Source organism: Notamacropus eugenii, chromosome 3, assembly GCF_028372415.1.
Source record: "Notamacropus eugenii isolate mMacEug1 chromosome 3, mMacEug1.pri_v2, whole genome shotgun sequence".
In the NCBI taxonomy this organism is placed as follows: Eukaryota; Metazoa; Chordata; class Mammalia; order Diprotodontia; family Macropodidae; genus Notamacropus; species Notamacropus eugenii.
In genome coordinates this window covers 76,702,349-76,774,437 of record NC_092874.1, presented here as the reverse complement: position 1 = coordinate 76,774,437, position 72,089 = coordinate 76,702,349, and positions in this window count along the sequence as shown.

Genomic DNA, 72,089 nt, shown 5'->3' with positions numbered 1-72,089 from the left:
GTCATTGAAAGAATCCATGGATTACCTCCTGAAAAAGATGCCAAATTGAAAATGCCAAGGAATATTGTTGCCAAATTCCAGAACTATCAGGTCAAGTGGAAAATACTCCAAGCAGCCAGAAAGAAATAATTCTAATATAGAGGAACTACAGTCAGGATCACACAGCACCTTGAAACTTCTACATTGAAAGATCAGAGGTATTTGATTATGATATTCTGTAAGGAAAAGGACCTTGGACTGCAACCAAGGATCAATTATCCAGCAAAACTGAGCATAATCTTTCAGGTAATGAGATGGACATTCAATGAAATAAGGAATTTCCAGAACTTCCTGATGAAAAAGCCAGAGCTCAATCAAAAATTTGATCTTCAAATACAAGACTAAAGAGGCATTAAAAAGATAAATGGGAGAAAGAATGGGGAAAAGTTCTTGTTATTTAATATTGGCAAACTGTTTATATCTCTATATGGGAGGACGATATTTGTTCATCTTGAGAACTGTATATTTATTATGACCTTTTCAAGGGATATACATAGATAGAGGGTAAGGATATAAATTAACTGATGTGATGAGAAAAAACTAATTAAAGGGTGTGAAGGGAGAAGAGGAAAAGAGGAGGCAGAAAATTGCAAATTACATCACATAAAGAGGCACATAAACATATAGCAGAGGGAAAGAATGGAGGGAGATAAGCATTGTTTGAGTTTTACTCTAATCAGATTTGGTTCAAGGAGGGAATAACATACTCAGTTAAGTACAGAAATCTAACACATTACAGACAATAGGAGAAAGGGGAAAGAAAAGAGAGGGGAGCTAATAGAAGGGAGGGAAAACTGAGGGAAGCAGTGGTCAAGATTAAAACTTTTAAAGAAGGGAAGGAAAAGGGGAGGAATAAAAGGACAAACAGTTTGGGGAGAAATAGGATGGAGAGAAAAACACAGATATGAATGGGATAAGCTCCCCCATAAAACAGAGGAGGGTAACAGAATGAATTACAAACCATAATCCTAAAATACATTGTTTACAAGAAACACATATGAAATGGGGATACACACAGGGTAAAGGTAAAAGCATGGAGTAGAATAAAGTAAAAAAAGCAAAGTAAAAATTTAAAAAAGCAAGGGTAAGCAATCTTAATCACAGACAAAGCAAAAGCAAAATTAGATCCAATCAAAAGAGATAAGGAAGGAAATTATATTACAATGAAGTAATATCATTACTAAATATATATGAACCAAGTGTTACAGCATCCAAATTCTTAAAGGAGAAGTTAAGGAAATTACAGGAAGAAATAGATACCAAACTATCCTAGTGGGGGACTTTCCTCTCTGAACTTGATAAATCTAATGTCAAAATAAACAAGAAAGTAGTTAAGGAAGTGAATAAAATTCTGAAAAAAGTGGATATGATAGACCTCTGGAGAAAACTGAATGGGGATAGAAAGGAATATACCTTTTTCTCATCAGTACATGGCACATACACAAAAACTGACGACGTGCTATGGCATAAAAACTTCGCAGTCCAGTGCAGAAAGGCAGAATTAGTCAATATATCCTTTTCAGATCATGATACAACAGAAATTGTATGTAATAAAGGGCCATGGAAAGGTAGACCAAAAATTAAATAGGAACTAAATAATCTATTTGTAAAGAATGAGTGAGTCAAACAGCAAATCATAGCAAATCAATAACTTCGTTCAGGAAAATGACAATAATAAGGCAACCTGCCAAAACTTATGGGATGCAGAAAAAAGCAATTCTTAGGGGAAGTTTTATATCACTCCTTGCCTACATGAATAAAATAAAGAGGAGATCAATGAATTGGGCATGCAACTGAAAAAGCTAGAAAAAGAACAAATTGAAAATCCCCAGTGAAATACCAAATTAGAAATACTGAAAACCAAAGGAGAGATTAATAAAATTGAAAGTAAGAAAACTTTTGAACTAATGAATAAAACTACGAACTGGTTTTATAAAAAAAATAATAAAATTAATAAAGCTTTGGTCAATTGATTAAAAAAAGAAAGAAAATCAAGTTACGAGTATCAAAAATGAAAAGGGTGAATTCACACTTATGAAGAGGAAATTAAAACAAAAATTAGAAATTATTTTGCCCAAATATATTCCCATAAATTTGACAATCTTAGTGAAACTGATGAATATATACAAAATTACAAATTGCCCAGATTAATAGAAGAGGAAGTAAAATAAGAGGAAGAAAAAAAAGTTAAATAACCCCATCTCAGAAAAAGAAATTGAACAAGCCATAAATGAACTCCCTAGGAAAAAATCTCCAGAGCCAGATGGATTTACAAGTGAATTTTATCAAACATTTAAAGAACAGTTATTTCCAATACTATATAGACAATTTGAAAAAATTGGTGGAGTCCTACCAAATTCTTTTCTTATGATACAAATGTGGTGCTGATACCTAAACTGGGAAGAGCCAAAACAGAGAGAAAATTGTAGACCAATTTCTCTAATGAATATAGATGCAAAAAATTTTAAATAAGATACTAGCAAAAAAGGTTACAGCAACTTATCATGAGAATAATACACTTTGATCAGATAGGATTTATACCAGGAATGCAGGGCTTATTCAATATTAGGAAAACTATTTGTGTAATTGATCATATCAACAACAAAACTAACAGAAACCATATTATCTCAATAGGTGCAGAAAAAGCTTTTGTCAAAATAAAATACCCATTCCTATTGAAAACACTGGAGAGCATAGGAATAAATGGAGCCTTCCTTAAAATATTAAGTAACATCTACCTAAAACCATCAGCAAGCATTATATGTAATGGGGAAAAGCTAGCTGCATTTCCAATAATATCTGGGGTGAAAAAAGGATGTCTATTATCACCACTGTTATTCAATATGGTTCTAGAAATGCTAGCTTTAGCAATAAGAAAAGAAAAAGTAATAGAGGGAATTAGAATAGGAAATGAAGTAACTAAGTTTTATGACGATACACTTGGAGAATCCCAGAGAATCAAGCAAAAAACTACTTGAATTTAACAAAGTTGCAGGATACAAAATAAACCCACAAAAATCAACTGCATTTATATGTTAATAACAAAGCCAAACAGCAAGAAATAGAAAGACAAACCTCATTTAAAGTTACTATAGACACTATGAAATATTTGGGAGTCTACCTGTGAAAACAAACTCAGAGACTATATGAACACAATTACAAAACACTTTTTGCACAAATAAAGCCAGATCTAAGCAACTGGAAAAACATCAGTTGCATGTAGGTAGGTTGAGCTAATATTATAAAAAAGGGACAATTGTACTACATTAACTTACTTATTCAGTGCCATGCTGTTCAAACTACCAAAAATTATTTCATAGAGCTAGAAAAAATGCTATCAAAATTTATCTGGAAGGAAAAATGGTTCAGAATATCAAGGGAATTAATGAAAAGAAAACCCTAGGGAATGTGGACTAGCCATACCATATCTCAAGTTGTATTATAAAGCAGCAATCATCAAAACCACTTGGTATTGGCTAAGAAATACAGTAGATCAATGGAATAAATTAGGTACACAAGACACATTAGTCAATGACTATGGCAGTCTACTGTTTGATAAACCCAGGGAAACCAAACTCTGGGATAAGAACTTACTGTCTGACAAAAGCTGCTGAGAAAACTAGAAAATAGTGTGGTGGAAACTGGGCATAGAATAATGCCTGACACTGTATACCAGAAAAAACTCCAAATAGGTAGATGATCTAGGTGTAAAGGCTGACACTATAAACAAACTAGGGGAGCAAGGAATAGTTTATTTCAGATTTTTGGAGAATGGAGAAATTTATGACCAAACAACAGATAGAGCACATTATGAAATGAAAAATGAATAACTTTGATCATACCAAATTGAAAAGTTGTTTTTTCCCCACAAACAAAGACAATGCAGCCAAGATTAGGAGGGAAGCAGAAAACTGGGAAACAATTTTTATAACTAGTGTCTGTGAGAAAGGCCCCATTTCTAAAACATATAGAGAACTGAGTCAAATTTAAAGAATACAAGTCATTCCCCAACTCATAAGTGGTCAAAGGATATGAACAGGTAGTTTTCAGAGGAAGAAATTAGAGCTGTCTATAGTCATATAAAAAAATGCTCTAATCACTATTGATTAGAGAGATGCAAATCAAAACAACCCTGAGGTACCACATCACATCTATCAGATTGACTAACATGATAAAGTAGGAAGATGATAAATATTGGGGAAGGTTTAGGAGAGTTGGAACACTAATTCATTGTTGGTGGAGCTATGAGCTGATCCAACTTACTGGATAGCAATTTGGAACTATGCCCAAAGGGCTATAAAAATGTGCATATCCTTTGACCCAGCAATACTGTTTCTAGGACTGTATTCCAAAGAGTTCATAAAAATGGGAGAAGAACCCACATGTACAAAAATATTTATAGCAGCTCTTTTTTGTGATGGTCAAGAACTGGAAATTAAGGGGAAGCTCATAAGTTGGAGAATGACTGAACAAGTTGTGGTGTATGAATGTAATGGAATACTATTGTGTTATAAGAAATGACCAACAGGCTGTCTTCAGAAACACCTGGAAATACTTACATGAACTGATGCTGAGTGAAGTCAGCAGAACCAGGAGAACATTATACACAGTAACAACCACAGAGTGTGAAGACTGTTTTTGATAGATTTAGCTCTTCCCAGCAATGCAATGACCTAAAACATTTCTTAAGGACTCATGATGGAAAATGTCATCCACATCCAGAGAAAGAACTATGGAGTCAGAACACAGAATGATGCGGAGCATTTTCTCCTGTGTTATGTTTTGTTTTTCTCATCGTTTCTCCCGTTCATTTTAATTCTTCTATGCAACATGAGTAAAAGGAAAGTGTACTTAATCAGAATGTTTGTGCAGAACCCATATATGATTGCATACTATCTTGAGAAGGGAGTGTGGAGAAGGAGGAGAAAATTTGAAACTTATGGGAGTGCTTGTTGAAAACTGAAAACAAATAAATTATTAAATTTGGGAGTAAAAGATTATTGCCTTCTTGTCCTTTCCCACGATTCATTGGAGGGAAGGACTTCAAAAAATCAGTACAAATCCAACGTAAAGATTTTTCCCTGATCATCAGAAATCTTCTTTCCTCATCTATAAATCATCATTAAATTTGGGTATCAACTGCTTTGAATATGTATTACCCTGCTTCTGACACATATGATGAGAAAATGGGCAAGTCACTTAACCTCTCAGTACTTCCAGGAAATTCTAAATTTAAAAATTAAAGGCAATTTGATTTATCTGCATTAATTGGAGGACTTTCCACATTGATAGTTCTCTAAATCAGGGCAATCACAAATATGAATCACCCCTGTCACTCCCTATAAGGCATCTTATTGGAAAAATTTATCATCTATAAATTGATTAAATAAATTCATTTGTGACTCTTTTTCTATAAAACTAAATGGCATGATTTATTCTTAGAGTGGTATAATTAAGCATACATTTCTGAGTTAGAGGGGAACACAGGAAGAGGGATTGCTGAAGGATTTAACCATCGCTCTCTACATGTATATGGAATTATGCAATATGAACTTTCCTAAAATATTGTATATAAATTAATTTTTTTGTAAACTAGATTACATCTCTTTCTTACACTAAATTCTGACTCATAATCTTCATTCCTGATTATTCTGCCATTGGTTGTGAGTCCCTAAAATTTAGCTGCAAATTTTCTACTGACATTCTAATCAAGTAGTTTGTTACTGTACTCTTCTAAGGGATATTTTCTGTTTAAGAGGCTTTTTCTGCTAAAAAAAAAAAAAGGAAGTCTTTATAATGGAAAACAAACTCTTGAAATTCTTTTTCTTGTAATTCTAAATTTTTCTATCTCAAGTTTTCTTGCAATTGGGATACTTACATATAAGTAATCATAAAAGTCTGGATGCTTAGTATGGTAATTATGATACCAATGAGCAGTAATAACATATTCCAATTCCTTCTGTTTCTTGGGATTTGGATATGTTTTCTGAAAATATCGATGGAATTCATGTGAATTTTAGTGAACATTTTTTTATCTTAATGATGAAATCAGGCCACCATCTTTAGATGTAAAAACAGATTGGGGGAGTTGGAGGGGCGGGGAGCCCAAACTTCCTGGGTTAGAGTATTCTGTCCATAAGACCTTTTTATCCCCTGATCCACTGTGTAACATGTTGAAATAGGAAAAAGGTACAAAGCTTGAGAACACCTAACATTGGAGAAGGTAATGACTTTTCACAGCACAACCCATATGCCACCGGATATTTAGAGCCAAGCTAAAAAAAAAAAAGTATTCTTTCATAGGAATGCAGGTTGTGACAGGTTTCAAATACCATATGAAAGAGTTGATCTTTCCTTTGGAGGCAATATATAACCACTAGAGTTTATCAAGTGGTGGAATGACATAGTCAAATCACTTATTGAAATCACTTTCACAGCTGAGTGGAGGATGATCTGGAGTGGGAGAGACTTGAGGCAGAGAAACCAATCTTTATTGAAATAGTCCAGACAAGGGGTGATAAAGGCTTGATTTACAGTGGCAGTTTTGTGAGTGAAAAGGGACATATGCAAGAGTCACTATGGAAGTAGATATACCAAGACTTGCTAACAGATTGGATTGTGGGGTGAGCAATAATGGGGAGTTGAAGATGGTAAAAAGGTTCCAACTCTGGGTGACTAGGAAAAATGTTGCCCTTGACAGTGACATTCAAGCTGTGAAGAGGGGAGCATTTGCAGGGAAATATAAATACTTTTATTTTATACATATTAAGTTCAAGAATCTTAGGAGACATCTAATTAGAGATGTTTAAATTTTGGAGATGTCAGAGATCTGATCTTGCAGATTAAGAGAAAGGTTAGGGGGCTGGGCAAGTCATTCTCATGGAGTTATCAACTGAACCCATAGTGACTAATGAGATCACTGTAATAGTTCACTGTGAATGTGACCTATGTTTAATACCACATTACTTTAAATGGTGCCACCTTTAAATTAGTCTTCATATAATGCAAAACACTGAATAGTTTTGGTTGTATAGCTTTATCATTTTGTTTCAGTGCGATCCTCAAAAGGTGAATCTGATTGATTAAAGAGTAATGTATTGCTATTGTTATATTAGCTTCTCGATATAAATGGAAAATGTCAGATAATATATAAAATTACTGATTAGAAGAAAGTGAGTACATGAATATTGTTTCAATTTAGTGCTAAAACACAAAGTATGCTATACCTGAATTTAAGCTAATAGATATTTATTTTTATTTAGAAGCATTGATAATACTCTGTTTTTAATCAATTTGTAAGGAAAGCATCATTTCTTCAGAATATGTCTTTGGTGTAATAGGAAATTTTGATTTTCTTTCATATTCCCTCTCTACGGACATTATTTGACTTTGAAACTGAAGAGTTAACTGTAAAGGATTCAAAGCAAATGTTCTAATTATTTTCAAAGCAATTAAAATTCTGGCCAATGAGAGAGTACTTTATTAAACCACATGAGGAAACTAAGCAGTTTTAATGACCAATCTAGATTCTCAAACTTGTGTTGGTTGCTGAATTGTAAAGCTAAAGGGAGAAGATGTCCGCAACTTCCATCTAGGAGGTTATAGGTCCTTTATGATGAAGAGGATTAGTTTCTCAGTTATGAACAACGAAAGATTAAGCTAAATAAACCTTCCTCTGTTTTTGATTACAGCTTTGTTCATGGTTGTCTCAAATTTTAGAATCATAGACTTTCCAATTAGGCCTGACTTGGTATTTTCAAGAGTTTTGCTCCCTAAGTGAGTGTATATTACTCAACGAGGCAAGGGCTAAATCTTGTTTCAGACTTCTTCCAAATTCAATCCAACTGGGCATGAGCCAGGAGCTTCAAGATAAATTTGGAAAATTATTAAAGGGTATGCTACTGTGTTCAAGATCAGTGAGTCACCTAAGGGAGAAAGTTAAGTGACTCTGAGATGCAAACTTGCACATGCACTAAAAACACACACACACACACACACACACACACACACACATACACATACACATCCCTACAGTGAATGGAAGGCTAGCCCTAGTGTCAAAAAGAACTGAGCCCCAAACCAGCCTCAGTGATAAGTCACTTAACTTGTCTCTGCCTCAGTTTCCTCATATTTGAAATGTGGATGATAATAATTACACCTACCTCCTAGGGTTGTTGTGAGGATGAAATCAAATAATATTTGTAAACTGCTTCACAAATTCTAAACTGCTATATAATTAAAAGTTATTATTATTTTTTATCATCATCATCCTGATCCCATCCCTCTGAATATATGTGTTTTTAAGTAAAACCCCAAAGGATGTATGAAATGTCCAGATTATTCTCTTAATCATTCAATATACTAAACAATGGGCATATTTAAAAATACATCTACGCATAGTTTGGTTTCTAAAGACATAGCAGTAAATCTTTCCCATCAGTTCATGTAAGGAAAGGAAGGAAAAGAAAGAGGTCAGTACAATTTACAGGATGAAGGGATAAAGACACCACTATGCACAGACTTGGACAGGAAGCCCAATCAGATAAAGAGAACTATCTCTATTTGCAAAAGGAAAAGTATGTCCAATCAATTTAGGCTAATTTCAATTGAACAAATATTTCTGCTTTCCATATCTAACCTCTTACAAAAAATCAAGTCAAATGAAAAATAACACAAGAAAAACTAAAAACAATAGCCATCTTTGTGCTCACATCCTAATTACATTCATTGAACAAAATGCACTAAAGAGTTTGCCAACAATTGGTGTAAAAGATTTGCTATTCTGGGGTCTCACTTGGTCACTAACAAGGTCAAGACATATGGAAATAGGCCACAGGAAGCTGATATCAGATAAACACAGGAAGTAATTATTCAGCAGGAAAGGTTGCAGGAAATGGGTTGTTTTCTGCCTTCTCTGGTGTTCCTTCAGTTTTGAGGCATCAGCAGTAATGAAGGAAATAGATTTGTAATTGCAGTACAGCCATTGTTTACATAGCGTTGACACCAAATGTCACTCACATTGTGTGTTTACTTTGTAAAAGTGATCTAACATGTTGTTGGGTTGGAATACATTTTACAGAAACCCAGTCTGTCAAAATCACTGAGATTCATTCTGACTTTTAGGGAGAGAAACAAGGAAGAGACATTCCATCTGACAAAGGAGAAAGAAATTTTAAGTCTAGGTTCTTGAAACTTCAGTTGAAAAACCACACACATAAAGAAGGAAAAGGAACTAAGAGATGGTAGCTTATGTTACAGTAAAGGAAACTTGCATTCCCTCAACTAGCTGATCCAGCATAAGAAATGGTTAAAATAAATCACAGTCAGTAGGAAATGCAGAGTCTTGGACTAATGTGCAAAATGATGATTCTTTTCATCTTTATTACTCAAAAATGTGATGTACGTTAGAAGCCTTGCATTTGGCCAATTTCCAAAGATATTTCCAAATATTTTTTTCCATTTTTAGAAAGTCTCAAATAATACATATAACTCAGAATTGTGATTTAACCCGCCAAACAAGCATATTGACTTTTGAACAGAAAACCCCAGAATCACCTATGTGATAGTATATTAAACATCCACATGAGAGTAACATTTTGGCTTCTGCAAGAAGAGGAGAATGAAGAGACTACCTTGAAGTAAACTATTGTCTCTCCTCATGCTTGATGTATACCCGATACCCCATAGCAGAAATGCCAAACTGTCCAAGAACTAGAGGGCTTCCTCAAAATTCTGGAGTTCTCCTGAACCAGATTAAACTTTAACTGGGAAATACTTAACAAAATTAGTTAAAATAAGCTGCAACCCACATAATATTAATTTTTGGTTTTCTAAGTCAATCTGATACCCAAAAGGGGACTCCCATTTCTATTTGGGTTTGATAGCATTGCTGTAGGTGTATGACCTTAGGATAATGCAAAGAAACTTTCTGCTATAATAAACTTTTTTAAAAAAATCTATACAATGGGAGGGTCAGTGGACCAGTTAATAATCATTTATTAGTGGGACAGGCACCATGCTAAGAATTGGTACAAAGAAAAGCAGAAAGAATTAAACCAAAAAAATACCCTAGGTTGCTGCCATCTAGGAATTCCTATCAAGCAATGCATTCTAATGGGAGAAACAATATGCAAATAACTGAGTACAATTGAATTTGTATTATAATAACCATCTATGTAATAAATGCATTGCAGAAGAGACTCTCAAAGGAAAAGCACTAGTGATATGTATTATGGGTGGAGGACCAAGTAAGGTCTCTGGTAGAATGTGGGATTTGTGTTGAGGCCTGAAAGAAGTTGGGGCAGCTAGAAGATAGGAGTGAGAAGATAGCATGCCAGGCATGAGGGAGATCAGTGAGAGGATGAGAATGGAATGTCATGTATGAAGACCAGCAAATAGGCCAGAGAAAAAATTCAGGTTGTGACAGGTTTCAAATACCATATGAAAGAGTTGATCTTTGCTTTGGAGGCAATATATAACCACTAGAGTTTATCAAGTGGTGGAATGACATAGTCAAATCACTTATTGAAATCATTTTCACAGCTGAGTGGAGGATGATCTGGAGTGGGAGAGACTTGAGGCAGAGAAATCAATCTTTATTGAAATAGTCCAGACAAGGGGTGATAAAGGCTTGATTTACAGTGGCAGTTTTGTGAGTGAAAAGGGACATATACAAGAGTCACTATGGAAGCAGATATGCCAAGGCTTGCTAACAGATTGGATTGTGGGGTGAGCAATAATGGGGAGTTGAAGATGGTAAAAAGGTTCCAACTCTGGGTGACTAGGAAAAGTGCTGCCCTTGACAGTGACATTCAAGCTGTGAAGAGGGGAGCATTTTCAGGGAAATGTAAATACTTTTATTTTGTACATGCTAAATTCAAGAATTCTAGGAGATATCTAATTAGAGATGTTTAAATTTTGGATATGTCAGAGATGTAATCTTGCAGATTAGGAGAAAGGTTAGGGGGCTGGGCAAGTCATTCTCATGGAGTTATCAACTGAACCCATAAGGGCTAATGAGGTCACTAAGTGAGATAAAAGAAGAGGGCTCAAGAGAGATTGTTTGGGAGACATTTATTTTTAATGATGAGACCCTGATGATGATCCAGCAAAATAGGCTGAAGATGAGGAGGAGCGTCAAGAAAGGGCATATCATGAGAAGACAAAGTACGCAGAAGCTAAGAGCAATTAACAATATCAGAGTCTGTAGAAAGGTAAGGAGGACCCCGAGGAAACGTCATTGCATTTGGTAGTTAGGATACTTTATACAACTTTGGAAGAATCAGTCTTATTACAATAATAATATGGGAAGCCACACTGCAGAGGATTTAGAAGCTAATGAGAGAAGAAAAAGTTGAAGTGCATAATATAGATGGCTTTCTCAGGGTATATAAATGAAGAGGGGGAGAAAATGAAAGGTAGACTGGACTGAGAGGCATGGATTCTTTCCAGATCAAAATCTATGATCCTGTGAATTAAATTTGCTTAATTGAAATAAAGTCAATTCAATTCAATATTTATTAAATACCCAACTACCGTACAAGTCACTTCTTCTAGGGGCCAGAGATATAATACAAAATAAAAGGAAACAAACAAGTAAACACACAAAAAAACATTCATTGCCCTCAGGAGACTTACATTCCATAACATAGGGAGCAAAAGCATAGAAATAGAAAAGCAAGGTATATATTTGTCAGATAAAGGAAAGACCTGTTTAGCTGATAATTATAGTACACAGAGGGAAACACTTGGGAGAAGATGGCCAGGATATAGGGAACTCTAGCTTTAAGCAATCTTGATAGACTTTAATGAAATGGCAAATAGAATTGAATCAGACACTTACTAGCTATGTGACTCTGGACAAGTTATTTAATCCTGTTGGTCTCAGTTTCTTCATCTGTAAAATGAGCTGCAGAAGGAAATGGCAAGCCACTTCCAGGATCTTGGCCAAGAAAACTCCAAATGGGGTCATGAAGTTGGACATGACTGAAAAATGACCAAACGACAAATGAATCTTTAATATTAGAGCAAGTCAAATGCTTCTAATATATTATCTTAAATAAAGAGAAATACAAGATTTGTTCTTTTTTTTATACAAGGATCTTTATGGAGATGCAGGTTTCCTTTTTTTTCACGGATACAGAACAAAATATGTGTTTGTTGTTTCTTTGTATATTAAGCATGTGGGAAAGAGTACTGTGATATGTTGGTAGTATGACAATGCAGAGATGGATGACCTCAGTTGACTATAATTGGTAGGACAGCTTTATTTGAGGGGAGAGGGAGAGTATTAAAAAGTTTTGAGGAGAGTAGTGACATGAGGAAATCTTAGTATTAAAAAAAAAGTTGTCTAGAAACCAAGTAAAAGATGGGTCAAAGCAAGTTAAATGAAGAGGCTATTTATTGTATTATAGCTAGATGAACAAGAGAATGGAAATATTGGGTAGGGGCATGCATGTGAGAGATCTGGGTGGAGAAATAACTGGACTTTGGAAATGATTGGATGCACTAGAAAAAGTAAGGGCAGAATCAAAGAGAGCATCAAGGTTTCAAATATAGATGACTGAATGAATAATAATGCCACTGAAATAGTTAAGTAAGAAAGACAAGCTAACATTTTTCACTAATGCTTTATTTAAAATGAACTAGAATTTTTAAAAAATTATTTATTTACAATTTTCAACATTCATTTCCATAAGATTTTAAGTTCCAAATTTTTCTATCCATCTTTTCCCTCCCCCCAACCCAAGACGGCATGCATTTTGATTACCCCTTCTTCCAGTCTGCCCTCCTTTTTAGGACAAGATAGGTTTCTATATCCCATTGCCTGTATAGCTTATTTCCCAGTTATATATAAAAACAAATTTTAACATTTTGTCTTTAAAACTGAATTCCAAATTCTTTCCCTTCTTCCCTCCCCACTCATCCCTGATGAGGAGGCAAGCAATTCAATAAAGGGTATACATGTGCCTCCATAATAATCATGTTGTGAAAAACTATCTTTCCCTCCATCCTATCCTGCCCCTCAATTATTTTATTTTTCACCTTTGACCCTGTCCCTTTTCTAAAGTGTTGCCTTCTGACTAATTCTTCCCCCAAACGCCCCCCCCTTCTGTAAAACTCCCTTCTTATCCCCTTCCCACTTACCTTCCATAGGGTAAAATACCTAATTGAGTGTGTATGTTATTCCCTCCTTGAGCCAAATTACATGAGAGTAAGGTTCACTCATTCCTTCTCACCTTTCCCTTCTTTTCTTCCATTATGAAGCTTTTTTCTTGCCTCTTTTATGTGAGATAATTTATTGCATTCTATCTCTCCTTTTCTCCTTCTCCCTCACCCCTTAATTTTATTTTTTAGATATCATCCCTTTATATCTAACTCATCGTGTGCATTCTATCATCTATCTATCCATCTATCTATCTATCTATCTTATCTGTCTGTCTGTCTGTCTGTCTGTCTGTCTATCTATCTAATCTATCTCCTCCAACTACCCTAATACTGAATATTTCTATGTAGGAATGTATAAAGGTCAACTTTCATAAGTCTCTTATGATTTTTCTTTCCTGTTTACCTTTTCATGCTTCTCTTGATTCTTGTATCTGAAAGGAAAATTTGTTATTGGGCTCTGGAGTTTTCATCAAGAATGCTTGAAAGTTCTCTCTTTCATTGAATTACCATTCTTTCCCCTAAAGGATTATACTCAGTTTTGCTGAGTAGGTGATTCTTGGTTTTAATCCTACTTCCTCTGACTTGTGGAATATCATATTACAAGTCCTTTCATCCCTTAATGTAGAAGCTGCTAGATCTCATTTTATCCTGACTGTATTTTCACAATACTTGAATATTTCTTTCTGGCTGCTTGCAATATTTTCTCCTTGACCTGATAACTCTGGAATTTGGCTACAATATTCCTTGGAGTTTTCCTTTTCGGATCTCTTTCCAGGGGTTATCAGTGAATTCTTTCAATTTCCATTTTACTCTCTGGTTCTAGAATATCAGGACAGCTTTCCTTGATAATTTCTTGAAAGATGCTGTCTAGGCTCTTTTCTTTTGATCATAGCTTTCAGATAGTTCAATCATTTTAAAATTATCTCTCCTGGATCTATTTTCCAGCTCCATGTTTTTTTTTTTCCCAATGGAATATTTCACATTGTGTTCTATTTTTTTAGTCTTTTGGTTCTGTTTTACAGTTTCTTGATTGCTTATAAAGTCATTAGCTTCCATTTGCTCTGTTATAATTTTGAAGAAATTATTTTCTTCAGTGAGCTTTTGGACCTCCTTTTCCATTTGACCAATTCTGCTTTTTAAGGCATTCTTCTCCTTATTGCTTTTTGGACATCCTTTTAACATTTGGGTTAGTCTACTTTTTAAGGTGTTGTTTTCTTCAGTATTTTGGAGGGGTCTCCTTTAACAAGCTGTTGACTCAGTTTTCATGATTTTCTTGCATCACTCTCATTTCCCTACCCAGTTTTCCTCTACTTCTCTTCCATGATTTTCAAAATTCATTTTGAGCTCCTCCAGGGCCTGTGACCAATTCATATTCCTCTTGGAGGCTTTTGATGTAGGAGCTTTGACTCTGCTGTTCTCCTCTGGTTGTATGCCCTGATCTTCATTGTCACCAAAGTAAGATTCCATAGTCTGAGTTCTTTTATGATGCTTACTCATGTTCCCAGCCAAATATTTGACTTTCTAACTCTTGGTCAAGGTAGGACTCTGCTTCCAGTGGGGGTGTGGATGGGTGTAGGTGTACAGTGCCAGGCTTCAGGGTCTTTTTTTTATCAGTCGCTCAGTCCCCCACCATCCGTGTGCCCAGAGCTCTGGAAGCAGCCTCTACTCCTGCTGCTGCTACCTCTCTCCAATGCCACCACTATCTCTGATGCCCTGGGACTGGGCCAAATCCAGCCAGATCCATATTCCTTTTTCTCCCAGGTCCCATAGAGTTTGCTCACTGACCTTTTTGGAGTTTGTGGGTTGAGAAGTTTGTAATCTGTCACAGTTGCCAATGTTTCAGTCCCCTGAGGCCTGCTACAGCCCATCTGTGTCAGTGTGGCCCATGCCAGACTGTGCTAAATTCCTGCCCAGTGTGAAAGACCTTTCCTATCAACTTTCCAGGTTGTCTTGGGACTTATTTCACTTTGTCTTTTTGTGGGTTCTGTAGCTCTAGAATTTGTTAAGTCATTTTTATAGGTATTTGGAGGGCTTTAGGGGAGAGCTAAAAGAAGTCCCTGCTTTTATTCCTCCATCTTGGCTTTGCCCCAGAATTTCTTTTTTTTTAACATAACAGCTGACTGAGAGGAAACAAAATATAAGACAGGTAAGTTTTGATAGTATAGGATTTAGGGAAAATTTTGAATGGGTTTAGAACATGTGCCATTTGGAAATTAACTTATAATGGAAAATGAGAGGATGGTGCAAGGACAGGAAGGAAAAATCAAGTCTATTGAGAAACTTTTTTACCTCATTATGGGCAAGATCTTTAGACTGACCTTCAATAAAATGTCATAATTGAGATTTTGCCTAAAGCTTAATTATCCCTAAAATTAGTTCTGGATTTTGCAGATAATCTGGAAAGGAAGGTAATTTTCTTTTCTTTTTGTCCTTCTTTCTTCTTTCCCTTTTTCCTTCCTTTCTTTTTCTCATTACATTACCCTGACTACAAATGATATGCTATTAAGCTGAGCAAAAATTTTAAAAGAAGAATTACAAAGAATTGCCTTTGTAATGATAATTGGTATTTTCATTGTCACTTACTTTGGTGTGTTAGTGTTAGAGGGTGAGACAGCGAGAGAGAGGCAGAGAGACAGAGAGAGAGACAGAGACAAAGAGAGACAGAGACAGAAAGAAGGGGAGAGAGAGAGAGAGAGAGAGAGAGAGAGAGAGAGAGAGACTAACTTTCAATACGTCGGTATGCAACCATGGTTTCAAAAATTATCTTATGTTTTAAGTTATGACTGAATCTAGGTGGTATATCATTACTTTAGTGAGTGCCTTTAGGGTTCAAGTGAAGTGTGAACCCTGAGGAACTCTTTTTTTTCAATGCCAGTAGCAAGGAACTTGGGGGAAGGGAGTAGAAAACCCAAACCTAAGTCATTAGGACAATATGTTTCCCATTATACAGAATTGTTCTCTAAGACAAGCCAGACAATACCCTGAGGTTGACATGGTGAAATACTTACTCTGTCCTGGATTTGATTACAAAAGTGTTATACTATCTTCCTGCAGGTAGGCAGCTTGTTTGTGAATACTTTCTGATTAAATGACAGACTTGGGGCTTGATTCTAGCAAGGTCAGAGTTACTGAGTGACTGCAGTAGTGTGGAGAGCCAGTTCCATTTTCTGGATTTTTTTTCTTTGAATGGATTGTGTTTTGTGAAGCATTTATTAGGCAGACAGAGTTTCTTGGTGATCTGCTCCCAAAGCTCTAACTTTAGCCTCTAGCTATCTTTTAAAGATTCTACAAACCTTTTGCCTCTGGGCCCTTAGTGTTTGTTTGTGACTTTCAAAAAGTTTTCCTGCAGATAATGTGTTTTCTGTAAAAATCGATAAAGGGAGCTTATTAGGTAATGGGACTAAGTGAGGAGACTCCTGCTAAGGCAAAGGTGCATTAACCAAGCAGCAGGAAGCAAATTACTCTTGGTTTTGTCATCATAATTCTCCTCACTTACTCTCAAGAAACACTATGGCATCATCTACTCATTATTTTCTTTTTTTTCCCAGCTACCAAGTCACAGGAAGAGAAATTCATTTTCTGTCTTACATTTGAACATAAAGAAGTGGCAAATCAGGAAGCTGAATTTGTGAGTGATAAGGGAAGGGGGATGAGGAATGGGTTTAGGGATGGAGGTAAGAAATATTTCCAACCTCATCTTTTCTCATTTCTCTCCATTATGTGTATAACTTTGTGAATTCTGTCATTTCTCTGGCTACTTACTTAACCTCTTTTAGCTGATCTTTTCTACCTTATCTTTAAAAATTAATTTCAGAATCATCTAATCCCCTTTCCTTACTGGTTTTTCATATTGACTTTCTTTCCTATCTTCACTTTTGTATGAGAGAACCAAAATTTTGCTAGTTGATTGACTTCTTTTTCTTATTTATAGGTATGACAGGTAATACTGTCAAAAGGGTAGAGTTAAATTGGAAAACATTTTTAAGAATTACAAGTATCATCTTCCTATATATGGATATAAACAGTTTAGCTTTACTGCATCCCTTCTGTTTTCTTTCTCCATTTTTACCTTTTTAAGCTTCTCTTGGTTCTTGATACTGGAGATCACTTTTTTTTGTTCAATTCTAGTCTTTTCCTTAGGAGAGCCTGAAATCCTTTTGCCTTTTGGAATATCATGGTCCATGACTTCTCATGATTTAACTTGATGCTGCTAAGTCCTGTGTGATCCTGATTGTGACTCCCCAATATTTGAATTATTTCTTTCTGGCCCCTTAAAATATTTTTTCCTTGACTTGATTGCACTGAAATTTGGCTATAATGTTCCTAGGAATTTTTATTTTGGAATCTCTTTCTTGAAGTGATTGGTGGTTTCTTTCACTGCTTATTTTGCCCTCTGGTACCAGGATATTAGGGCAGTTTTCCTTGATAATTTCTTGAAAGATGCTGTTCTGGTCCTCCTTTTAATTATGACATTCAAATAGTATAATCATGCTGATATTGTTTCTCCTGGATCTATATTCCAGGTCAATTGTTTTTACAATGAGATATTTTACATTTTCTTCTATTTTTTCATTCTTTTGAATTTATTTGACAGATTGTTGATGTCTCATAGAGTCAGCTTCCACTTACCTAATTCTAATTTTTAAGGAGATATTTTTCTCAGTTAGCTTTTGTACCACATTTTCTATTTGGTCAATATTTTAAGGAATTGTTTTCTTCAGTAGATTTTTGTATCTCCTTTTTCATTTGACCAATGCTATTTTTTAAAGAGTTGTTTTCTTTTTTCTAAGATGTGAACTCCTTTTGTCATAATTCTCTGGTATCACTCTCAATTCATTTTCCAATTTTTCTTCCATCTCTTAGATGTTTTTTAAGCTACTTTTTTGAGCTTTTCCATCTGTTCTTTCTGTACTTGAGACCACTTCCCATTTTTCTATGGAGTTTTGCTCATAGGTGTTTTGCTATTGTCCTTTTCTGAGTTTGTGTCTCGATCTTCCCTATCACTATAACTTTCTATGGTCAGATTCCTTTTCTGTTGTTTTTTGATCATCTTTTTTAGGTTTTTCCTTTCTTTTAATTTTGAGTTCTGCTTCTTGTGCTAGTGGATGAAGGCTGTAGCTTTTTACTTATTGCTGCATTGATGTTGTCCTGAGGCCCACAGGGGACTCTTGTGTCTGGTGTTGCCTTAAGGGTGTGATGGGGGGGGAGGTGGCTGTGCTGCTGTAGGCCATAGGAGTTTGGTAGCTTAACTGGTTTTGAGTTGGGGTCCCGGTGCTGGTCTCTGTTGTAAACTGAGTCCCGCGAGGGTATTTCTGTGTTTCATGGGGCTACATTGAATCTCATGGTGGGCTGACCACTGGAAGCTGCCTATTTGTTTAAGGCTATGCTCAAGCACATGGTGATTCTCATAGCTGGAGTCTGCTGGTTCCCCTGGTTATGCTGAGTCCTGGGTACTCCTGGGAAGTCCTGATGTGGCATTTGCCTGTTCCACTGCACTGGGGCTCAAGATCTCTTTTTGGTTTGCTGAGGAGAGGCTCACTGGTGGTTTGCTGAGATGCTTCCTGTCCTGGACTGTGCTCCTTTTTACTTGAGTGAGGCTGTTTTCTTGCTGATCTTCCATGCTTCTTGGGCTAAAAGACTGCTTCACACTGTCTTTTTGATGGTTTCACTGTTCTAAGGTTAGTTCAAGGGTGCTATTTCATGGTGGTTTGAAAGTGAATAAGGGAGAGTTATGGTGATTTACTGGTTACACCACTATTCTGACTCCCAGAAGCATGGACAGCATTTATATTTTAATGGAAGAATATAACACATTAAATGTGAAGTATCAATGGAGTAGTAAGTCTTTGGCAAGACAAGACAAAAAATATGTGATGTTTTCACAAAAAGGTCAACAGTACTATATTATTTGGGAGACAAATGTTCCTTGAAATTTGGATTCAGTCAAAGGGCCACACTTGAAGACCTAGAGAGCCACATGTGGCCTTGAGGCTTCAGGTTCCCCACCCTTGGCCTAGACCAAGGTGGTAGCAGTGAGAATATCAAAGAAAGGCTGGATGTGAGAGAGATTGTGAAAGGAGAATCAGTAGGAAACTACAGCTGCTTAGATGTAGGAAGTGAAGGAGAGATTAAAGTAAAAGTGTCTTTCCAGGTCTTGAACCAGCATGAATAAAAAAAAGAAAAGTTTGTCATTGACAAAAAGGGAGAAAATGGTTTGGTTTTTTGGGGGTATAGAGGTAGAAGGAGGTAATGAATTCAGTTTTGTCCAGGTTATCTTTGAGGTACTGATAAAATAAGGGAATAAAAATGAGCCCTACATAGCTGATGATAGAAAACTGGATGTAAAAAAACAGGTAGAATTTAGAGATATACATTTGGGAGTCCTCTACATACATAGGGCAGAGTGATGGAAGCTATGTGTTTAGGTGATATCACCAAAGGAGCAGAAGAAAAATAAATGAAAAAGATCTGGAAGACAGAATTGTACAATTCCCAAATTTGTGGTAGTACAGGAGCCTAACCAACTGAAAGAGAGGAGAACCTAGAAAATGTGATACCAAGGAAGCAAAAAAATTAAGACTATCACATAGGAAATAGTTAACAATGTCAAGTGATACCAAAAGGTCAAAGAGGATGGACACAGGAAAAAAATTCCCAAGAAGGGCATTAATATCCTTTTGAAAGATCAGCTTCAGAAGAATGGGGAGGAGAGTGAGATGAAGGAGTAAAGGCATTGAATATAAACTATAATTTGTAGAATTTTGGCAAGGAATGAGGGAGGCTAGGATTATTATTTTTTTAGGACAAGGGAAATCTGAACATGTCCATAGACAAATGGAAATAACTTGTGGGAAAGAAGAGATTGAAAATGCTAGGATCAACAGATTAAATTATGTCCATTCGACTATTTAAGGAAGAAGGAAACTATGGGATATTTTGAACAAGAGTCCACAAAATGACTACAAAATTTCAAACAGATTTTGATGTTTAAAGGGTGCTACATCAATTATCAAGGAAACTCATTTCTTTGACTTGCTTAATTGTCTGACAGTGTTGGATACTATTAGAACTATGTCATATTCATATTTACATGGTTAGAGCTTTATGATGGTCATTATATGATCAAGTCATACCTCAGTTTGTCTACCTACTTTATTTTATTTTTTCCATCTTCTCCATTCACCCATATCCCATCCTATACACTGTTATTTGGATTTATAAAGAGTTATGTCATGGCTTTTTTATAAGATTGTTTTCCACCACATTAAATTTTCTTCTTCTGATGACTACAACAGGGTGACTGACTATATTTACCTGACTACGAGATCATAAAGAGTAGGATATAACTGAAAAAACCCCAAAAAGCTAAGCAAGCACCTTTTTTATTTACAGGTCTGATATTCTTTTATGAATGATTATGTATATTTATGTTGACTATAAAACCTCAAAGCTACTTGGTCCTTTTCTAGACACACAGCTTTTCCCATTCTCTTTCACGAGTTATTGATGACAGATCAATCAGCTTATAATTGTCAAAAACCATAGCTATTTCTTATTCTAAATATTAGGAAATATTGTTTGTATAAATATTTAAAACAATCAAATAAAGAGACATGATGGCAATGATAAAATGAAATTGAAGTTCTTCTTTCTAATGTATCCTCTCTGCTGAGACAGAAGTCTCAGACAGAGACTTTTATCTTGAGGTCTTGATGGTTGTGCTCAAATAAAAATCCTAGCAGATCACTTCCCCAGCTGAAATCGTAGTCCTTCAGGCTGTCAAGTTCATTTGGTGAGAGAGGAAGAGGGAGAGGGAGAGGGAGAGAGGAAGAGAGAGAGAGGGAGAGAGACAGGGAGAGAGGGAGAGAGAGAGGGAGAGAGAGAGAGAGGGAGAGAGAGAGGGAGAGAGAGAGAGAGAGGGAGAGAGAGAGAGAGAGCCTTTAAAAGTTAACATTTGCTTCCATGCCCCTGTGGAATACATTTAGCTGAAGGTTTGGATTTCTGAGTACTATAGAATATCTATGTATACCTTTCAATTCAATTTGACCAGTATTTATTATGTGTTTGCTATGTTCAAGGTCATATCCTAGGAGCTAGCAATACAAAAAGGAAAAAAAGTTCCTGTCCTCAAGGAGTTTATATTCTAGTGAATGTATAATCATTTAGGGCACCAACCTATAGATATAATCTCTATGTACATAATTAGGAAATTACTTCTTTGAGAGACATTTTATTAAAAACAAACGAAACGTTATGCTTATATCCTGAGAAGAGATCATATTACCAAATGTTTTCTATTATGTTTCTATTAACTCCATTCATATTTTTTGTTAAACATACTTAATAACTGTTAGCTAATTAAAATATTCCTGTATCTCTATGAATATTTTCCAATTTCACATAACTTGCTATTTGGGTTTAGTAAAAATTACAAAAATAATTTCTCACATGGACAAATGTAATCAAAAGACAGTATTTTGCTTAAGGTGTGTGTGTGTGTGTGTGTGTGTGTGTGTGTGTGTGTGTGTGTGTGAGTGGCAGGGTAGAGTTGGGAGATGTGAATTCATTGGTATAGAGAATTCTAGATACAGAAATACCATTCATTTTATACGTAAGCAATTTCCTTGCAATTTGTAGTCTAACATACTTGCCTGGAATACTGAGATGCTAAATAATTTCTCCTTGATCACATGGATAAGACGGATGTATGTATCAATAGCAAGAGGAGACTCTAAGTCTGGCCCTCTTTCCACTATGCCTATCAACCTAATATTGTCTACCATAATAAAAGGAAAACACTTGCAATCCATACCTGGCTAAGGCCTCTACTCTTTGGAAGACAAACATCTTAGGTTTTTGTTTTTTTTTCTGTCTTGTTTTCTTCCCCACAGAGGATGGATTCTAATACAATAATGTTCTGCTTGTTAGAATTAAACTAAAATTTAATCAACTTGTCAGAAATTTTTTTTCATTGAAATAGCCATATTGGTCATTTGATTAATTAATGACTCATCTAGAAAAGTGTCCACATGGTAAGAATTTCAGATGAATTCATTCTGTTTTGCTTCCCTCAGTCCCCTGCTTTGACCAACTCTTAGACATACATTAACTTGTTTGAATGAAGTAAAGCTTAGTTGTGCTAAGCAATTATGTCAAAATTCAAGGCTTCCCAATTCCACACACTTGACTTGTACCATCTTGTCCTGCATAAATTTATCTGTTCTATATATTTGGAACCTTTATGTTGACAGAGTTCATTGAATACCAGGATTTCCTGATGACTGAATTTGTCACCAGATTCTAAAGTCTCACACTGCAAACCCATCTTGCGGGTCCTGGGAGATTCCAAAAGCGAATGTTTCAGTGTTGCATCCTGCTTTATTGCTTAGCTTGATCAAGTCTTGTCATGAAGTATCACTAATAGGAGAATTTTCCTTGGTTTTCAACTCCACTGACCCTAGGACCATGTATTTCATCAATTTTTGTTCAGAGACCATTAAGAAAACTCTGAAATAGTTGGTGTTTGTGTCTCTGAAACATTATTCTATTTACATCATAAATGCAAATGGGGAACATGAAGCTTAAGAACTATCCATCATGCACATGCACACAAAGGCACCATCATAACAAAAAAAATGAGGAAGACATTTACCATGAGTAAAAAGTGAGGAGTCCATTTTCAGTAACTCCAATTTCATTTTTCATCTTGTTTCTAGGGCTGCAAATGGTTGTGAAATAATGACAGAGAAGTACTGGGTCCATTTTATAGCCTTTATACATCTGTGCTTTGGAGTTGAATATAGAGCAAAGACGTATTGCCTCTGTTAGTGAATATTGTGGAAACATTATTTTTGAATCCAGTGATTGAATAATTGATGTTGTCTTGGTTCTTCGCTATGTTAAAGCCTGACTTCCCTTGGCAGACCTGTGGTACCATAATTGGTGCTCTCTTAGCTGCTAGCTACTGTGGTTAGAAGGCTAGCGCCCGCAATAGGATTCCTGGGCTCAGGATATGGTGGCTGATTACTGGTTCTGCTCTTTTTTTAGCCCCTAGCCTGCACAAACTGCTAGCTTATCACAGCATTTTAGTTCGTGCCATGTCTCAGTGATGTCAATGACAATGTCAAGTTCAGGAAACTGCACAATGTTGGGGGTGGAAGCTCAATTCCATGTGGACAGTCTCAGGTGGGTAAAGGTGGGAACTTCTAAATCTTAGAGTTCTCATGAGGCCCCCCAGAAAACAGCAGGGAATCGAGGAGTGAGACCGAGCTATCTCGTGTATTTCCGCCTCTTCCCATGAGAAACGTGATGGGAGAGAGCTCTCCCCGCCCTCGAGACTGTCCCGGATCTGGGCACACCTATTGTTATCTAACAGGCACGGTATTCAGGTGCAAACTACATGGCCAGAGAGCTTAATTAGGGTCAGGAAAGCCTGAAGGCGCTCTTAGCTCAGGAGGGGCCCTGACAGGACAGAAGGCTCCGTTTTTCCTCTCTTCGCTCTCCCCTCCCCCTCTCTCCCCACTTACACTTCTACTTCCAATCTCTTACCGTAAGATTTTGCCTCCTTGGGAGATTTCTCTCTCCCTCCTAAGGAAGAGCTCCCCCTGCACATGTAACCAGGACCCTGAATAAAGCCTAACCCTTGTTTGACTCCGGAAAGTCTCTTCTCTCATACGTTTATCCTGGTTGGCCAACCAAAGACCTGGGACAGGTAAGGTAAGACTCGGGTAGCCCTCAGGCCTCTAGGCCTGGCAGCACAAGACTGTGATTGACTGAAGGGATGAATGTGAATATTAGCATTTCCATTATTTTTCGATTTGATGAAACCCAGTTGTATATGATTAAGGTTTTCTAGTGAGTTATACTTCATCAGGCGATTAAACTATTATAATGACAGTCACATATCTGAATAGGGCTGAAGGAAAGAGGATAGTACACAAAGTTGTAGAAGTTTCTGATAGTTCAAACAATCACCTACTTAGTTTTAAGATTCAATCTTTTCTGGATTTTCAGATCTAGAAAGTACTTGTGAGGGGTTGGTTTCCCTTGAGAGTGATCTATAATAATTTTGTTCATTCATTTCAGTAGTAGCCAACTCTTCATGAACTCATTTGGAGTTTTCTTGGCAAAGATACTAAAGTGGTTTACCGTTTTCTTCCCCAGCTCATTTTACAAATGAGGAAACTGAGGCAAACAGGATTAAGTGACTTATTCTGGGTCACATAGGTATGAAGCCTCAGAGGCTGGATTTGAACTCAGAAAGATGAGTCTTCCTAACTCTAGGTTAAGCACTCTATGCATTGTGCCCCCTAAATGCTCTAGGGATAATATACTATGTAATATATATTATACTATATGTATATACATATAATACTATATATAATATATAATACTACATGTATATTACCTATAATATTAAGTGAGTCATTTCTCATCTGGCCACTGAACAAACATTTTCTTATTTTCTAGAGATTATTTTTCCCTAGTTGTTGTGACTCATTTATTTATCACATACTATCTAAAGCATCTGAAGTGCTAAAATTCTGATTCACCCTTCTAGGCACAGTGGAAAATGGGATGTGGGGTACAAAGGTTGGTCCTTGTCCTTATCATACCTATTTGAGACAAAGTGTAAATACATAGCAATGCAAATAACAGGGCAAGAGTTAAAACTGGCAATCCCAGACAGCATTAAAAGAGATTCAAATTAGTATGTGGTTAATTATCAAATGAATGTAACAAGTAATTAGTGCCCTGACTATGCTTCCATTCTCTCTTGTCATTATTGTTCAGTTGGGGCAGCTAGATGGTGCAGTGGATAGAGCACCAGTGCAGGAGTCAGGAGGACCTGACTTCAAATCTCACCTCAGACACATGACACTCACTAGCTATGTGACCTTGGGCAAGTTGGTTCACCCCAAATGCCTCATCCTGAGTTATCTCCAGGAGGACAAGTGAGGCTGGTGACCTGCACAGCCCTCCCTCACTCAAAACAAAGTCAAGTGCAAGTGATGTCATCATTTCTCTGATGGCATGATCTTCTTTGGCAACGAAGGATGCACACACACACACACACACACACACACACACACACACACACACACACCCACGCCCAAATAACAGGGGCCGTAAATTCCCTGGTTATCTCTTACTTAGTTATATGACAAGAAGGGCAATGGAGATTCTTTAGCTGTGCCTTGGTTTCTTTGTTTTCCTTTTTTTTTTTTTTTGTTATTGTTGCTTTGTCTAACCCTGTCATTTTATTGATGTAAGTATTACCTTGTATCAATACAGATTTGCCACCACTCTGTAACATATAGCCTTAGAGTTGCATAGGTCAGTAAGTTGTTAAGTGATTGGCTTAGGCTAACACAGATAGTATGTGTTAGAGGCAAGATTCAAATCCAAGTCATCCTGATGCCAAAAATAACTCTACATATATTATACCACATTCCCCTGCATGTCTTAGTTATATGACTTAACATGGGAAAAAATAGTAATAAAAATGAAACTGCTACAATCATTTCATGCTATATACAAAATTTGAACATATCTCTAGAGAAACGGGGATATTTTAATTCAGTGCCATATATTCATAAGGGCAATTAGCTCAAAAAAAAAAAACAACTCTTTAAACACAAGTAGTTTGTACTGAGAAAATGCTGTTCAGATTTGTTCTGGAAAAAGAACCCAGAAGTAAAGGAAGAAAACCATGAGTTGTTATGACCTTTTAAAACAAGGAAATAAAAATGCCAGCTGAGAGTGAGTGAATAAGGATTGGCTTTTAGAGGAAATCAAAGCATAGACTGGTTCACACTGTGTCATTTGACACCAAAACATCTTTGGGTGAAAATCTAGGCAGTGATCTAAATGTACTATTTAAAAAACTCCAAACATCTGGGATGGGTCCAAATAGACAAACAATTAGCCATAATTTACAAGCTCTGAGTGCTAGACAACTACTAAACAAATGTAATGTCCCTTTGGCTACATTATCAGTCAATACCAATACAGGAAAACAGCACTTAGGACCTTTTGCCAATCAATTTAATATCAGACTCTATCTCAGCGCAGTAAGGGGCCATCTTTGCTGTGAGGAGTTTGCCTACTCTAGTATTTTCCTCTCTTGGCTTGTCAAAATCTCATCACAATATTCATTTCTGTCATTCAGTTAAGCTCAAGTGAGCTCTACTCTGTTGATTTAATCAGCATTCAAAATACACTTATCACGGACAAGGCAAGGAATATTGTGTTGTGCTTGTCCTTTGTTTTCAAAGAGGATCATGACATCAGGGAAATGAAGACATGACTTGCAGTTGACTTTTATTTGAGTGAGGGAAGGTGTGCAAGGTCACCAGTTTCACTTTCTCCTCCAGAGCCATCTGGGTCCAGTGACCTGATATTCATCAGGATGACTAGAGATGGTCCAGGATGCAATGGGAGACCCCGGACCTTTTAGGCTAAGGTCTTTTCAGGTACTTGGAGTGAGGTAATGCCCATTCAATGAATAGGCCTCTTTAAGAAATAGTCAAGGATGGCCCATTTAATTAGAGAAAGAAAATAAAATCAATCTGGGAGGGCAAGGCCCTCAGCGTTGCTATTCCAAAGAGAAATGGTTACTGTTGAGATTTTGAGATTCACTCTAAGCCAGTAAGGTGAGGAATGTACTGGTAACCAGGGGTACAAAAATCAAAAACAGCAACCTCAGATCTCAAGAAGCTTAGTTTTATTGATGACAGAAGACTGAGGTTTAAATGTATTTATCTCAATTGGAATGGGTGGGATATTAAGTCCCTAGCACATTCAGTAAGATTTAAATGGGTTAGTTCATTTGTGCCTAGCACACAATAAGACAGACGTGCTGGAATTCACGATGGTAAATTGAAGGTTTTATGGGAGAAAGGTAGATCAATATAGCATTGAGTATTACTGGAGGAGTCAGATTTAGATAGTACAGTAGGAGTTTTGCAGCAAAAAGGCTACTAAATGGGTCCCTGGACACTATAAAAAGAGAGCCTGGAAAAGAGAAGTAAGAGAGAATTAGTGGTTTCAACTCTGTTGCAGTTATATGAAGGGCTAGGCTTTATATGCCTGATAGATCACCTTACCCAAATATCTGATGAAGAAGATAGATCACTTTTAAAATGAAGGTGGCACTTTGGAATCCATATTTAGTCATTCTGCTCACACAGAAGTTTGCTTAGGCAAGGAGAAGCATGTGGTACTAATAGGACCAGCTTCAATCAGGGCTTTTTCACTATTTCTTGGGATCTTTGGGTGTTATTTGTCACTTAACAAATATGGAGGACCAAATGGTCTCCAGAAAATTCTACCCACGCCAGGATGATGGGGGTAGGCAGTATCTTTGTAATGGGTAGCTGGGTAATGGGGCAGTGTCTTCTCTAGAAGGAGATACAAATAAAAGGAATGCCATTCAATAAGTGCTTGGGTAATGGCCCAGCTGAAATTGTGCACCATTGTTTCTTCCCCATCACTGTTGATCTGTTCTTCAAATCCTGTTGCTTCGGGGTAAAACCAGAATGTGATATTTACTACTGTGAAAGCAGAAAGTGACATTGTGATATTTGCTATCACAAAAAAGTACCAATGTGCCAAAGGGATGTATTCAACATAACCAACATACAGCAGTGAGAATATATCAATTAATGTCCTAACAGCTAGCCCACAATTAAAACTCTGGGTTACTAGGTAAGACTCATGGCCCCACACCATAATATTCATGTTCTTTTTATTTTGGTCTTTTTCCTACTGCCTACCAAAAACAAAATCTACTCTCCTTAGTCTTAAAAAATAAAAATTAAATAAAAAAAAATCTTCACTGGATCCCACCATTCCTGGCAGCTATCATTATATATCACTCCTTTCTTTTTTCAGTTAAAATAGGGATACTTACCTCCATTTCCTCTTCTTTCACTATCTTCTAAACACTCTCCAGCCCAGTTGCTGACTTGATCTTCACCTGGAACAGTTTCCTCCCTGTTACCCATGATCATTTAATTGCAAGATCTAATGACCTATTCTCAATCTGTGTCCTCAATTTCTCTGTAGCATTTGACACTGTTGACCACCTTTTCCTCATAGACACTCTTTCCTATGGGCTTTCATGACACTGCTGTTTCTTGTTTCTCTTATGATTTTGATCTCTTCTTCTCAGTCTCCTTTGCTGGATCCTTATCCATGTCACACCCAGGATGTCACACAAGGCTCTGTCTTCAACTCTTTTCCTTCTGTACTGGCTCAGTCAATGATTTCATCAACTGCCATGAATTCAATCAAAATATCTACACAGATCATTCGCATACGTATACATCTCTCCTCAGTCTATTCCAAAGCTTCAATCTGGCATCACCACTTAGGGCATTTTTAAACGAATATCCAAAAGACATCCGAAATCAAAATATCAAGAACAGAACCGAGCATTTCCACCCATCCTGTCCATTCCTATACTAAATTTCACTATTACTGTTGAGAGAATCATCCTCTTCCCAAGATTCCAAATTGCCAATCCTGGAAATGTTGTCTTGGATTACTCACTCTCACTCACCCCATGTATCTAATCAGTTGTTATGACTTGTCCTTTCTATATTTACAACATCTCTTGTTGAAGGACCCCTTCTCTCTACTCCTATAGTCACCATCACGACCTCATCTCCTCTTACCCACACTATTCCCATGGCCATTTAACTGGGCTCATTGTATCAAATCTCTCCCTTCCTCTTAACCACAATAGCAAAAGTGATTTTCCTAAAGCAAAAGTCTAAGCATGTCATCCTCATACTAAATATTTTCCATGAGTTCCTTATTACCACTAAGATTACATATAAATCCTTAGTGTAGCATGTGATGTTTTTCACAACAGACCTTTTTCAGTCTTATTACACAATGCTATCCTTCACATGTTCAATATTCCAACCATAGTGGTCTACACATTCCTCAAACAAGACATTTCCACTCTTCAATTCTGATGTTGTATTTCAGCCATTTCAGTCATGTCCGACTCTTTCTGACTCCATCTGAGGTTTTCTTGGCAAAGATACTAGAGTGGTTTGTCGTTTACTTCTTCAGTTCATTTTATGCATGAGGAAACTGAGGCAAATAGGGTTAAGTGACTTGCCCAGGGCCATACAGTTATGAAATATCAGAGGTCAAACTTGAACTCAAAAAGAGGAGTCTTCCTGACTCCAGGCTCAGCACTCTATCCACTGTGCCACTTACCTACCTATCCCTCTATCCTGACACCTTTGCACTATTATGTTTGGAATGCTTTCCCTGCTCATTTCTGCCAGTGAGATTCTCTAGCTTCCATTAAGACTGAGCTCATAAGAATTCTTTCCACAAGATGTTTGTTTTCCCCTCAGCTGCTATCCCTTTCCCCTACAATGTTGTCTTCCATTTTCTGTGCTTGCATCCTGTATATGTGTGTCTCTATCTACATACCTTCTATAACTACAGACAGATATGGATATCTACATATTTTATATCTCCCATTAGAATGTAAATTGCTTCTTTTTTTTTAATCTCTAGCACTTAGTATAGTCAAGTGCCTGACATATAATAATAACTTTGCTCTTTTTTTGATTGAATGCTTAATTCTTCACTACCACAGAAAATGTCCCACCAAATAATTTGGTATATATATAGGCCTTTAAAAAAACTTTAACATAAGCTTTCTTCTATTTTATCCTCCTTAATTATCCTTTTTTTGTGTGTCACTTTCCTTTTCCATTTTTTTTTTCACTTTTTAAAAAATTTCCTTGTCCTGTTTTCTAAATTCCATTCCTGGAGTGGAGAGTACCAAGGGGAGAGAGGAAGAGAGGATTTGTAAAATGGGAAAGAAAACTATCCCAATTCCCTTCTTTCTCTACCTTAGATTTTGCTTTCAGACCTGCTGTGTTGTGAGCCTGTGATGTTTCTCCTAGGCTTAATTCCTTAACTATTAACTAGTGGAAAATAATATTTCTTTTGACACATCATCCATCACAGGCAGACACAAGAGAAATTCAGTGAGGAGAAAAAAGGAAATGGAAAACTGCGTTGTTTTTCTTCTTGCCCTAGGCATATTTCAGTTTGTCATTCCATTTCTGTTCATTGAGTACTTGTGACTAAAAAAATAAATGAAATAAACACTTGTTTGTTTGAGTTGGGCCCATAGGTGGGCCCTTAGAATATTAAAGTGCCCACTGTCAGTCAGTTTTCTATTTCTTATTTGGCTTAAAGTTCGGTGGATCTTAGAGAGTGGAAAAGACAAAAAAGCTGCCAAATTTCCTTTATATGTGTTTCCTCATTGTGTTTATATAAGACTATTACCACCATAAGACAATAAAGAGCTCCATCAATTTCTTCCACATTTTGGCCTTCCTTCATTTTTTTTCCATGCCAATAATTCTGCTAAATTAACAATTTCACTTCTGCCAGAGGAAAAAGAAATGACACTATATATATATATACACATATATACATAAGCACAATATACATATATGTATGTTATGTTTTTTTTTTCCTCTAGCAAATAAAATATTGGTTTGGTATATGGTTAATGCTGTGGTCAATGAGATAGAGGCCTCAATCAGTCCTGAAATCTGACTCTTACTTATTTTGCCTAGCAGAATGATCTTTAGGATGGAAACGAATTGGATAAAGACAGATAACAACTGATACTAAAGATAAATAAGGAAGTTGTAAGAGAGAATATTTCATAGTTCTTCATGAGTTCAAGTCATCTGGCCCAGACAAATACATCTGAAAGAACTGGCAGATGAGACAACTAAGTAACAGTAAGTAATCCCAAAAAAGACTATGTATAACTAGAAAGGTACTGAAGAATTAGAGAAAGAGTGGTGTATCAGCAAGGATCCTGGCATACACAGGATGGCCCTCTGTACAGGTTCTTAGATTTACTTTTCTGAAAGGAAAGCAATTTTTGAGGGGTCAACAATCTATTTTAATCAAGCACATATATCATTCACTTAATTCAGAGGAAAAAGTCAGCACCCTGAACTTCAGAGAAAATACAAACAGAAATTACAAACAGAAAGACCAACAGACAGGGCTTCCAACTGTCTGACCATAGACACTAAATACATCCTTACCAAAGAGAGAAGTACCAACATCTGGGTTTTCAGAGTAGAGGAGCTCTTAAAATAGCTGTCCAGAGTCTCATCTGGCACATAAACCTTCTTCCAAAATAAAAGCCCCAAAGCAAAATCTCACTTCAGAGTATATATACTCTTTTCAGATCTGAAGGTCACAACCCTAGTGACCCTGTGCCTCATTAGAAATTAACAAAGGGTGTCTGAGCCCTATTAATGGGTGGGGAAGATCTTTAAGTCTTTACTCCCTACCACCATTAACTTTACATTAACCTTACAAGTAGGAAGAAAGAAAATGAGGTCTATAAATTAGAAGCCTGTGAACTTGACTTTGATTCCTAACAAAGTTTTAGAAAGCATTGTAACAAATGAATGACAACATTGTAATCACAAAAAGTTAATATGACTTCTTCAGGAACAGACTATAGCTGGACTAGCCTCATTTCCTTTTCTGATATGGTTACTAAGCTAATAAAGAAGGGAAATTTTGCAGTTACATATATGAAATTTTTGACAAAAAATCTGTTAGACTGTTCATATGAAAACAATGCAGAAGTGTAGGCTAGATATTTGTTTAAGTGTATATCTTCAGAATAGTTCTAATGGTAAGACCTAAAAGTCATTAATAGTTCAGTGCAAACTAATAATAAGTATCTAGTAGCATGTCCTAAGGTCTAGTATGATTTTATCCTGCTAAGACTTTTCTTTCAATTAGTATTTTGTTTTCCAATGTTCTGAAGTTCTAGGAAGATTAAAAAAATCTCACATTACTCTGTTCAGATTTTTTTTTTTGGATAGGTCATCTACTTTGGGAGGACCTATGATTCCTAAGTTCTCCTTCTCTACATCCTGTTTTCAATATCACACTATGTTTTGCTTGTACGTAGATGATATTGTTTTCACATTACTTCTTTTAGCTTCTATCCTTTTGGATAAAATTCCAAATTAGTTTTTTTCTTGGAATTTTCCACTATGAATTTGTTTTTCTTTTTTCTGTTGTCAGACATACATTTGTATATGTTTGTGTATGTGTGTGTGTATACACATAAACTACTTCTAGGTGAATTTGCATGACCACTGGAACCAGTTCCATAAAGTACACCTATTACATAAGGCAGAATTTTCTTTTATAGTCCAAAACCACAATGTGATTTTCTTCTTTTTCTAATTAAATTATTTTGTTTGTTTTCAGTGTTCAGCAATCACTTCTGCATATCTTAGATTTTTTTCCCTTTCCCTCCCCTTCATTCCCCTCTCCCTCCCTACTCCCTCCCTGAGATGACATGCAGTCTTATATAAGTTCTACATGTGCATTCCTATTAAATACATGTTGCATAGAAGAATTTAAATGAATGGGAGAAACCATAAAACAAATCAAAACAATAGAAAAGAAAATGGTCTGCTTCTACATGCAATCCAATTCCATAGTTCTTTCTCTGGATGTGGAAGGTGTTTTGCCTCAAGAGTCCACTGGAAATTGTTTAAGTTCTTGCATTGCAGTGAAGTACTAAGTCTACCAGAAAAACTCCTCACACACTGTGGTTGTTGCTGTGTACAAAGTCCTCCTAGTTCTGCTCCTTTCACTCAGCATCAGTTCATATAAATCTTTCCAGATCTCTCTAAAGTCTTCCCGTTCATCATTTCTTATAGCACTAGTATTCTATTACATTTATATACCACAACTTGTTCAGTCATTCCCCAATTGATGGACATCCCCTTGATTTCCAGCTTTTGACCACCACAAAGAGAGTTGCTATAAATATTTTTGTACATGTGGGATCCTTTCCCATTTTTATGATCTCCTTGGGATACAGTCGCAGAAGTGATATTGCTGGGCCAAAGGGTATGCACATTTTTGTAGTCCTTTGGTCATAGTTCCAAACTGCTCTCCAGAATGCTTGGATTGCTCACAGCTCCACCAACAATGAATTAGTGTTGTAACTCTCCCTCATCTTCTCCAACATTTATCATCTTCATGTTTTGTCATGTTAACTAGTCAGATAGGTGTGATGTGGTATCTCAGAGTTGTTTTTGATTTGCATCTCTCTAATCAATAGTGATTTAGAGCATTTTTTTCATATGACTATAGATGCCTTTAATTTCTTCCTCTGAAAATTACCTGTTCATATCCTTTGATCATTTATCAATTGGGGAATGATTTGTATTCTTGTAAATTTGACTCAGTTCTCTATATATTTTAGAAATGAGGCCTTTATCACAGTTGCAAAAATTCTTTCCCAGTTTTCTGCTTCCCTCCCAATCTTGGTTACACTGAGTTTGTTTGTGCAAAAATTTTTCAATTTAACATGAGCAAGAAGCAAGCCAGAAAAGAAAAGACCATGAAATCTTTCTATGGGAACTGTCCTTTTCTACCTGCAGACAAAAAGTCAACCTGAGATGATACATGAAATTGAAAATTTAGGAAGAGCCAATTTTAAAATGAACTGACAATAGACTGATAGAATAAGAATACCAGAGAGGAACTAGGATCGAGTAAGTGTGAATGAAGGAATATCAAGAGGAATCAATTAAGTAAGAATCTGAATGCTAAACTCATGGAATGTCCTAGTCAGAATTGGCAGAACAACTATTGGGAGAATTGAATTTTAGGCCAAGTGCTGCAACAAAGCTTTAGAAAAAGAGCCAAGAAACTAAGGCAAGTGGGACAAGATACCAACCTATGTATCTTTGTGGCACTCTACAAGCTTGAGAGAAAGAGGAAGGCATTCAGGCACAGTCAGTTCTATATCCCAAAACTCAGTTGGATCAGAAACTGAGGTCAATGAAATGTGAATTTCACCAAATGGGAGGAGGCTAAAACAGTTTTGAGGTCTAGATTCCTAAGACTTTAAGATTAAGTTAAAAAAAAAGAGATAAGATAACAGAAGATGGGTACAGAGGGGGGAATAGTTTAAAAGTGAAAGAATTATGAAAGAAGAATGAACGTCATCCGACAGTGGGAACTATTGAGATTTTGAAAAAATCCTTGAATTTACGGGATATGTCACCAATATTATAAAAGAGATAATAAATTGGGAATGCAAATCCACAGATATGAAAGGCAGTGTAGAAGAACATAAAAAAAATTAATGTTTTCCCCTAGAGAAAAGGATCACAGAGGGAAGCTTAAGGTTAAGGGGAAATAAGGCAATAGAAATAAACTGCCTTAAAGGAGGTTAAAAGAACTGAAAGGACAAACTATTGTCTTTGCAGACGAATAGGGGAAATATCCTAATTTAAAAAATACAATATTAGAAACAATATAAGTAAATTAAAACCTTACCTATGAGTGGATTAAATAATCTAATGAAATTTAAGTGACAGACTGGATGAGAAAACAAAATTTCATAATCTGTTACCTCCAGGGGAAACATACAAAAACTAAAATATACAAATAATAAAAACGAAGGGCTGGGGAAAAAAAGAATACTATGTACAGTGAAATCCCAAAAAGCAGCATTTGCAGTCATACTATTTGTCAAAGCAAAAACATCAGAAGAAACGATAGACAATGTAACTACATTGTACTGAAAAGAACAATAGACAAAAACAATAAAAATATTAAACTTTTATGATCCAAAGGTCTTAGTATCTAAATTTGTCAAGACAAAATTAGGTGAATTCTGAGATGAAATAAACAGTAATAAAAGAGCGATAGGAGGTTTCAATATCTTGGTTAAGTTTAACAATAAAATGAAAAAGAGAAAATATTAAATTGGAAAAATAATATAGAAACAAGAGCTAAATAATAGTTTCAATGCCATACTAATTAATGTATCAAAAGAATACTTTACAGAACACCATTAAAATGTAAAAATTATTAGGAAAAAATAAAAGTTCTAGAATATCAGGAGAAAGTAAGAGGAGGATGAGACAATGGGAAAAGAATACTTCTAGTGGTTTAAGATTTTTTTTGATTACATGTAAGTTTTTTTTAATTATTATTTTATTTGTTTTCAGTGTTCTACAATCACTACCATATATCTTCAATTTTTTCCCTTCCCTCTCCCCCTTCCTCCCCTCTCTACCCCCTCCCTGAGACAGCATACAGTTTTATATAGGTTCTACATATACATTCCTATTAAATACATTTTCACCTTAGTCATGTTGCATAGAAGAATTAAAATCCATGGGAGAAATCATAAAACAAACCAAAACACAGTACAAAAGAAAATGATCTGCTTCATTCTGCCATAGAGTTCCATAGTTCTTTCCCTGGATGTGGAAGGTATTTTGCCTTGAGAGACCATTGGGAATTATTTAAGTCCTTGCATTGCAATGAAGTACTAAGTCTACTGGAAAAATTCCTCCACACTGAGTTTTTGCTGTGAACAAAGTTCTCCTGGTTCTGCTCCTTTCCCTCAGCATCAGTTCATATAAGTCTTTCCGGGCCTCTCTGAAGTCTTCCTATTCATCATTTCTTATACACAATAGTATTCCGTTACATTCATACGTGGTTTAAGATTTTTAAAGCATTTTCCTCACTGGTGAGGAAACTGACAGGGTTTAGCAATTGAAAGTGATGTGTCAAAGGTCATACGACCATTAAAAATATGAGTCAGAATCCACATATAGTTTATGTGACTTCCAGGCAAGAGTGCTACTCAAAAAACTCTAGCAGCTCCCTATTGCAAAATTTTGATACTTCTGTCTCCAGGACATCTATCACATCTGGTCTATTCTCCTCACTTAAGCAAGAACCCTCTTAGTTCAAAATCTTGCTGCCTTTAATCTAGGTTATTGAAACAGATCCTTAAGTAACAGCTCCACCTCAAGTTTCTTTCCTTTTTAACTTATTCTGTGCATGACTGTCAAATTCATTTTCCTTAGTTAATAAATTCCAGTTGTTGTCTATTATCTCTAGGATGAAATATAAATGTCTTTGGTTTTTAAAGGTCCTCATTACTTGTCCTCAATGTGCCTTTCCATTCTCATTAAATGTTACTTCCCTCCCATGTTCCTTGACCCTGGCAACCTACCATTCTCTCTCTCCTCACACACAAGATTCAAGCTCCTATCTCTCTGCCTTTGTACTTGTCATGCCTCATGTCTAGCTAGCCTTCCCCTTTTGCATCTACCACACCGAATTCTTCTCATCCCTCAAATTACAGCTCAAATATCACTTTTTTTTGTTTAAAATTGTACATTTTCTTTTTCCAATTACATATAAAAGCAATCTTAACTTTCTTTTTCTTTAAATTGAGTTACAAATTCTCCCTTTCTTTCCCTCCCCCTACTCCTTCAGAAGGAAAGCACTATGATACAGATTATACATGTTCAGTCATGCAAAATATATAGAAAACACAGACCAAAAAATCAAGAAAAATAAAATTTCAAAAGGTATGATTCTATCTATATTTAGACTCCATTAGTTCTTTTCCTGGACATAGCATTTATCATCATAAGTCTTTTGAAATTGCCTGGGATCTTCAAATATCATTTTCTACATAATGTTTTTCCTAATTTTCCCAAGTGGCATGTCTTCATGCCACTTATCTACATAATTTGCATGTGACTACATTGCAAGTATCAGTTCTAATCTCTTCATCTTTAGTATCTTTATATTCATTTTTATGGGTTTCCTTGTTTTCTTCCCCATTATAATATAAACTCCATATAGTATGGTACTTACTAAATAAGTACTTAATAAATTCTTGCTGATTGATTGGTTCAAACCTTACAACACTCTTTCTGTTGCATCCATGTGCCATACTGCCTCCGATACTCTAAACTCAGGTGCTTAAGAGAATGGTGGAGTCATAGACATTGTCGACGAAATTGGGAAAAGACAGGTATGGCAGGAGAAAGAGGATTAGGGAATTGTAGTGTGACTCACGTGAGATATTGCTCATGACACAGAACCTAACGAACTCTTGGCTTATAGGATTTGCTTGAGAAGCCCACATCTATCTATACCTATCTATATCTACATCATCTATAACCATACCTATATTCATATCTGTCCTGAGAGCAACGTCCCATTTGCAAATTTTCAGTTCAAACTTATATTATTTTTTCCATAAAATGAGAAAAACAAAAGAGAAATTCCAGAAGAAATAGCTATTACTCCTCAAGATGTATAAAGAAATAAACATAATGTCAATAACTAAGGAGTACAAAAGAAAGTCTAAGACATGTTGGATCAATACCCTGCTATCTCTTGGCAGACATATGAAGGACCTAAACATTAAACAAGAGCATCCCAGAATGAGCAGGTACTACTTGGTTGTGATGTATATCAGTAATCAGTACATGGCATACTCACATAGGTGAGACAACAATTCTTTGGAAATAGTGGTGTATATGTGTCTGCACATGCATGTGCATGTGTGTACATGTGTGCATGTGTGTTAGAAGAATTAGACTCATTCTGCTTTGCACTAGGAAACAAATAGCAGCAATGAAAATTGAAGAAAGATTGATGTAAAACAAACTTTCCAACATATAGCCATCTGAGCACATGTGTGTATGTACAAAAACACCTCTCCATGCGTACACTTTTATCCAAATATTCTAATGCCATGGAGGTCCATGGCATCCCCCATATGCAGATGACAACCCACAAATACTTTCTACTGTGTTATTCTAATATAGATTTTCACATATAATTGTCACAGGGAGCCCAAGCAGCATTCTAGGTGGGGGAACTTCCTTGCACTCTTTTGACATTGTGTGGATATGGCTGGAGCACATGGGTTGTCTATGAGCTGCCTTTCACTCATACTACTTGACCAGTTCATTGATTTTTCTAGTCATACGTTAACATTCAAATATATTTCATAGCCATCACCAATCTTTAGGTAGAAATTGGCAGTTTTATTAGGTAAATGCTCCTAGATCATGGAGAATTTCATTGCATTGTGGTTGTAAGGGATCTCATAAGACATTCAATTCATTTCAAATCAAATCAACAATCGTGTATTAAATATCTACTCTGTCAGTCACAGTAGTCTCACCTGTATTTGAATAAGAATTCCTGCTCCACATCTTTACCAAGTTATCACCCAACCCTGTTTGATGACCTGTAATGAATGGAAATGCTTAAGCAAGCATTTGGATTTTGAATAGCACTAATTGTTCTATGGAATTGTTTCTTTATACCAAACATACATCTTTTCTCTTAAACTTCTATTCATCGCCATTGGCTTTGCTTTCTAGAATCACAATGTAGGATACCCATATTTCTTTCATGTGAGAGCCCTACAAAATACTGGCTTCTATTATTGACTAGTAGACTCCATTTACCCATGTAGAGTTGGTAGGTGAGAAAACATGACTCAATGACTAGCAAACATGGTATAACTACTCTGAGATCCAATCACTTGAAAAACTTGGGAATTAAAGAGAAATGTAAAAAATTATTTTTGCTATCCAGAATTTTCTTTCCCTAGCACAGTTTCTCTTTGATTAGCATCAGTTCATATGCCCATCTGTCCATCAGTTTTATGCACTAAATATAATCAAACTGGTTTGATGCACAGTTACAGTCTATGACATTCTTTTCCTCCTGATCATTGTTGAACATGTTAGGATGTTTTAAGCCCAAGAAATAATAAAATTGTTTCCCCTAAACTCATAAATAATAATTAAAGCCCTAAAGACAAGCAAAATTTGTTTAAAGGTAACTAACCCAAAGTCATCTTATTTTACATGAGCATATGGGAAAATCAAAGTTAAAGAAACTTATGAAATATTAAAAGGAAACAATGTATGTGGCTTTTGAGATTGGTTATTAGAGGAAAATTTAAGATTCACAGCAAGGTTGGCAGGTAGGAAAAAATAAAATGCATACTGTAGTTGATACTTCAAGTTTCATTAAAGTAGTTTCAAGGAAAAGAGGACAATAAAATGGTAGGGAATCATATGGGATGTTGGCTATATCCAGAGGCTTATTAATTGTTTATGCATAACTCAATGTTCTTGTTTTGTTTCCTTTAGTTTTTTTAGAAATATTACCTTTGCAGACAAGTGGAGGATAGATTGGAGGAGTACAGACTGGGGGCAAGACTGATTAGGAGGCTTTGCTAACCATCCAGGAAAAGGGGTTAAGATATCCTGAACCCACCCTGCAAGTAAACAGAAAGGGACAGAGGGAAGAGATGTCATAGAGGCAGAATGAAAGAGTTTTGACAATTATAAATGTATGGGATAAAGGAGAGAGCAAAGTCAAGAAAGGCTCTGATGTTTTCATCCTGAGTGACTGTAAGTTTAGTAATGTCTTCAAAAGATATAGAGGACTTGGGAAACCAGGTTAAATAAACTCAAAAGAGAATGAATCCTATTTTGAGCACGTTGCATTTGAGATGCCTTTGGAGCAAGTGCATACAAATACCCCAAAGGTGCTGTTGTACATCCTTCATTCTTAAAAAGAGCCAAAGACATCAGTAAGTTGATGTCTTAACTTGTAAGTGAATCAGATTTGAGGTAGAGTGGTGCAAAGTCATCAAAGCTCACTTATTCCAATCAGAAAACAGTGGCAAGATGCAGGTCAAAAGGACTGGTGATGGCCCCAGATGTAGTGTGAAACTTGGGCTTTTTAAGCCAATGTGTTTTTCCCCATGTCTCAGTTTGTTTGAGGCAATGCTCATTCAATAGTTAAAGGTTAGTTGAGAATTGCAGCCAAAGATGGCCTAATTTGCCTTCAAGAAAGAATCATTCTGGAAGGGGAAGACCTTACTTGATGATGTAAGACTGCAGCTCAAAAGAGAGATCACGATAAATATGAAGATTTAGGAGTCATCTTGCACAGACATGGCTATTAAGCCCAAAAGAGATGATGAGATGGCCAAAATAAAGAGTATAAGAGGGGGAAATGAAGATCCACAACAACACATGGAAAAGTTTCCTAATATTCACATTTCTTTCCTTGCTCTATCCTTCAGAAGTATTTTGTTTTGCCTGACTACTTCCAATTCTTTTTAAAAATGGGATTATTTTCTTTCCTTTTGTTGCTTCTATTGTGCCTTCTGCTATTCTGTCATCCAGAAAAACTATTTTTAATAATTTCAATTGATGTATTTATAATCCAGTCATTTCTCTCCCAATTATGTGTCTGAGTCTCTGGACTTTATTACCATAGGTAGTGGAGGTACTTTTGCCCCTCATTTGCCTGCTTAGCAAGTTTTTAGCTCCATATTATGCATGATCTTTTCCCTTTAGAATAAAGGTTTCTTGAAGGTAGGAAATAACCTTTCTTTTTCCTTACATTTGTATTCTTGGCATTAGTGCTTAATAAGTGATAACTGACTTAACTAGTCTAGAAATCAGTATTATTCTAGGCTACTCATTGGCACACAGTTACTTTCATTTTTTACTCCATGTTTTGCTAATCCCATATTTCTTTTGAGTCCTTCATAATATTTGGCATGAATTTTACTGTGTTACAAAATTTCTAGCTTTGTTTCTAATGTTACTGTTACTCTTGATTTATCAGTATTTTTTATTTTGATGGGTTAATCTAGTATCATTTCATATATTTAATCTAGTTTAATTTATATTAATCTGGTTTTATTTCTTATATTTAGAAATCGTAGAAATCTTCTTTGATTACTTAGTTTTGCCTTTCCTATCCCTCTTCCCAAACACCCTTCTATCTATTGAGGCAGATGCTGAGGAGATAGCCTTTTTGTGATCTCATCCTTCTTATTGGCCATTCTCTACTTCAAAACAACAACTACTACCACATATTTCATTTTGTAACATTTTAAACTGCATGTTTGCCAGTAAAGAGTCAGTTTCTGGATGCTGATTTTTCCCAGATATCTTCAGTGGCACTATATGAGTTGAAAAGACTAAGAAAAACCCGATGTAAGTCATTTACACATTTGCAGTAAACATTTATCTGTGTTAAAAAATTTAATAAGTTATAGGATAAACATTTAGTAATCGCAAGATGTATTCCCACATTTCAGTCCCTAAATACAAGAGACAGTATTTTCATATTTAAATAATTATTTAAAATATATTAAAATGTAATAAGGATGAAAAACAACAATCTTCCTAAGAGTTTGAATATCTCATATAAGTTTGGTCTGCTCACAGGATCACAGGTTTAGTTTGGTCACTATGTCTAACCCTTTCATTTTATACATGAAGTGAAAGAAATGCAGTTTAAGGGATTTTCCCAAGGGTAACCATGTAGTAAATAGCAAAGCTGGAATCTGAATTAAAGTAAATTTAACTCCATGCCCAGAGTATTTTACACTGTAACAAGCTTATTAACACTGTTTTGGTGCAATCAATCAGCAAGCACTCATTCAGTACCTCCTATATTTTGCAGAAAAAATCAGCTAAGTGGTGCAGTAGATAGAATGCTGGGTCTGGGTTCAGGAAGACTTAAGTTGAAATTCTTCCTAAGACATTTACTAGTTGCGTAACATAGGAAATGTTATTTAACCTCTGTAAGTCTTGTTTTGTTTAGGCAGCTAAGTGACACGGTGGCCAGACCTGGAGTCAGGAGGACTTTTCTTGAATTCAAATTCCGCCCATGACACTAGTTGCTTGACCCTGGGCAAGTAACAACCTTGTTTGTCTCAGTTTTCTCATCTGTAAAATGAACTGAAAAAGAAAATGGCAAACCAGGACAGTATCTTTGCCAAGAAAATGCCAATGGGATCATGAAGAGTTGGAGATGACTGAACAACAAAAAGCAATCAACGTAAATTTATTGAGCATCTATTCTGTGATCAACACTGTGTTATGGCTAAAAAAAGACAAAAGTGATGCTGTCATTGCCCTATAAAGTTGCAAAGCTCCAATATAAGTTGGTCAATTTCTGGGACGCAAAATTTTCTCTTTGGAAAATACCCCAAATAATATTGTTTCCACACATTTCACTCCTCAATTACAACTCCTTTCTTTGTGCACATTTCAAATATGATCTTGTTTTCACAAAAGTAATTAATAATGGTATATATGAGGTATACTTTTGAAATATAGATCAGAAACACACGCACACACATATAAAACAAGAGAATGGAATATATTGAAAGCAATTTATTTAGTCAGTGAATACTGTTATTACTAAGATACTTAGAAATAATTCAAATTCAGAAAATCTACTGAATAACAAAGCAACCAATGTGATTTCTACAAGCCATTGCTATACTGATTTCCTGTCTGCTACTCAAAGTTACTTCTTATGGTACGTATTAAGAGAAAACTCACATAAATTTTTAGTTTTTGATGTTTAGTCATTTCAGTCATGTCAGACTTTTTGTGACCCCTTTTGGGTTTTCTTGGCAAAAATACTAGAGTAGTTTGTCATTTCCTTCTCCAGATTATTTTACAGATAAAGAACTGAAGAAAACAAGATTAAATGACTTGTCCAGGGTAACACAGCTAGTAAATGTCTGAAGCCAGATTTGAACTCAGAACGATAAGTCTTCCTGACTCCAGGCCTAACACTCTATTCACTGCCCACATGATATTTAAATATTTGTCCTCAAATCAAACAAGGATAACAATAGCAGAAATATTTTCTAATAAATGTCATGACAAATAATTAAAATCTCCAATCCATATGGAATTAGAAGATTTCAGAACATACAGACTCATCTGAGGAAATCAAAATCAAGTGGGAATAAGATAGATATGTATCATCCCTTTTTCTCTCTCTGCTCTTAGTGTGATACATCAGAATTCTATATCAAGACCAGATCCAAAGCTTGTTATTTTTCACATACTGACAGCTGACAAATCCCCATATTACAAATGCAGTAGCCAAAATATACTGAAGAAATCAATTAGTAAACTCTACTGGAACCAGTCTATTATGTCAAACTGAGCCACCAATCATACTCTTCCAGCTGTAATATTATTCATAATATTTAAGAAATACTAAAAATAATTATGATTATTATGATTAGTACCTCACTGGTTAATATTCCATTGGATAAGAAGTCCCAAAGTGCTACTAGAATGAGGATCATTAATTAGCTAATGTTATAAGAATAACATGATTACATCATTTAACTTACCTCAGCCTCAATTTTCTCATTTGTAAAAGAGGAATAATTTTACTACCCACCTCACTGGATTAGAAACCTTAAAGTATTAGTTCAATGGGGATCATTAATTAGTTATTATCATAATAACTTATTGCAATTTTTTGTAAATAGCTCACTGCAACAATTATTATAACAGTGGAAATAAGTTATTATACATAACTATTATTATGATAATAGCTAATTAATAATGCTCATTCAAGTAGCATTTTAGGATTTCTGACAGTTTGACAGATAGTGAAATCATTCTCATTTGATTAATGAGAAAATTGAGACTGAGACAAGTTATATGACTTTTCTAATCACCCACAGGTTAATGACAGACAGATATGGGATTAGAATCCAGATCTTCTGACTCCAAAATTGGTCCACTCTCTCCTATCCTGCACTTATGATACATATCATTAAAATGCTTTCATTTTAAGAAGGAAATTTGGAGCAAATTAAAGATACCCCACTGAGATATTATAACAGGCTGTATCTCACTTTTTAATTAATATAGGCAAAGATTAACTGATTTAGGGGACATTAAGTATCCTGTGAATTTACGCTGTACCACAGAGTACAGCCTGCAATAGAAATAATATATATTATTGGAATTAATCATTGAAAAAGTAAGTACAATACATTTCCCCCCAAATTCAGTACAATAAAAAACTCTGATCTTAAACTAGTCATTTATTGCAAGGCTGAAAATGCAACAGAGCCATTTTTTTTTGGTAGAAATAGCTGAAACAGCATCCATGTAGTTTTCCTCCAGCAATATACTAATTAACATGTCTGCTATTGTATAGAATATTAATATTGCCTACTATTGTATGGAATGAAAGACCTCTTAAACCAATGGAGAAATTACAAATTCATTTCAATAAGCAATGAGTCTCACAGGAGGGCGGGTGGAGTTCCTGAGGGAGGGTGAGTGTTCCCAAAGAAAAAGTGGCTTAGGTTCAAACTGTAATTGAAATGTTTCTATTGGGCCCAGTGAATCCTACAGTATACTGGCAGAAATAGGAAAACCACTTAATGATGTAAAATATGGCAACTGAGCCGACAGTTTCCTGACAAGCAGTTTCCAGATTGTCCTAATCTCATGTATATAAAACCCACACTTTCTTTGCCAAGACTAATCAGATGTAGAATCTTAAAGCAAAAGTAAGCAAGTATGATGAGGCAATTAATGCTATCTCTGTCTTTGTTGACAATTCGAAGAAGATACAAAGAAAACATTATTCCAAGTCCGCCTTTCACTTTGCACTTAGAAAAGAAGTCAGCTACTTAACTGAACTTCCTTTCACTGTATCAATTTTGGCTAAAAGATGGGAATATATTTGTTATATAAAAAGACATAATTATTTCCCAGATAATGTAGTTTATCTTATCAGTGAAGTTTACTTTTTTTTTTTTTTTGTAGATAAGGAAGCATTTAGTTTTAATGATCCAGAGGGTTTTTTCTATTATCTTTATTATTCTTATTACAACTATTACCAATTAATTTGGAGCTGTGGGTTACAGCAAGGCTTGAAGAATCTATTATCATTAATAGATTAGAATAAAAATTAATATTATTAATTGCTTCTCTATCAATACAGTGAACCATAGAAGAAAACCATTAATAATATTCATAAACTACTGATTGTTCCAAAAGAAGGACAATTTTAGTTATTCTACAATCCTTGTAATTTACATAATTTGTATACTCTGAAAATCACATTTCATTTTATTCAATTATTTGCATCCTTGAACTAGTTTGTTTATTGAACTTACTTCAGTTGGCTCCATTACAAATGAATATCGTGTAAAATTTAAATGTTTCCCAAAGTTCCATAATCCAGAAATAATTTCCCATTGGAGGATGCCTTGGCTACAGAAAACTACAGAGGTGAATTGGGCCTTAAATCACAGGTTTAAGGAATTAATTGCTTTTCAACATTTTTTGCTCTTCCTAAATTTATTAACAAGTCTGACTTCATCCCAAAGGCAGTAAAATTCAGCTTCCTCCATAGGGCCCAGAAATATTCAAATGTATGTAACAATCAGGTTGAAACAGAGAAGTTGCTAATCTAAAATGAGACCTATGAGACTGCCAGGCTCAAATGAAGGTCTGTCATCTTTTAAAAATATTTTTAATAGTTTTTGAAGTTCTGATATTGAATTGAATTCAAGATATTGAATGAGTCTATTTCAAAGATTAAGAATTCAGATACATTCAAAGAGGTTCTGGGTGTTTCTGAGTCAACTCATACCTACACTTGTTGTTTCTGAGACAGATTTCAAAGGGACCTGAATAATCACAATTTATCATCAATACTCAAGAACTTTTTAGAACGCACTATAGTTCAGCAATAACATCTCCTGATCTAAATGCATCTCAGGGTAGGAAGGAGATGGTCAGAGGCAGAGAGAGGAATGTTTATACTTGGGGCAGCACAATGATATCTTAGTCAAGCAATAAGGGGAAAAACAATAGAAAATATGAGCCCCCAAACAGGTGTATTTTGTTTTGTTTTGTTTGTATTTCTTTAAGCCCAGACATTGTGACATGTGGAGAGATGCTGTTCCTGGCAAGGCTGGGGCAATCCACCACTCATCTGGGCTATAGTAACTAAGGGGAAGTGAGATATGTTAGTTTACTATTTTAATTAATTTGTTTTGTCGATTATTAATAATCTGGTGTTACCCAACTGTACTAGTACTGTCTGAATCTGATGCCCTCAGGCAAAGCCCCAATTTCCCTTTTCCAGTTACATCTATTATGCTGATAGAGTCTGAAAAGCATGAAAGTTCTTGCATTTTACTGGAGTTTAATGGTACAATAATGGTACAATAATCACAGCTAACTATAGTTGTGCCTTACCGGGCTGGCATTGTCTTCGATATTAGGAAAACCATTTTAGCCATTTTGGTTTCTGTATAAAAGGGCTTCTAAAACAGTTGTACTGATGTTATTTTCATAAAAGGAAAATGTAGAATATGATATAATGCTTAGGATGCCCTCTGGGGCCTTGTTTAATGGTTGGATGAATTTTCATGCTGTCATTCATGTCTCAAAATTGAAAGTGATTACAATATGTAATTTGTCACTTAAACATTTTGATTGTAGCTATTGTCAATCTTGTCCACTAACTCTAATTCACTACCCCCAAGTCTTGTCCACTAACTCCAATTCTTCCCCAATCTACTACCATATGCCTGAAGCTAAATATATTCAGAATTCACACATTTCCATAAAAAGATTATAAAAAGATAATAGGAAAAGAAAACAAATCTTAACTGAGTTCTTTTTACTCAATGAATGATTTCTTTGACTTCTTTCCATGGGCGTACTTATGCAAGGGAGTTAGGCAAGAAAATGTAGTTAGTTAGGGTTGGGTACTTCTTTGATAGCTCTCATATCTCCAACTATTCCTGTGGGCTTTTGGATCAGGCAAATCATTTGATTTCTCTGGGCCTCAGTTTTCTCCTCTGTAAAATGAAGAATTTGTACCAGAGGATTTCTAAAATTACTTTAAATCTAAACTTTTGAGGTTGTTGCGCAAGTGATCCAGTCTCTTGGTTTTAGAGATGAGAAACTAAAACATATTTCAAACCTAAATTTGCCTCTTAAATTAATCAATTTCCTGTGACATGTTTCACTGTCAATCCCAATCTTGTAGAAGTTTTAAATACATTTACCTGCCTTCAAGTTGCAAATAGAGGTCAAGGCAAAAGATAAGTTAATGAAACTGTGTTTGACTTTGAAGTAACTAATTCAGCAGAAATTTGCAAGTTTTGAATTTTGAAGAGTACCTGAACTCATTCACATTTCCACACATAATAAAGGCCTAACTTTTTCTTTCTAATTAAAGGGGACATACCTTGACTCATATCTTTAAGAGGCCTGTTCACTGAATAATCATTACCTCACTCAAAGTGAGAACCTGAAAAGGCCTTATCCTAAAAGGGGCAGGGTCTCTCCCATTATATCCTGGGCCCTCTCCAGTCATCCTGACAAATATCTGGCCACTGAACCTAGAAGGCTCTATAGGTGAAAGTGAGGCTGGTGATTTTGTGCAGTCCTCTCTCACTCAAATCAAAGTCAGCTCCAAGTTATGTCATCAATTCCCTGATGTCCTGCTCCTTTTCAAAAATGAAGGACAAATGTAATGTTTAATGCTCCTTCCATTCAACCATTTCCCAAGTTCAAAAGTTAGAATATGTGGACTGAAGTCAAGTAGTCTTTTGTAGTTATGAATTTGTTGGTTTTAAATTCATTTGTGTGCACAGTTGCATCTGCGATTACTCTGCAAATTATAGAAGTTATTATTAAAAGTTCCTTGAAATGCTGAAATGTTAAATGACTTGCCAAGAGTAATATAGCCAGTTTGTATCAGAGGCAGTACTTGAACACAGATCTTCCCAAAACCAAGCTAGTTTTTTATCTACTACAAAAGAGGTATAAAATTCTATACAGGTAAAATCCTGTGAGTGATCTGAAACATATTAAAATATAATTGCAAAATGTTTAACACAAATAAAAATACAATATAACATAGAAAATGTTAATAGATGGTTTTTAAGTCAATATGTAGCTGCCTATTTGAGTATGACATGACTGAACTATACCAGATTGTCCTTCTCTGTTTCTATATACAGACAGAAACTGAATTTTGTCCTCAAAATTCACCTTGAAGCAAAATTTTACTTCCGAATTTCCATTTATAAATTCACTGACTAAACACAATTATAGTACACAGGGATCTACATTTGCATCCAGTATAACTCTAGCGGAACAATTCTGGCAGTATTATGCAAAATTGAAATTGGGCTCACAATGCATTTAACATAGAGCAAAATCAAATCATCTATCACAATTAGTTTCTTTTGCTGTCTCACTGACCTCTAAAAGATCAAGCGTGGTTTAACTTTCCTCAAACAGAAAGGCACACTTCCCTGAAAAGGCCTTGTGACAGATTTGATATGGTTATGTGTCAATTAGGAATTTTTTAGAGGTTTCAGCTTCTTTCTATGGAGTTAGTCTTATCAAAACTTTAAACTTACATGCCTGCCCTTCAAATTAGTCCTCTAAAAATAGCATCAATTTATGTAAAGTATCACTTTACTGAATGTTATTAAAATTTTGTCTTTATAATACATTCTCTAATCTTTCTTCATTTTGAAATACATTAACGCATCTCACACAGTCTAAAAACACAACAGATGCTATCTATTTATTTTATAAAAACTTTGGGAAATTGTCCAATCTCCACCAGGCCAGACTGTATTGTAGCCACTGAAAAACCATTCTTCATATCCATTGAGTTTTCCATTATTATTTCAACTTCTTCCATTACATTATGGGGGAAAGAAATATTTTATTTTCCTCCTTAAAATGTACCCCTATTCTCAGTGAGAAGTATGAACTACAATAATGCTAAAGGTCCAATTTAATCCCATAAACTCATTGGCATTAGGAATTGAGGCTGATACAGTAGATTGATACAGACCAAAGTTGCTTCTTAGCAGCTTTAAGTTGTCTTCTCTAGAAGATACCTCAGTCACTTATCCCTAATGCATCATGGTTCTAAATAGAAATTACATTACATTTGGAAGCTTCCTTCTTTCATTATTAGCTCTTCCTTCCTGAATGATCACCCTAAATTATTTTCCAAATATGTACTTCCTAAATGATAAATTTATTCGCCTTTTTGTGAGCAAATTAATGTCGGTAATATACTGCAGCCTATTTATGCTGACAGTATATCAACCTGTTGAATACTGGAGACCCCAACATTGTGATTCTTCAGAGCGTGATGCTACAGGATTCCCTATTCACATAGTATTATTCTAGGCTAGTGTGATTATACACACTTTCACCTTGCTATGAGCAGTAGGTAACACAGTAATTTATAGACAGCAGACACTCATAAAACTTATTGGCTTTTAATTATAACGAATAAATAACAATGATTATTTTACTGTGTGTGGAACTTTGCTTAATAGAGAATTCTGGTAGATTTGCATATCATGTACTATGAAATGCCAGGCTACAGTTTATTTCAAATTTTTTAGGCAACTCAAGACAGATAAGAGTATAATCAGCATAAAAAAGTGATTTTCTCCTCTTTCTTTGTCTAAGAACTTCTGCTAGATTGTAGTCTTGCAACTCCTGGTGAGTAAACCAGCACCATCTTAAGATATCCTGAACATAATTAGCTACAAATTATCTATTATACTTTAAGCATTATTTCTTATCTGCTGCTTACGTGATAAATAAATTCTTGTATGGAGGTGCCAATTAGATCATACATATTTTATGTTTTAACTAGCTAAGAATGCTAAACAATTACTATTATTCTTTATACTCAAAGAAGACCAAAGTGATATCATGTTGCAATTTTATGCACAATCTATGCATTTTTAAAAGTATAGACAAGTTCCATGATCCAAGTCTCAATTGAAACTGAGGAAATACCTAACATCTCTAATCAATGTAAATCTGATCATTTATTACCTAGGTCCACCTGGTGCAACAAAAAGAAAATAGAAATGGACTCATTCAGATTAGGGAACTTCTTATCAGATATATGAAACATTCAGAACATGAGAAGAGAACTCACAACTTCCCAAGTGTGTCAGAGAAACATTTTAGTTCTAGCCATAGTGTAGACTCACAAACTACATCCATTATAGTCAATGAATTGATTGATATCAATTTTAGGTGGAATATCAGATTTCTCCCATTAACCTATGCAAAGATGTAAACTAAGGAACAGTGCAACCTAAAAATAAAACAAAAAATAAAACTCTTCTCTTTCTGATATCTAAAAGTTTAAACATTCCATGATCATCCACTATCTACTAAATGGCTTATTATATGAGCCTCCCAATTGAGCTCCCTACTTCTAGAGCCTCCTTTCTGAAATTCATTCTTCACACAGGTGCCAAAATAATCTTGCTACCACATAGGTCTGATCATACCAATCCCTTTGTCAAATATTTTTAAGTTTCTTTTTGCGTCTAGGTTGACATACTAACTCTTCACCCTGATTTTGAATGCCCTCCACTCTGACTTCCATCCCACCTATTTATTTGCATATCACATCGCTCCCCTTCATGTACTGCACCTTGGAGACAAACAGGCCAACTAACTGTTCCCTTAACTCCATGATCTATACCTGACAGTTGTAATTTGAATAGACTGCCCCCCAAACCTCATGTTTGAAATCCACTTTTTCATCTTTGCCTCTTAGAATCCTCTTCAAGACTTACCACAGGTTGACATATTTTTCGCATGAAGCCCTCTCTTACTGCTCCAGTTTTTGATGAAGCCTCCTTCCTATCCTCTCAGTATGATCTATATTCCTCTGGGGCAGAAATGATGTTTTTACTCTTGCCTCCCCTCCCCTTGCCTTAATGTCTCACACCACACCTGGGAAATAGAAGGTAGTTACTATTTTTTTGTTGAATGGAATAGTTAATTTAGTTATGCAGTAGATCATGTATTCCCTAAAGTCAGAATGCCCATGCATATCTATCTTGACCTTCAAGACTTATACTGTCTAGGAGTGCCTGTCCCAAGAGATGCACAGCAGTGAAAGGTCATGACATTTCAGTTGGTCAGTGTGCCTGCTCATTTGATCCCAGATGAAAAAGATGTGGATGGGTGAAGAAAAAACGGTACCATTGACTGGGATTTTCCAGCTGGTTTATCCATTCGTCTTTTTTTTTTTTTTTTTTTGCCAATCTTCTCTGATATAAACCCTCTTCTCTCCACTCACCCCTTAATTCAGGTCCTCATCACCACTCACCTAGAACACTGGAGTAACTTCCTCTTTGGTCTCCCTTCTCCAAGTCTGTGCCTTTCTCTAATCTCTCTGCCACATGACTGCCAAAGAAATTTTCCTAAAATATAGATCATGTCATCCCCCTACCAAATAAACTATTGTCTCTGTGTTCAAACTAAACTCTTTTGTTTGGAATTGAAATATCTTTATAAACTGGTTCTTTCTTACATTTGCACACATTATCCCCCTCTTTTCTTCCCCCCTGCCACACAACTCTATGACCTAGCTGTTCTGGCTTACCCACTTTTTGGCTCATGGTCCATCTACCTTATCTGGGGAGGTCTGCACGGGCTGTTTCTGATGCCTCTAATGCACTGCCTTCTCCTACTACTTCCCAATATTCCTGTTTTCCTTCAAGAGCTGCCTCAAGATTTACCTTCTACATGAAGACCAGCTTACTTCACTTCTGTCTTAAAACTACCCAGCATTTATTTCTTACATACTGTCTCTATACTTACATATGTACATGTCACAAACACAAACACATGCATATGCACACATGTACCTTAGAATGGAAACTATTTGAGGGTTGGGACTGTTTCACTTTGGCATTTGTATCACCAGTACTTACCACTTACCTGGCACATAGTAAGCCTTTAACAAATACTTGTTGAGGGAACGATTGCCATGAACAATTGAGAGATGAGAAACAATTTTACTGACCACAAAGGCATGGAAGCTTCTAATCTCGTTTGTTCTTGCTAACCTGCCTCATCATGTTAACATGATTCTAGAGCCGGGGTGGGGAACCTGTGGCCTTGAAGCTCTATATGGCCCTCTATATAAAGTCCTTTGACTGAATGCAAGTTTTCCAGAACAAATCCTTTTATTAAGGGGATTTGTTCTGTGAAGTTTGAATTCTTATAAAGGGCTGCACTCGAGGACCTAAATGACCACATGGGGCTTCAAGGCCACAGGTTTCTCATCCTGGTAGACTCTGTTTTGTAAAGGTTGTGCATCTCTCTCTTTCTGTTTCTCTTTCTCCTTCATTCCTACCCTTTCTCCTTCTTTCCCTCATAAGTCCCAATTTGTGCTTTGAGTTTATTAGTTTCTTTCAGCAGAAAACCTACATTTTATCAGGATTACTTAAGGTTTTTTTTTTCCTTAAAAAGGTCAAATGCTTTAAAAACAACGAAATATTAGAGAGCAGTAGACATTACAAGTATTTTGCAGACATTATTTTAGAGTCTGTTCACATGGAAGGAGAATCTTTTCGGTTTATTTTTTTAAAGCCAATTTCCTTTCCATTTCAGTGCATAATTTAGTTTAAGATATGTGAGACCCAGAGTATGAAATGCATTATTATTGAATAAAAGATTAATGGATAACAATGATTTGTAGCTTTCCTCAGTATGTCAAAAGCAGAATTTGCCAGTAAAGCAGCATTCCTTGGCCATCGTCAAGTTTCTGTGCTCCAGCATTTATGCCTGACCTGGTCCTTTAAGCTCCTGGCCCTCTGAGGCCTTGCACTTATCACTGGTAAACATTCATCATCTATTGCTTGAACCTAGACCCTCCTTGCTACTCCCATAACATCTTCATGCCATTCTAACACATTTGCTCACTTCCCTCCTCCCCTTTTGCTACCCTATTCTGGCTTTAAAAAAAGAACAGAAACCAACACCATCAAAACATTCCTCCTGGCTAGCCCCTCCCCTGTGTTCCATCATCCACCATTAGAATTCACTCTCCTTGAGAGCAAGCAGGGACAATCTGCTTGCTTATATTTGGATCCACAGTGATTCAAATTTGAGCACAGTTCAAGGCTCAATGTAACCACTTAATGACAGTCCATTTCATTCTATTAAAGGAAATATCAGGTTGGAGAAAAGTGGCTGCGGTGTTTTATTTTCCAAAAGTTAGGGAGGTGCCTTGGCATAAATGAAAGCCCACTGAATCTGAAGCCTACTGGATTCAGACTAATTAAGTGACAGAACTCTAACTAGGCCAGGACCATGAGATCTGTGTTCCAACACAGGATATTTAGCCATGACACTACCCTGACTGGTAGTGGATGGTGTGGGGTGGGAGAGGTACTTCTTCATTCCCTTGATAAAACTGGAATCTTTGTGGTATCCCAAGAAATACCTCCTCCCCAATGGATGTTCCCCTCCACCCCACCCAGGAGGGCCTATTTACCTCATCCCTCACATACATGTCCATTAGCACTTGTTCAGGGAGTAAAGAAAGTATAGATTAGCATTGCATTAAAGTGCAAACTTCAGTTAGTTTCTTACCCTCTTTGAAACTCATGTTTCTCATCTGTAAAATGGGATAATTATACTTTCTCTGCTGACCTTACACGGTTATCATAAGGATCTAAAAAGAAAATGCATTTCAGTGCCCATAAGTCGTAATGTGCCACGTAGATGTCCACTATGAATATCAGTGCTTAACAATGGTAACAAGACTATGCTTTCTCTACTGCTTGATACTTGTGCTATATGAGATCTTACCTGGAATGTCATCAGAGAGATCCAAGTTGGGAAGTTAATCTGATTTAAGCTACAACATTTCCTCTCTTTCACTCCTTGCCTTTTTTTTAAATTTTCCAAATGCATCTATTTACTTGTTTTCAATTTTCAACAATCAGTTCCATAAGTTTTAAATTTCCTCCCTCTCCCTTGCCCCCTCCTCCCTAAGATGGCATGCACTCTTATATAGGCTCAACACATATATTCTTATTAAACACATTTTCACATTAGTCATATTACGTAGAAGAATTAAAATGAATGGGAGAAAGCATGAGAAATACTAAATAAAACCAAACATAACAAAAAAGAAAACAGTCTGCTTCATTCTGCATTCCAACTACACAGTTCTTTCTCTGGATATGGATGGCGTTTTGCATCATGAGTTCTTTGGAAATGTTTTATGTCCTTGCACTGCTGTAAAGGGCTGTCTATCAAAATCAGTCATCCCACACTATGTCTGTTACTGTATATAATGTTCTCCTAGTTCTGCTCACTTCACTCAGCATCAGTTCATATAAATCTATCTAAGTATTTCTGAAGTCTGCCTATTCCTCATTTTTTTCACATTTTCACACTGGCCATGTTGCATAGAGGAATTAAAACAAATGGAAGAAACCATGAGAAAAAAATAAAAACAAACATAAAAAAAGAGAAATTGTCTGCTTCATTCTGTGTTCTGACTCCATAGTTCTTTCTGTGCATGAGGATGTCATTTTGCATTGATTCCTTTAGAAATGTCTTAGATCCTTGCATTGCTATGAAAGGCTGTGAAAGGAAACAGTCCTAGCACACTGTGGCTCTGTGCATAATGTTCTCCTGGTTCTGTTCATTTCACTCAGCATCAGTTGATCTAAGTCTTTCCAGGTTTTTCTGACATCTGCCTATTCGTCATTTCTTATAGTACAAGATTATTCTATTACATTCATACACCACAACTTGTTTAGCCATTCCCCAGTTGATGGGCATCCCCTCAATTTCAAGTTCTTGGCCACCATAAAAAGAGCTACTATAAATATGTTTGTACATGGAAATCCCTTTCCTGTTCTTATGATCTCTTTGGTATATAGCCCTAGAAGTGGTATTGCTAGGTCAAAGGGTATGCACATTTTTACAGCCCTTTCAGCATAGTTCCAAACTGCTCTCCAGAATGATTGGATCAGTGCACAGTTGCACAGTTCCACCAACAATGAATTAATGTTCCAATTCTCCCACATCTTCTCTAACATTTATAATTTTCCTGATGTGGTATCTCAGAGTTATTTGGATTTGCATCTCTCTAATCAGTAACCTCCTTGCCTTTTCTCCAGAACAAGAAGCTTACTTTTCTCCTGAAATACCTACTAATGAGACCATAGCACCAGGAGGAAAGGGGATTGGATTCTTGTATCTCATGTTGCAAAAGGGGTCTTCTAGAAAGAAATAGAAAGGCCAAAATTGCCCACATAACCAAAGAACAAGAAACAAAGTAGATTTCAACTGTTTGAGTGATAGCTAGAGAGACCAAGGTGAGAGAATGTTAAGGAACAATGTGCAGTAATAAAAAATGAATAGAGTGCTTGGCTACTGAGAAACATGGGAAAAGGTATTTAAACTGATGCAAAATAAGGTAAAATAAGGAAATGACATATAAAATGATTGAAACAATGAATGACAAAACTAATTAAAATCAAATGCTCTGAAATGATAATGTCAAAGTCTGATCCCAAATATGAGATATGTTAAATCACTTTTCTCCTTCATTTGCAGTGGTAAGGAGCTATGAGTATAAAGAACTGAAGATAAGGTCAGATTTTTTAAAATGTAACTAGTCCTCTGCTTTAGTTTTCCCTTTTTTACTTTATGTAAAGGGAAAGGCATGAGAATTTATATAGCACTAATTGCATAGAAGGCATTGTGCTAAGCACTTTAAAAATAATATCTTAGTCATAAATACTGCTGTTATTCCTGTTTTACAGATGAGGAAACTAAGACAGGCAGACATCAAATGAGTTGCCCAGGGTCACAAAGTTAGTAAGTAACTAAAGGTGGATTTGTGCTGACTTCTTCTTGATTCTGCACCTAATATTCTATATACTGTACCACCCCACTACCTTTACACTAAAAGCATCCCTTTCTAGGGGAATGGGAGGAATATCAGGGGAAATAGATGATATAAATATTGACTATGTAAGTAGAGTAATTTAAATTGCTTACATACTGCCAGCATCTTGTACCCTACGACGGGATTGATTTCTAGAGTTCTAACATCGAGTCATTTTATGTGATTAGTGATTACCTTGGCTAATAAGGTTGCCCAGAATTTTTTTTAAATTATGAAGTGGCCTCTGAGAACTAACTTAACAGGACTAAAATGAGAAAATTCACAGAGTCATAAATTTATAGCTGGAAGGACTCTTCTAAGCCTTCCATTTTACAAAAATGGAAAATGAGGCTGCAAGGAATTAAGTGACTTGTTCAAGGTTACACAGATAACAAACGGAAGACCGAATTTGAATTCAGGTCCTCAAATGAAAATCTAACACTCTTGCCATTGAATCACATGGCCTTCTCAAATTCAAATGCCATCTAAAGTGTATTAATCAATGACCTACTAAATCTTTTACATACAACATGATTGGAGGGCAGTGGTGAGATCAGGGAGTTGTCTCATTCCAGTTGACTAAAATATATCAGGTCTTATTTTAGGACTTGTCAGAGTAGGTGATTTGGTAGGAAAAAAAGGTAAAATGAACTTCAAGTGTCCAATAATTCACTTTTAATTTACAAATTTACAAAATTATCCACATTGAAGAGTGATTCATGGCTTGACAGGACTTCTCAAGAAACAAACCCAAAAGCTCCAGTAAAATGAAATTTGCAAAATGACTACAAATGATACTGTAGATTCAGAAAAGGTAAATTCCTAGAGGTCAATAGAAGTATTAAGTCTGACTCCAAAGAGCAAGTTTTTCTCTATGGCACAATGAATGGTTGTATTGATAATGCATTTTTGCTTACTGTTAATTTAATTTTGCTTCTTAATGGGAAGATCTTTTCCATCCATTAATAGGGCCATGTGACCTGCTTAAATCACTTGGAAGCTAAGTCACATGTGGTAGGAGTGGCTTGCTGATCTGGTGGAACAGGAAGGGTAGAAGAGGAAGAGGCAGAACTAGAGTAGAGCTGAGAGGAAGTCAGAGAGTAGTCACAACTGGGACAGGGAGCTGGCTATTGTGACTGAGAAGGCTTGGTTGTGATTTTTTTTAAGCAAGCTGGGTTTGGTGGGAAACCTAATAGAGGGAGGGCTTGGGGATAGTACTGCCCCCTGCATTGTTAGCGTGGTAGAGTTCTTTGTTGCTTCCCTTCCTTTCTCTTCCCATCTTAAACCTACTGCACTCTGAAGCTGAGACACTAATGGGCCCCTGTCTAAAGGCTCTTGGGAGCCCTCCTACCTTTAGAGTGATTATCAACAGTAGCTGTTGCTGTTTCCCTCCCAGCCTGATGTCTTTTTTTCTTGGCCTTATTATTATTGTGCCCTGCCTACTTCTTAAATAGGCCTATTCAATGAATGGGCCTTACCTCACCCTAAGCGAGTACCTGCAAAGACCTTCGCCTAAAGGGCCCAAGGTCTGCCAGGGCATCCTGGGTCATCTCCAGTCATCCTGATGAGCATCTGGTCACTGGATTCAGATGGCTCTGGAGGAGAAGTGAGGCTGGTGACCTGCACAGCCCTCCCTCACTCAAAACAAAGTCAAGTGCAAGTCATGTCATCATTTATCTGATGGCATGGTCTTCTTCAACAATGAAGAATGAACACAAGAAGATTTCTTTGTTGCTACAATGGATTCAGCTTTCTGGTGTCTGAATAAATATTTAGGTTCTGTCTTCCACATGGAGAGTCTGTTGTATTTCACGATTCAGAATTGCACCAGGATATTGACGGCCATCATAAATGATGTGAATGTTGCATTGGCACTGCAATGGTATACTAAATTTAGAGTATGGAAGACCATGGTCTCTCATAATTCCAAAATTACATTAATAAGCAAAAAATGCATTATCACTGCAATCATTCATTGTGCCATGGAGAAACAAACTTGCTCTTTGGAGTCAGACTTAATGCTTCTATTGACCTCTAGGAATTTACCTTTTCTGAATCTACATATCATTTGTAGTCATTCTGCAAATTTCATCTTACTAGAGGCTTTGGGTTTGTTTCTTGAGGAGTACTGTCAAGCCATGAATCAATCTCTGATGTGGATAATTTTGTAAATTCGTTTTAGATTCTTAGCTAACACTTGCTGTGTAACCACTTAACCCCCCCCTAAGTCTCAGTTTATATTTATTTATAAAATCAATAATACCTCTAGTATTAGGGTTATTTTAAAGGCCAAATGAAATATATGTAAAGTATTGTGTAATCCATGAATGCCAGGAGACCAGTTATCATTATCATTAATAAAAGACTATGTCTGCAGTATCAGAGAGTTGTTAAGTAGAATATTATGGTTAAAAATATAGATAACGTGGAATATAACTCAGAAAATGATGTCAGGTATTAAGAAACAAAGAAAGGCAGAAATCTCAAGGAATTATTTGAAGACAACTATGTACTGGGTTTGCATGATTAAAAATTAACTGGTATAAAAATGAAATGTTCAGTCATCTTGATGTTTGGCCTGAGGAATACACAACACTTGATCTTTTCCAAATGCCATTAATCCTTATGCAGTCTCTATGCTGGTGGGTAAAATTAATACTGGTGCAATGACATATCATGCTATGTCAGTCTCTTACCATATACAATACTAACTTGTTTGTCTTTTAGGAGATAAGATTTGATTTACTGTAAATCCAAGCACAGGTAATGGCAAACCCTAATTAAGGGGAGAGGTAGAAGGAAAGTTTTACTGGAAATGATTTTTTTACAGCATAGTATAAGCCAAACATAACTTTTTTTTCCTTCTATTTTTGGTCAAGATGTTTGACATCACATGGACCTAGTCATACTGAGTAAATCACTAAAAATAGATATGACCAGTCAAGTTTTCCCCAGGATCTAGCATAGCCTTGTTTCCTTATAGTAGCCAGCATTTCCTTCTTTTTCCTCTCCCTCCCTCAGTGGCTTTTCTCCAGCGAACGCTCTACTGCAAACAGCGTGAACTGACCATTCTGTCAAAGGCCTGTTTAATCACCACATTTCTGTCAAACCCTGGGAAAGCTTAGCTGACCCCTGACTACTGTCTTGATGAAGTGACAAGTGACTTGGTAACAATGACATATTTAGGCACCAAAGAGACATTTAAAGGAACTTCACAAAGCCAGTCTCCGGAGCTAGTACACATCATAAAAGCCAGTTTGGGTTGATACAATAGGAATTACATCATTTGCCACTTGTAATACTCCAGCTTTGGAGTAAATTCAAATTAAATTTATGAGAGAAAGGAAAGCCCACGCTGACAACATAAAATGAAATAATTGAAACTCTTAGGAAAATGAATTAAAGAGGAAAATCTATTGTAAACCTATCTTTCTGTCAATGAAAAGCTATGATTATTTTTGAAAGGGAAAACTGAAAGATCCTGGGGAAAGTCATCTAATCATTCACCAAGTATTTATTGAGCAATTAACCTGAGTCCAGCCCTGTGCTAGGAACTGAGAGGCCAAAAGGGCTTCCCAATCCAATGGCTCTGATTAGTTTTATTGTTGAAGACGTTTTTTTAGCCTTTATCTGAAGACTCTTAAATTCCTAACATGTTTCAGGAGCCTACAGACTACATGCTATGGGCAGATGAATTCACTTTTCCTTTTCATAAAATGTGCTCTGATAATGACAAGAATTTAAGTACCACTGTGAAATACTCTAGCCCAATGTCAGTTCAGAGAACCCTGGCTTCATCAGAAGCAACTGAAAATTTCAAGTTAAATATAATTAATAAATTAATTAATGGTAAGTTAAATATAATACAAGTGGGACCCGCCCTTGTGACCACAATTTTTCTCAAAGATAATTAATTTTTTTGATTGCTTGTTTATTTGTTTTGGTCTTAACCCCCTACACAAGGATGCTTTTCAAAACACGTTCACATGTTCAAGAGCACAGTTGATCTGACAGCTAGAATGATCATGTTAGTAACCTAAGAACTTAGATCTTTATCAGAATAATTCCAGTAGGTATCAGTCATCAGTAGCACCAAACTGGCCACACAGCAGAAGTGTCCACTGATTACAAATAAAATGACCCCCAAAAAAGAGGAAATGAGACTAGGACTTACCCTACGAGATATTACAGTTATTACAACATAGACACTGATTCATCTGTAGCCACCGTGACGTAACTATTAAATGAAATTCCACGTAAAGTGCTTCGAAAATTTTAAAACAATATAAATGCTAGTTATAACTATAAATTATTATTATTTTTATTACTCTTATTGCTGTAGCTATTATTTCATCAATGTGGTACTCTTTCCAACAATGTAGACCCAGACTTTGAAGTAACTTAGAAGTATCTGAGTAACTTAGTATCTGGGGATAGTCATTGCCAAAAAGGCAAGGTAACAATCATTTATCAAGTACTCTGTATGTGCCAGAAGCTGTGTTAAGGACTGGTGATACAAATACTAACAAGGAAGTTACCCTCAAGGAACTTACTTTCTCACTGTGGAAGATAACACACAAAAGGAAACTAAAAAGATTTTGATGTGAAGTGACAGCGTGAAGTATGGTGCTAAAATCCACAAAGTCAGAAGCAGAGCTCCATAGGGAAGAACAGTCGAGTAGCTGGGACCTCTTTGCAAAATGGAAGTCCTGGGAGAATTTACCAATGGACAAAGGGGTCTGACATAGCAGAACAGTACACCAGTGTGAAAAAATCACCAGGTACTAAGAGAAGTTAAAGCATGACACTGCAACTGAGCCATGATAGCAAAGTCTAGAAATTCAGAAGCAGAGCCTAGAGGGAAAATAAGTTGTCCTTCAGCCAATTTGAAGATCCTCCCTGAATTTGGAATAATCAGTCCTCAGAAAACAGACATAAAATTAATCACCAGACCCATGTTTGAAGCCATTGAAGTTTAGCAAAGGTGCTAGAGTGGTTTGCCTTTTCTTTCTTCAGTGGATTAAGGCTAACAGTTTAAGGGAGTTGCCCAGCCAAGGTCACACAGCTAGTAAGTGTATAAGGCCAAATTTGAACTCAGTAAGGTGAATCTTCCTGACTCCTGGACTGCTTCTCTAGCTACTGCACTACATAGCCACCTAACAGAGATTATACTCCTCTATTAGAACCTTAGAGAGGCCATGGACAAATAGAAACAGAATGACAAATGTTGCATCATTTTGTTTTAATGGCAGTAATACTATTTCTTTCCTTATCTTTAAGTACAACTATTCACAATTTGAGACTGTAAAATGGTGGGAGCGGGGAGGTAAACAAACTTTATAATTAAATGCATTAATGGATTTTATTTAAGAGCTCTCATAATACATCTTAAATGTACTATGCACATGTGGCATACAGGACCAATTCCAGTCAAATTTCCTTCACTTAGTGTTGCAGTAATGTATGAAAGCAAATGAAGAATTTGAAACCCCTCCTAAGACTGTCCAGCATCCCTGGTGGTTTTGTCTTGAGTTGGGGGAGGATTACATCTGTTAACTCTGTCTGTTTTCACCTCCCAAAGATTTAATGTGACTGACATTTCTGCTTCCTCCTCCATTAGGTGAAAACTCCATTAAGTGTTTACAAAGGTGAAGTGAAAGTAAGAAAATTCAGCGATTGCCAACTCTGCCTGAAAGAGGATTTACAGAGGAGGATTTGTGTAACGTAAGTGAACAGAGTCCTGACAAGCAGCAATTGGAACATCTGGAATAGATAACCTCATAGGACTACTTTGCTCTCCCCAATTTCTCTTTTTCTTCTACTTCCTGGACTGCTGTCCAGCCAATGATCATAGGAAGTCATATTCATTTGGGGAGTTGAAATATATGTGATGGTGCAGCTGCAAACATCAGGGCAGGGTCAAAATGAGATCAACTGTATGGAGAATAATTGGGACACAGGCCCTTAAGAACAGCTCATTCTATGTATTTTCCAGATACGTAGTCAACAGAATTCTTGTGATAAGTAATGAGACAAAAACAATCACCACATACATTAAACTAATACAAAAATCTACAGATATTGAAAAGATTGGAACAAAGTTGGGATTATAAATGCATTTGGTCATTCAACATATCCAAGAACAAATGCGATAATTGATATATTGAGCCATGCAAAGTTAGGAAAGCTAGAATCAAAAGTGAGACGTAACAACATTTTACCTAATTATTTAAAAAGAAGGGGGATTCAAGATATTGTAGACAAGGAATTTGATGCAATATTAATTCATTTTACTTAAGGCAAAGACCATAAAAGAAGTTTCCAGAAGTGATTAGTGAATCAGTTGTGAAAAATTAGCACTTCCTGTTGGGAAACCTATATTCCCCATGCAAAGATAAGTCGCAAAGATTCTCAATGTTTCTCCAGTTCGTCTACCCAGATTCTCCTTATATTCCATATCAGAAAATATTTTGAGCAGAGTGGCATTTTTGTTGAATAAAATGATTGGCTCTGGGCAGCACATTTTAGAAGGGTTTTGGAAACTAAAGCACATCCATAGAAAGAACAGGAGGAAGAGGACTATGAAGCTTTCCAAACAAGGATGATTTGAAGTGACTGGCAGATGTTTATTTAGCCTGGAACAGAGAAGATTGAAAAGGGATGCTAGGCTCATTTTCGAGACACTGAAGGGTCCTCAGAGTCCAGCCAGAGGAAATCTAGTTGAATCTTTTCAGCTTAAAGAAACAGAAACTGAGGTGTAGAGAAGGTAAGTCACTTGCATAAGGTCAGATGTGGGATAAAACCTTGGGGCTCTGACTCCAAAATTACTACCTTTTCCACTGTGCTACACTAAGGGACATAATGCATCTTCAAATATTTATTTAAATGGTTGTAAATTGGGAGGATTTTATCTTTGTTCTTCTTTATCCCTGAGAGTACAAGTAAGATTAATTAGAAAAAAGATATATAAAGGCTTATTAAGATTTAACCTAATGCGAAAAATTCCCTATTAGACCTACGCCCAAGTGAAATGGAATGACACATTCTCCATCATTGGAAGTCATCCAGCAAAAGTTGGATGGCTGCTTGTTGAGGATACTGTATAGTTGATGGATTTTTTATGACACAGTTCATGAGAAACAAACAGGTATTTCCAAATGAACTAGGCTGGAGATTAAAAGCTGTAAAGGGACCTTGGACATCATCTAGGGTCCACTCCTAGTCCACTTCCACCACTACTACCCCCAACAAAAGAGAAGGAAACTAAAGACTGGAACTTTTAAATAAATACCTAAATTCTCACAGAAGCAGTATTTAAATCTAGGTCCTGCAGTTCCCATACCATTGACTTTTCCAGGTACCAAATTGACTCTAGATTCAAATATCCCTCCTAAACTTAACTCAATGATTTTGTTCATGTTCTAGAAAAAGAAAAAAAAAATCTATGATCCGAAATTGTTTGTTTGTTTCTTAAGTAAAGGAGAAAATGACTTGAGCACATTAGAAAACCACCGTTCGTAATTTATTAAAAATAAAGTCATCGCTTTGTTTTCCTTAACTCTAAAATGTGAATTTGTTTATGTATGTATGATGATGAAGGAAAGAAGGAAGGTAGGAAAGAAGGAAGGGAGGAAAGAGGAAAGAAATTAATCTTTGTTAAGCATCTACCATGTGCCAAGCACTGTGCTAAGTGCTTTACAAACACCTCATTGGATCCTCTCAACAACCCTGAGAATTACATGCTATTATTGTTACTCCCATATTACAGTTAAAGAAACTGAGGCTATCATAGGTTAAATGACTTGCATTGGGGCAGATAGCTAGGAAATATCTGAAGCTGGATATGAACTCGAGTCTTGACTCCAGTCCCAGTGCTGTCTCTACTACATCACCTAGTTATTTTATTTACAAGAATAAAGCTTATTTAGAACAGAAAGTCACGTGTAAAATTCGTGGAATAGAACGGTAGAAACACATGAGCAGAATCACCATTTAAGAGAGTGAGAAGCAGTGCAGGAGGAAATAAGTTCTGTTGATAAAAGATCCAATTAAGTCAAATCATCCTGAAGATATTTAAGGCTGGAAATAGAAAGTGAACAGCAACAAAACCAGTAACAATAACTCCCAAAATCATAAGCAAATGGAAAGAAAACAACTGTAAAAATTGCTATAACAAATTATTTTCTCTGTCCATGAGAGTGGAGCCAGCATATTTGGATTTTTAACACTCTAGATGTGATGTTATATGCTCACTACATAAATAAAAAGGAGCTGTAAAATAAAGAAAAAACATCAAAATGATGGGAAGGTATGTTTAGATATGTTATATGAAGAAGCAGAATAAAAATTTGCCCTTTAACACACAAGCGCGCTCACACACACACACGCACGCACACACACACCTCAATAAAATGGGAGTAATAATTAGATTACACCAAACACACACAGCACATTCCAGATATACTGATGAAGTAGAAATAGAGTTGGGTAAAAAAATGTTTTAAAAAAAGAAAGAGTAGTTCCACTAGACTAGATATACACAAAGGAGATTTCTAACAGAAGGGCCAATTTTTTAGGCCAATGGAGTGGTCAGTATTCAAAATAAAGGAAAAAAGAAGAATAACAAACAGTTGGAAAAAAAATAGAACTTTTCATTACATTAAAAAGTGATTAAAATATCAGTAAGTAATGACCTATATGCCTGTTTCTCAACTCTACAAAATATTTTTGAGATTGAAATACATTTGCATTGAGGTCATTCTGGATTAAAAGAGAATAAAGAAACAGACATCAGTAAATGCAATTCTATAGCAAATCAATCTTCATAGTCAAACAACTCTCTTCCAAAAAGATGTAACCTGTGCACAAAATGTCAAAAATCAATATAATATTACTCGAATGATACAACAAAGAAAAGTTATTTGATCACTCTTTTATTATTATCAACTGTGTTATAAAACAGGGTATATGCTTACTCAAAAGTTTCTGCCTCTCTTGCAGAGGAAATCCAGCCAATCATCCCAATGGACAGGACAATCACTATAGATTTTGAGGTCTCCCTAATGCTTCTGTTTGTAGATGACCTTTGCTGCCTTGTACAAGAAAAGAATGTATGAAAGACTAAGTGAAATCCAAAACCACTCTGAAGAGTTTGGCCAACACAGACATATTAGGAAAGAAAAAATGCATGAAGAATGCCTAGTGTCCAAATTTTGATAGGTAATTAGGTGGACAAATCATCAAGTTGATCCAAAAGTACAAATATCTTATGTAGACATGACAAAAGTATGATTAACTAGGTCCAGAACTAAGTGGAGAAGAGGCTAGAATGCCTTTGTAAAACTGTGCAGTATTTTTAGTGATTTCAATATATGCCTGAAACAATTTTTTTTAAAGTCACTAAATACTGCCTGCGATGCATTACCAAATAGACAGAGACAAAAGTTTTACAGAATAAGAAACTGAATATGGATTAGATTGTGACATGCTCTACTGAAGAGAGTATATGAGATCACAAATCCTTTGACTTATTGAAATGCCAAGCAGCTATCTATCATTACTTGGAATGCAAGCTAAGTGAAATTTCAAAATCACTAACTTGTCTTTTCACATCCTTTGAGGAAATATTTTTTTATATAAAAATTACCAACACAGAAACTTTATGGTCACTCCTTTTTTCATGTGGGGGAGGGACATTGAGGTTCATGAACTTTGGCTTCTGGAAGTTGTAATAAATATATTTCACTAAATATAAAATGCTTGAAGTTTCATTAGCAAGAGCATGTTTAAAAATCTAATTTATTTCTTGAATATTTTAGTTGTTGATCTTAATAACATAAAATACTTTCTTTTCTTGAAGAATTTTTCCCCTCAGTAAACACACCTATCACGAATGCATCTGTAATACAATGATCCACAGCAGAAAATAGAACAAAACAAAACAGACAACAAAAACTGATGATGTAAAACACTCTCCACCTCCAGATAAAGAACTGATAGACTTGGATTGCAGAGAGAAGGACATTTTTCCTTCTCTTTATTTTTCTTGCTTTTTATTTCAGAACAAGGCTAATATGGAAATACATTTCGTTGGACTTCATATATATATATGTATAATGAATATCATATTTCTTGAGTTTGTAATATGTTGGGGAGGGGGTTGAAGGAGCAAGAGAATTTGGTGCTAAAAATTAAAATAAAATTTGAAAAAAAAAGAATGCATCCAGTTAAATTGGTTGTCTTAACTTTGTTTTGAGAGTAAGATGGAGATTTATTTTTTCATTAAAATTCTAGTTATTTTTTTATATTGCCTGAATTATGGTATCCAGGCTTTCAATATGTAATTTTCTTTTGAGAGATGTATGAGGTTATGTCTGCATATCCTATGTTCAAGATCAATCACTTTAGCCTGTATAGAGTTCATATGTTCTTTGAGTTTTACATGCTTGTGCTATTTAGACAAATTATCCTCTGGCTGAATACTTTGCCTTCCAGAATCTGCAAACATCTCTTTCATTTGTTTAGCGTGATTCTCTATCATGGAGAAAATGTTATTTTCTAGCTGCTGATTACATTTCTAACATTTTGCACTGTTTCAATTTCTGTCCTATAGTCATTCTTCATTTTTTTCTTTAAAGATTTTATTTTAATCTACAATCATTAGAGAATTCTTCATCATTGTTCCTTGTTTTTATTAATTCCAAAGGATTCACTGTTTCATCGAAGAATATTGGGTAATTTAATTGAATATTAGAATTTAAGAGAGCTTTATATTCTCTGAGGTTTTACTCATGATTCCTACTATCTTCAGAAATTTCTCTTTATTTATCTGATTGTGCATGCCACATTGATTAAGACTTTATTTTTTTCCTCTCTTTTTTTCTTTTGAAAGAATATTATCTTTTTGAGAGCAGCAGATAGGACAATCCCTGACACACAGTCAGCCCTTAATAAACACTTGCTGGTTAATATTGACTTTCTGAAACTAGGCACAGACCAACACCTTACAGTATATACCATGATAAAGTCAAAATGGGTCCACAATTTAGATATAAAGGTTGATACTACAAGCAAATTAGGAGATCAAGGGATAATTTACCTGTCAGATTTATGGAGAATGGAAGGATTTATGACCAAACAAGAGATAAAGAACATTATGAACTGCAAAATGCATAATTTTGATTACACTAAAGTGAAAAATTTTTGCAGAAACAAAGCTAATGAGAAACAAAACCAAGATTAGAAGGGAAACAGAAAGCTGGGAAACAATTTTTTCCTACCAGTATCTCTGATAAAGGCCTCATTTCTCAAGTATACAGAGAACTGAATCAAATTTATAAAAATACAAGCCATTCCCCAATTGATGAATGGTCAAAGGATATGAATAGGCACTTTTCAGAGGAAGAAATTAAAGTTACCTATAGACATATGAAAAATGCTCAAAATCACAAATGATTAGAGAAATACAAATCAAAACAATTCTGAGGTATCACACCCACATCTATCAGATGGGCTAACATGACAAAACAGTAAAATGATAATTGTTGGAGAAGATGTGGAATGCATTCTTGGTGGAGTTGTGAACTGACCCAATCACTTTGGACAGTAATTTGGAACTATGCCCAAAGGGCTATAAAACTGTGCATATCTTTTGACCCAGCAATCTCATTTCTAGGTCTACATCCCAAAGTGATCATAAAAAAGGGAAAAAGGACCCATATGCACTAAAATATTTATAGCAACTGTTTTTGTGGTGGTCATGAATTGCAAATTGAGGGATACCCATCAATTAGGGAATGGCTGAACAAATTGTGGTATATGAATGTAATGGCATACTATTGTTCCATAAGAAATGATGAGCAGGAGGACTTCAGGAAGGACTTGCATGAACTGTTGCTGAGTAAAGTCGACAGAACCAGGAGAACGTTGTGCACAGTAACAGCAACGTTGTGTGATGACTAACTTTGATAGACTTAGATCTGTCTTAGCAATGCGAAGTTCTAAGACAACTCCCAAAGACTCGTGATGGGAAAATGCCATCCACATCCAGAGAAGAGCTCTGGAGCCAGAATGCAGATCAAAGCATACTATTTGCTCTCTTTTTTGTTTTTGTTTTTTTAATTTCTTCTTTCTCGTGGTTCCTCCTAGCACTTATAATTTTTTTTACAACATGACTAATGTGAAAATACGTTCAATATAAAGTATATATGGAGCCTATAGTAGATTGTATGCCATCTTGGCAAAGTGGTAGGGGAGGGAAGGGGCAACAATTTAGAACTTCTTATGGAAGTGAATATTGAAAACTAAAAATAAATAAATTAATAATTTAAAAAATGTTGGCTTTCTGAAAAATATGGCATTTAAATTACAGGGATGCTAAAAATATGAATCAGGAGAGGGATATTTCACTCTTTTTGAACATAGGTAATGTAACTAACAAGATGTTACAGGCCCTAATACTCCTATTAAGAGGAAATGTACATTTGAGTTAGAGAAACAATGATTTTGGATTATTTTGATATCTCTATGGGTGTGTTTTATGCATTAAGGTAGTGTAATGTTGTAGGTACTTTTTCATGAAGAGTAGCCATGCTGATATCAGAATCAGCATAAGCTGCTATTTTACCCACATTCCCTTTCTTTTACTACTTTCTCCTCTAAGGATAAATCAGCAGAACTGCTCAACAGGCAACAGTGGAATAAAATGTTTAAATTGTAACTGGATGACCAACTAGAAGTAAAGACAGTCATGGAGGAAGCTGCTTGAGGGACATTAACATTGGCAACCAAGTTCTCCTTTATTTAAGGTCACTCTTCTAGTCCCTGATCTATCACCAACCAAATGTGTGTCCATGGGAATTCCATGCAATATCTTTGGGTTCCAGTGCGTTCTCTGAAGAATGAGGGTGTCAAAGGGTCCTAAGAATGAACAGAATACTAGGGGGCAGTCATTTCAAAGCTGGAGTGTGACCTTGGTCCTCCTGGCTGAAGGACTTCAGTACTCTTGCCTTGTCTTTTGCATTTCTTTTCTTCTTCACCCTCCAGAAAGGGAAGAGAGGAAAAGTAGATTCAGTGAAATTTCACCTGTCTCATTTCATCCTTGTAGGATTTGGAAACTAAAGTTCCAACAGGATCACAATGAAGCTGAATATGCTAATGAGGGTGGGTCATGAAGTTACTGCTCATTTAGTAGTCTAAAATAAGTTTCAAGGTTAAGGATATCATCATCTCCATGGACTGAAGTGAGTGACAGCTACTGAAATCAAGAAAATGATTAAAGCCTCCTGTCTGATTTGCAGGCCTGCCAATCCATTCTGACCACTCCCTGCTGTTAAGTGAGAGCCTTTGGGATGGAGGGATTTAGAAAGCACAAAATAGAGAGAGACTGGAGGGAGGAGTGGGGTGCTGAGGAAGGGTGATACCTGTAGAATACTAAATACTACTTTAAGACTTTTCCTGATTTAAACATCAAAAATGTTAAAAATATATATATATATCGGATATTTTTCCCTCTACTTCAAATGCCCATTTTTCATTGTTACTGATTTCTAAAACAATTACTCAGGAAATTGTGTCACTTTGGGGATATGTGATGCTTGGGAAGATATTTTTACATGTTCTTTTCAAGAATGCATTTCCATGGAACCAGATTATCTAAGGATAGTAATTAATTTACCAGGTGAAGAGCACCTTGAAAGTTGTGGCAGTAGTTGTATGAAACTCAATAAAAACAGGGACCACTAATGAGTACATAAAGATGCCTGCAAGACATATGTTGACTTAGTTGGAAAATGGAATATCTCTGTATTTTATTTACCTTGTTGAGTATTTCCCAGTGAAATTGTATTCTCGTTTAGACCACATTTGGAAATGTTGGGAGTCATATGTGGCCCGTAGGCTGGCTGTTTGACATCTTTGGGCTAGAGTTGTGAGGTGACTTGCTGAAAGTCACAAAACCAGCATGTGTCAAAGGCAGCACTTGAACCCAAGTCTTCTTGGCTTTGAGATCAGCTCTCTAAAAATTGTGCCATGCAACGACTCCAGGCCATCCAAGTGGTAAAAATGTTCCAGAATTTTCACACAACCTAGCCATTTCTTTTTTGTTACTGCTGTTGTTTAATCATGTCCAATTCTTTGTGACCTCTTTTTTGTTTCTTTTTTGGCAGAGATGTTAGAGTGATTTGTCATTTATCTCTCCAGTTTATTTTACAGATGAAGAAACTGAGACAAACAGGGTTAAGTGACTTGCCCAGGTCACACAGCTAGTAAGTATCTGAGGCCACATTTGAACTTGGGTCATCCTAACTTCAGTCCTGGAACTCTTTGGGGGAGTTAGGTAGTGCAGTTGATAGAGTACAGATCTGGGAATCAGGAAGACTCTTTTTCCTCACTTAACTTTGCCTCAGTTTCCTCTTCTGTAAAGTAAGTTGGAGAAGGGAATGAACTGAAGAAGCAAACCACTGCAGCACCTTTGTCAAGAAAGTCCCAAATGGGATCAAGAAGAGTCAGATACGGCTCAGCAAGTCATTCCTTTAGCCTGGCTTCAGTGATAGAAGTCAAATATCTGATTAGGGAGGGTGTTTTGGTGAAAGAAGGCTATGTTACTAAGTGAGATATTACAAAGCCTAAAGTTATGTTCTCAGTCTTTCAGTTTTACTTTTAAAGGGTGAGGTAGGAATGGCTAACATTCAAATTCACTTCTTTTATCCTCTGTGAAGCAAATGGAAGTCCCATCAGATTAGGTTTTTATACTGCTTAGACAGTGTCCTAGTTTTAAAGATCCCCAAATACTTTGCATATAGTCATTAATACATGCCAGGGACTTGAACCAAATGAAATATTAGTTCAGTCAGTTTGGAGATCATGTAAATGATCTACTTTTTTTCTCACCTTTTTTCTGGTTTGATAGCTTTGGGAAATATATATGTTTCCAGTTCAGAAAAGGTCAAGTAAATTTTTATTTCTGTTTTTACCTTTTGCGTAATTCAAAATTCAGTAAAACATGAACATTTGTAGTGAGTTGAGTTCAATATCCAAGGAACATAGTCCATTGCCATTTGGGTTCATAGGTCATTACTTGGCATGGAAATCAACACTGAGCTATCAATCAGTAGGTCTTACTGATAACTATTCAACTAAAAATAAAACATAACCATAGTCTGATCTTAAATCTACAATGTCACCTATAAATATGACAAGAATCAGAATCACACATTTAATCCTACAATGGATTAAAATAAAACCAACCATTCTCTTTGCATTTCTTTCCTTTGGTGAATAAGAGGGGAAAGGGGTCAATGACTCCTAGACAACATTACAGTAACCTAAAAGTCAGATGATACACACTGACATTCCATCATCAACTGTGAAGCCTCTCTCTGAAGGCCACACTAGATGTGATAAGGGACTCAGTAGATATTTTCTTTCTGACAATGGTGCCTCCAGGTCAAAAGGACACTGAAATACCTTTGAATATCTATGACTGGTTTAGCCATTAGATCCAATAAGTGATGTTTGTGTATTAAAATATGCCAATAGGGCTCTCATGTGGGTTTTGGTTATGACTTCCCTTCTCTTTCCAATATATGATGTCATTTGCAACATAAATATCATAGATTCAAAAGAATGTTGGAGCTGGAAGTGAGTGAAAATATATTTACAAAGGGCTTCCTATGTGCCAAGCATTTTGCTAAAGGTATTCAAATTTTTTTTTAAGTCTCTGATCTCATTGAGCTCACTTTCAAATAAAGGAAGGCAATACATGTAAGAAGTTTCAGCCGCAGGTTGCATAGAAAGGACCTATAGAGTCTGGGGTATGAATCACATATTAGATGTTTAAAAATGTTTGTTGATTTGGTTTGCTTGTGGTAGTAAGACAGATGGAAAGACCTGGGAATCTGGAGAGTAAGGCTGTGGGACTGATTTGATCTCCAACACTACTTAGTCTGGTTATCCCACTTTACAGATATGAAAATTGAGCTCCAGAGAGGATGAGTTGGTTTCTACAATGTCACAGAGAGTAAATGTCATAACTGTACACAGTAACACATAACACAGTAACATAACACAGGTCTCCTGATTATATTCTATTGTTACTTCTACTATAACATTTATTCGAATATTTCCATTGGAGATTCATGTGGCATTAGTGACACTACTTGTGCATCAGTACCTAAGGATTGGTGTGAAGACAAAAATATCTGATTTTCAAGTAAATCAACTGTTTTTATCTTGTACAATAATGTCTTTAATAGAATTGGAGATAATTTATAAAGTTTCTCCTAAGCCATATTATTGCAAACTAATCTAAGACAAATTGTGACAATATTCCAAGAGGGTGTTTATTGTGGTTGAACAATGAAGTAAAACTAGATCTTTTTAGAGACTGAGTC